This window comes from Oryctolagus cuniculus, chromosome 6 (assembly GCF_051225735.1).
Source record: "Oryctolagus cuniculus isolate XC-2025 breed Fujian yellow rabbit chromosome 6, ASM5122573v1, whole genome shotgun sequence".
Taxonomy (NCBI): Eukaryota; Metazoa; Chordata; class Mammalia; order Lagomorpha; family Leporidae; genus Oryctolagus; species Oryctolagus cuniculus.
In genome coordinates this window covers 37,500,950-37,572,621 of record NC_142872.1, presented here as the reverse complement: position 1 = coordinate 37,572,621, position 71,672 = coordinate 37,500,950, and the positions used below count along the sequence as shown (strand labels likewise).

Genomic DNA, 71,672 nt, shown 5'->3' with positions numbered 1-71,672 from the left:
TCGTCATGTTTCTCTCCTCGCTGAGAAACCTTCCTTGGGCTCTTTCCGCACCGAGGGTTCTTGCTGCCTCTTGGCAGGATGCGTACTCCCCTGACAGCCTTTCACAGCGTCCGCTCCCTTTGTTCTTAAGCAGGCCTCGGTCTGGCTCAGAAAAGGCATCTTGGATCATCTTCTCTAATACTGTCTCTTTTCCACGTTCCCCTCCTCTGGCTACCACAACGTCCTGGTTTATTTTTTTCATAGCATTGTTCTTATCTGAAATTATCTCCTTCGTTTACTCCAGGAACTCAGCATATCAAAGTTCACATGGGGTTCTCCACCTGCTTCTGTGTCTTCTCAGTAGGATGATCTAGAAAAGCCAAAGTCTGACTTGCCAGCTGCTCACTGTTGCTTCCTTAGCTTGATGGCTCATGTTAGAGGCTCAGTAGCACATTGCTTAAATGAAAAATAACCGAATACCTGTTTGTTACTCTCTGAACCTACTCTAAGGGCTGCTGGCAACCCCAGTTTTCTCCATAAAGTGTGTTTTGATCTTTGTTCTCAATTTCAGCATGCCTGGCTGCTTTTCATCTTTCAAGCAAAAACTTAAATGGCGCTTCACTTCTTGACCCCAGAGCAGGCAGGTGTCTTTATCATGGTATCAGAGAGTCCTTCTTATTCCCTTCAGGGCATTCTTCATGACTATAATTCTGATTTAGACTCGTTTTCCCCCTTCTCTGTCTCCACTAAAAGTTATGTCACAGAGGTGGAGAGGTTGGTCTGCTTGTCTCACCTCCATCTCCCAGGGCCCAGCATTGGATGTGCCAGAAACTTATGTATAAACCAAGGAATGACCAACATGTGCTGTGTGTGCTATTCACCTGGAGAATAAAGATCCTTTCTTGTAACCTTCAACTGTTCTTTAAATCTTACAAAATTTTGCATCTAGATAAGTCATCACTTTTATATCACCCTTTTATAAAGTGGTATAAAGGAATCAGTTCTCCCTTAGACCTCTTTTCTCCAGCATACTAGATGCCTTTAGACCATCTTTTTCTGACTATGTATTCTAGGAATGTTAATAAGTATTGCAAAGAAAACTGGAATCTATGATCAAAAAGTGTGGCTAGGGCTAGGTTAAGATTAAATAATCTTTAAAACCTATTTAAGGATTTTAGTATGCTATTTCAGACTATAAATCTCCAAGAAGGGGGGTAATGTAGTCAGCTTTGTCCAAACATCTTTGTTTCTCTTATACATCCTTACTTCTTCCCTATGTTTCTTCAAGTTATCTTCCTCTTCTTTTAAAACTCCCTTGAAAGTGATCGTGACACTGGACTCTTACTTGCAGGGTGCAGGGCACAGGTGTAATGGCTCAGCCTGATTTGTCAGAAGCCTGCTTCCAAGGTCCATAAATCTCAGAATCTGAGTGGCTCAAAAAAATATCTACAGATAGGAAGTGAGGCATTACAGGATGACTTTCCTGGTAAGTACCTGGGGGGCTCCATCTGGATCTCAGTTTAGATGAGTCTGTTTATCTGCAGGTTCCGCCGTGTTTTGGAAGGTGGAACTGGCCGTTGATCAGGAGAGGCGAGCAGAATGTTGACCCAGCGCTCCAACCTCAGGGTATAGTCACAGGGGCTCAGACGCTCCACGAGCCTTCCTCACTGACTTCCAAGTGAGCATTTGACCCATCTAATGAGATGTGACAAGACGTGTTTCTGGGCTTACTGTCTGTATGTAGTGTTGGCTAAACCAATCATAGCAAGCTATGCAAACAACAAAACAAAACAAAAATAAACAAGCAAAATCCTCACCCAAATCTACCAGGAAAGGCTCACACAGCTTTGGGGAGACTTACTCTATGTAAGAGAATTCCAGAATAGCAGCACCAAGAACTTAGGGATACCACCGTACACATGGCAAGACTGAAGTCAGATTGAGGAGTTGCATAACCAAGGCCACAGGACTGAGGCTGGCACTGAACAGGGACTGGCATCTGGCCTCCCCATCCTTAAGCTGATGATCTTTAGATTTTATCAGTTTGCTTCACTAAAGGGTATTTTTAGTATGTTATACTTATTAAGTATAGTTTTATCTTCTGACCTATAGCTAATAGTCTGTGAGTCAAATATTTTATATAAGTCTGAGAAATAGCAATTAACCAGTTTGTTCTCCATGTCCCTAACTGGTCCTGCAGATTTGTTTGGAGGCTCAACCCAGACAGTGGTGAAAAAGCACTGACGGCCGGCGTTGTGGCTCACTTGGCTAATCCTCTGCCTGCGGTGTGGGCACTCCGGGTTCTAGTCCTGGTTGGGGTGCTGGATTCTGTCCTGGTTGCTCCTCTTCCAGTCTAGCTCTCTGCTGTGGCCCGGGAAGGCAGTGGAGGATGGTGCTTGGGCCCTGCACCCGCATGGGAGTCCAGGAGGAAGCGCCTGGCTCCTGGCTTCAGATTGGCACAGTGTGCCAGCCACAGCACACTGGCCATGGCTAGCCATAGCAGCCATTTGTGGAGTGAACCAATGGAAGGAAGGCCTTTCTCTCTGTCTCTCTCTCTCTCTCAGTCTAACTCTGCCTGTCCAGAAAAAAAAAAAAAGGCACTGTATAGTAACCATAAACTAAAGTGAAATGGAAGTATTATCACTGTCATTATTCTTTAGGATGATCAGGGACCACTTTTGAAGTCAGAGAACCTGAGAGTTGAGAGTGATGGAGCTAAAAGGCTACTGGAGAACATACCCAATTCATGGGAAACTGAGACCCAGAGAGTGGCCGGGAATCCTCAGGGCTCATTAGGAGCTAGTTATTTACAGAGGCAGGTGTCACCCGTGGACTGTCTGTCTGCCTGCCAGAGTGATACCCCTCCATCCAACCTGTTTAAAGTCTCATGCCTCAAAGCAGGCAGCTTATTTTAAAATTGTTTAGGCCACTATGGGGCCAAGCACAGATGAAATGAAATCCCACAGGGGTTAGGAAATGCTGTGCTTGGAGCCAGTGGCCATGCACTGAAGACACTGGGCCTCTCCTTGGGAAGAGAGAACTGAAGCCTTCTTTATCTCAGACTTGGCTTCAGGACATGTCCCCGGGCAGCTCCCCAAGCCTCGTTTCCCACAGCCTCCCTGTTGCTGCTGAGTGAAAGCTGCATTTCCTCGGAATGTTCCTGTGAGTTACCAGCAAGTCTCCCAGCAGGGCAGACCGTGGACTCACTCTCAGAGGCTGGCAGCCCCACCTGGATCTGCCGGTACTGCCTACACAGCAGCACGGCACAGGACTGTTAGCTCTGCCACAGCAACTTAGCTGATGTGGGTGTTCCCTAGTGCAGAAGAACAGAAAGAGAAGTTGGAAGGGCCTTCTGGGAGCTAGCCCGATGCCTTCTGTTTACACAGAGAGAAAATGGTTCAAGAAAACAAAGATTCTCAACAAAACACTAACTTTATAAAATCCATTACATGTCAAAAAGATCATCCACGGGCCGGTGCCGCGGCTCACTAGGCTAATCCTCCACCTAGCGGCGCCGGCACACCGGGTTCTAGTCCCGGTCGGGGCGCTGGATTCTGTCCCGGTTGCCCCTCTTCCAGGCCAGCCCTCTGCTGTGGCCAGGGAGTGCAGTGGAGGATGGCCCAGGTGGTTGGGCCCTGCACCCCATGGGAGACCAGGAAAAGTACCTGGCTCCTGCCTTCGGATCAGTGCGGTGTGCCGGCTGCGGCGGCCATTGGAGGGTGAACCAACGGCAAAAGGAAGACCTTTCTCTCTGTCTCTCTCTCTCACTGTCCACTCTGCCTGTCAAAAAAAAAAAAAAAAATCATCCACAATGACTGAGTGGAATTTATCCAAAGGCTACAGGATGGTTCAACACACACACATCAATACACCTAATACTTCATTTCAACAGAAGGAGGATAAAAACCACATGGGAGCTGGTGCTGTGGCGCAGTGGGTTGATACCCTGGCCTGAAACACCGGCATCCCATATGGGTGCTTATTCGAGACCTGGCTGTTCCACTTCCGATCCAGCTCTCTGCTATGGCCTGGGAAAGCAGTAGAAGATAGCCTAAGTTCTTGGGCCCCTGCATACATGTGGGAGACCCAGAGGAAGCTCCTGGCTCCTGGCTTCAGGTCGGTGCAGCTCCGGCCGTTGCGGCCTTTTGGGGAATGAACCATTGGATGGAAGACCTCTCTCTCTCTCTCTGTCTCTTCTCTCTCTGTAACTCTGACTTTCAAATAAAATAAATCTTGAAAAAAAAAAAAAACACATGATCAGCTCATTGGATTCAGAAAAGGCATTCAATAATATTCAACATCCATTCAGGATAAAAACTCTAAAGAAATTATAAAAGGTGGGGCCAGTGCTGTGGCGCAGCAGGTCAACGTCCTGGCCTGAATGCTGGCATCCCATATGGGTGGCGGTTCGAGTCCCAGGTGCTCCACTTGCAATCCAGCTCTCTGCTATGGCCTGGGAAAGCAGTAGAAGATGGCCCAAGTCCTTGGGCCCCTGCACACACGTGGGAGACCCAGAAGAAGCTCCTGGTTCCTGGTTTCGGATCAGCGCAGCTCCGGCTGTTGCAGCCAATTAAGGAGTGAACCATCGGATGGAAGACCTCTCGCTCTCTCTGCCTCTCCTCTCTCTCTGTAACTCTTTCAAGTAAAATAAATAAATATTTTTTAAAAATTATAGAAGGTTTGCACCTCAACACAATAAAGGCTATGTGTGACAAATCCACAGTAAACATCATTTTGAAAGGGGAAAGGCTAAAAGCATTTACTGTAAGACCTGAGACTAGACCAAGATGTCTACTCTTACCACTTATGAAATACTGTATTGCAGTTCTTAGCCAGAGCAATTAAGAGAAAAGGTTTATAAATTGGAAATGAGGAAATGAAATTATCCACGTTTGTAGATGACATGAGTCTATATAGAGAGAACCCAACAGATTCTGCCTGAGGGGAGGTGATTTTTTTTTTACCAGTATTCCCAGAGTTAATGATAGTCATGGAAGTTGTCCCAGGCCACTAGACTTCTACTTCTATGATTCAATCAAACAATGACTGAACACCTTCTTTGTGAGAGGTTCTAAGCTAAATGTTTCACCATTCATGCAGTCATTCTTCTTAAGTCCCTAGAATATGCCAGATACTCCATAGGCTTTGTTCCTGAAGTGAACAACATAAACAAGGGTTCCTGCCTACATACAGCTATAGACAGAGAAGTGATTAGCAGTTACAATCCAGCATGGTGGTATAGGGAGGTATAAGGTGGTATAGGAAGGTGTGATGCAAAATGTAGAAGAGATATTTCATTTCATCTAGATTGAGGGTAGGGAGAGGGGAATCACTTACAGATTCCCCTAAAATGTTGCACTGAAGCCAGGACCAAAGGTTAACTAGGATTTGTGGTACCAAGGCGGGTGGGTCAGAGCATTCTGGATGGAAAAACCACATATCCAGATCTTGGATACAAGACCCTGGTACAGCAAGAATCTGGGGGACACCTGTTGTGATTGTAATGCCAGGTGCAAGGGGTAGAAAGAGAAGGGGCTGGAGAGGAGGCAGAGGCAGAGGCAGAGCCAGGTACCAGAGCCGTGTGAGCAGTGTCAGCAGTTTGGGTGTTTCAGGACAACAGCCCTGAGTAGGTGTCAGTAGGTGGTGTCTAGAAGAAAGAAAAATGGGCTCCTCACAAACTGGTGGAATGCTCAGCCCCAGCAGAACTCCAGGCAAGGCTAGATGAGCACTCGATGAGAAGGTCATCAAGGGCATTTGGATGTCGGATTTCAAAGCCCTGGGAGAACTTTGTATAAGGCAGCTGATGTCAGCCAGGTAGGAGGAAGCAAGCCCTTAAGCCTCTTGTCTCCAACTCTAGATCCTGTTTCATGTCCATGAAATCCTGAGATTTAGTTTTTCCCCTAGACATTCATTTCAGAACCACTGTTTAAGCTGACTGGGAGACCTCATGACCAGGACTCCACTCCAACATTTGGAGGGCAAAGGATAAAGTCAGGATTAAGAGCCCCTTGAAAATCTGGGCCAGTTTTTTTCTTTCTTTCCTCTTCATCCTGCAGCCTGGATTTGACAACTCTGCCCAGAACAGACATTGAAGGAATGTGGGCACAGCTATTGAATCTTCTATTCTAGAATATGCTTTTGATTTCATTTTGTAGGTTTTAATTCTGCAGGGAAATCCTCCAGCGTGCCATCTAGTTTCTTGAGTGCATTACTCTCGGTGAAAATCCGTGTCTGATAACTCCAACACCTAGAATAAAAGTCTCTGAATGGGTTCTGGTGCCTGTTTTCCCTCTTGGTCCTAAAGGCACAAGGGTTTTCCTCACCTGTGTCTCATCTCCCTGCGGAGGACATGGCTTTCCAAGGGTTCTGCAGGAGAGCTTGAGGCACTAATGAGGTCTCGTTCTGCCTCAGTTCCTGGTTTCAGTTGTTGTTCCCCAGCCCAGTGAGGCATAAGCTATCTGAGCTCTTCAAACACGTTCTCTTTGGCTTTTAGCCTCTTGCTCTGATAACATAAACTCAGAAAATGCCCCACTGGACTTTGCTGGCTGCAGCTCTGGCATCGAAGTTCCTGAAACTTTGCTGCCATCACCCTTCCCCAGATTCCTTGGCTCTTCTGCTGTTTAAAACTCCTTTCACTTTGTCCTGAGACTTGGGTCCTGTTGAGGGCAATCCAGAAAGAAGTTCCTGTTGGGGGCAGGCAGGAAAGAGGGAGCAGGTAGGAGATTGTTAGTAGTTCTACCCCAAAATTATTGTGCCCCCATGGAGTGTTTGTGAGTGTGTTGGCTACCTTCCCTTTTGTTGGCAAAATGAACAGAATGAAGAGGGTGGGAGGAGAACTACCAGGGGCAGGCATGCTTGCAATGGTCCTGCACAATGTGGAATTTTTGTACACAAATTATTATTTTTCCAATAAGAAAAATGGAACACCTTCCGCATGTACTCAGGATTCCATCCATTCTTGTCTTGAGGAAAGTTCACCCTCACTCCAAATTTTTTCCTGCCCCTCTTATATCTCCGTTTTTCCTTACAAACTGGATAAATCCCATAAGCATGAAACAAGCAGAGTATCTCCAGTTACAAGGCATACACAGTAGAAGCAAGATCTTGAGTTTAAATCCTCCTCTAGCTTACCATCTAATTTATCTGCTCCCATCCACAGAAAGCCCTCTGAGAAGCCTCACCTCCAATCTTAATTTCTCACCTCCTGTTTGCACTTCCATTTGGTGCAGTCAGGCTTCTGTCTCTGCTCTTCCAATGGCTTGTTCTTGTGATACTGCCTAATCCCATTCACCCCTGCCTTCTCATCATACCTATTTGACATGGACCATCATCATTCCCATGTTCTCAGAACACTGTCTTCTCCTGGCTGCTATGAAATCATGCTCTTCTGGTTTCTTTTGACTTCCCCAGACTCTCCTTCCCGGAGTCCTTTGCTGGCTCCCTCTTCATTCTCTCTCTTGATGTTCGAATGACCCAGGCTCCATTCTGCTTTTCTGTCTCCTCTCTTTGTCCTGATGATCTCATCTGGCTCCATGGTTTTAATTATCACACACATGTGAGGATTCCTACAGTTGATCTCAATCCTAACCTCTCCCATGAACACCACTCATACTCAAATGGATAATAAATTCCTTCTCATACGTATCTATTTAACATCATACAGTCTACCTACCAAAATGAGTTCTTTGCTCCTACCTTCTGATTCCCAACTTGCTCTTGCCTAGTGTTCTACATATCCTCAGTTGTTCAAATCAGGTCACAGGGGTTTTGTGGAGTTCTTTCCCTCTTATTCCTCTATATCTGATCAATAAGCAAACACCCCAAATTATATACTGAATACACCCCAGTTTGCCCTAGTTCATGCCACTATTACATCTTGCCTGGATTTTTTTTTTTAAGATTTATTTTATTTGAAAGACAGAGTTACAGAGAGAGAGATAGAGAGACACAGAAAGTTACCTTCTGTCTGCTGGTTCACTCCCCAAATGGCCACCAATGGCCAGGGCTGAGCCAGGCCAAAGCCAGGAGCCAGGCACTTCCTCCAAATCTCCCATGTGGGTGCATGGGCTCAAGGACTTGGAACATCTTCCGTTGCTTTCCCAGGCTCATTTATCAGGGAGTCAGATAGGAAGTGGAGCAGCTAGGACTCAAACCTTTGCCCATATGGTATGCCAGCATTGCAGGTGGCGACTTAACTTGTTATTCCACAGCGCTGGCCTCCTTGCCTGGATTTAAGTAATAATTCCTAACAGGTCTCCTATGTTTGCTCTTCCCAATAGCTTAAAAATCCTCTAATGACTTTTCTAATCAACTTAGAAAGTAATTCTAACTTCTTCCCATTTCTGGTTCCTGTCTACTCCTCTGACTTCAACTTGCACCACCCCCTGTCTGACCCACTCAACTCTACCATGTTTACCAACTGTTCCTCAAGCAGAAAAAGTTCCTCTTCACCTAAGAGCCTTAGCACTTTGTTCCCTCTGCCTGGACTACCCCTTCCTTGTCCTAGGGCTGACCACTTCTTGTCCCTCGGCCTTACTGGAAGGTCACCTTTTCAGAGAGACTTTTCTTGACCACTGAATTTGAAGTAGGCGCTCAGTCACTCATAACCCATCATCCCACTTTTTATTTTCTCCATGTCACTTATAACTATGGTTATTGTTTTCAGTGATTCATTTGTTTTCCTTTGGTCAATATCCCCCAACTAGAATAAATACAACATGAGAGCATGGGCTCATTCATCTTGCTTATTGGCGTATGTTCAGATCTAAAAATGTGCTTGGCACACAGTTTGGTTTCAATAAATATTTGCAATGAATTAGATATTTGTAAAAATGCTCTAGGAGGCAGGGACTTCAAATTCTGCTCGACTGTACATCAGATAGCAAGTAATTTCTTTTTCAGGACTTTGTTTTTTTAACTTCTTAAAATGAGAAATGTTCCCAAAGCTAGTCAGTTACATTTGTGTCCTTTGTCACCACAGATTGGGTTTGTCAGTTTCTGAAATTCCTATAAACAAAAACAAATATTAGGGGCCAGCGCTGTGGCATAGTAGGTAAAGCTGGGGCCTGCAGTGCTGGCATCCCATACGGGCGCCGGTTTGAGTCTCGACTGCTCCACTTTGGATCCAGCTCTCTGCTATGGCCTTGGAAAGCATTGGAAAATCACCCAAGTCCTTGGGACCCTGCACCCATGTGAGAGACCAGAAGAAGCTCCTGCCTCCTGGCTCCAGACTGGTGCAGCTCCAGCCGTTGCAGCCAATTGGAGAGTGAACCAATGGATGGAAGACCCCTCTCTCTCTCTTTCTGCCTCTCCTCTCTCTGTGTAACTCTTTCAAATAAATAAATCTTTAAAAAATTAGATACTCTTTGATATCTTTTTAAAAATATTTATTTATTTATTTGAAAGTCAGAGTTACACAGAGAGAGGAGAGGCAGAGAGAGAGAGAGAGAGAGAGAGAGAGAGAGGCCCCCATCTGATGGTTCACTCCTCAATTGGCCGTAATGGCCGGAGCTGCGCTGATCCAAAGCCAGCAGCCAGGAGCTTCTTTCAGGTCTCCCATGTACATACAGGAGCCCAAGCACTTGAGCCATCTTCCACTGATTTCCCAGGCCATAGCAGAGAGCTGGATCAGAAGTGGAGCAGCCGGGTCTCGAACTGGCGCCTATATGGGATGCCGGCGCTTCGGGCCGGGGTGTTAACCCACTGCACTATAGCGCCGGCCCCAGATACTCTTTGATATCAAGCTTTCTGACTCAATGTTATATCTGTGGAATTTACCCATATCATTTCATGCAGCAATAGTGCATCTTTTTCATAGCTATGTACCACTGGTGTTTGAATATGTCGAAATATATGCATCCATTCTAAGAGGGAGAGTGGTGGTGAAACTCTTTACAAATTGTGTTTCATAGAACACAGTTGCCTGTTAAGAGTGGCATGGGTGAGGGGCCAAGAATGCAGGGCTTCAGCACCCTCTCTTCTCCCCTCCAACACAGTCATTTCTGGTCTTGTCAATTTCATAGACTGGCATCTAGGAATGAAGTCTGATTGCATGAAGAAAAATGACTACTGTTTAAAGGGATATCCTCAGTCTCATTTATTGATGTCAGGCATTAGATTTGGGGCTCTTCTACCTTCAAGCTGTATTTGTTAAGGCAAGTGAATTAGTCACCCTGTGTTTCTATTTCCATAAATGTACACACGTGATAACAACAATATTAGGTTAGGTTAAATGAGCTAATGCATGTAAAATGCTTTTAACAACACTTGACATTTATTCAAGTTCTAACAAAAATTGGCCGTGATCGCTATTATCATTTTCTTTGCTGCCATCATCATAATCATCATCTACTTCATCACCCATACTGGGAGTTCTTGCTGCTCTCATGGTCTATGTTCATGCTAGGCTTCTTTGCAGTCACTCAGCTGGATTCCAGCTCAGTGAAAAACCAGGCGCTTTTGCAATTCTACTCCTACCAGCAGCATGGGATCTCCTAGTTGGGTCTTCTGACCTGCCTCACCCTGCGCACCAACAATAAACCAACCCAAACTTGAGTGCCTGGGAAACAGCTGCTCCACCCCTAGCCAGACCACATTCCTCAAAGAGAAGAGAGCAGGATAAGCTCAGCTAAGCTCCTCCGTACATTATGAACTCAGCTCTCCCAAGGTATCCAAGGCAGCTTCTGAATCCAGCGGGCTTCTCCACTGGTGCCTATAGACAGATATCAAGCCTGAGTTTCAGTTTTAATTCCATCACAGAGTGGCCATTGCCAGGTTGTTGTTTCATCAAAACAGGGACTCTAGAGTCACTGACTATCTTTCTCTCTGCAAGAGTTTACTGGGAGAAGTAGAGGGATGAGCATTTGCCAACAGGTGGTTGGGGAATGGGAAAGCTGGCTAACAATGTGGAAGACACAGATGTTAGGTGGTAGATGGGCCTTGTATGGTGTGCCCTCGAGAGGTCAGGATCCTAAGGGAAGTCTCAGGGCATACAGAAAGCATGCTAGGTCGTGGGAAACAATGCCCCAAATCTTGCTCCCAGGCCAGTAGGGAAGCAGTAGTTGGAGCCTGCCTTGGAAAAATCTTTCCCCCTTCCCTGCCTTCTTTCAGTTGCTGGCTTCAGGTAAACAACTGGGTGAGGCCGTGCCATCAGAAGGCAGGGCACTCTGGTTTGCTGCACTTTTCACTTGCGACTCACTTTAAACATTGATGTACTCACTGCTTAATGACTTTGGGCATGTCGCCCTGATGGTGTTGGCAGTAGGGTAGTGATGGTGAGGAATTAATGCTGTTTATAAGAGCAGTTTCCCAATGATACTGCTAGGCATACAGCATTCTTCAGAAATGCAGCCTCCTGTGGGTATCATGTTTCACTTGCGTCTGGTTGGGAGCACCATTAGAAGGTTTGGACTAGACACTAAAGCAATGTGCCAGTGATGTCCAAGTAGAAACAGTAGTGTTGCACAGCCCTTCTATTATGTGACAAAGTCTATATCTGACTTCAGAACTACCCTTCAACTCCATCTACTTTAGAAGCTCATACATGGGGTAGCACTGGGCCCCAGCTCTGCTGTTTGTAGCTTTGGGATCTTGAGCAACCTTTCTCACTGCAGTTTCCTTATTTCTAAATCAAATGCTTCACAGAGCTGTTGTGAGTGTTAAATGAGATAATGCATAGAAAGGTTTAGCCCAGCACTTGGCGCTGATTGGGAAACAGGAATAAGAAAAGTACGGAGAGGAAAATTGAGTGTAGCACTGCATCCACCCTCAGAAATATCACCAAATTATGAAATGTACTACCTGCAGCTTGGCTGGCAAGCCATATTGCCTTTCTTGCTCAACCACTGGAACATGGTACCCCTTGTGTTCTCTTAACACAGTGTCTCTGAGCTTTTTTGATCATGAACTCTATCAGTGAAACAATTTTAAGCACTTGCCCACAATTTAGGTTTGTTTACTTAACTGCAAATTGCATACATATACTAATATATTATTAGGAATATTGTAAAACAGAGCATACAAATTTTAAAAAGCTGAGATAAAAGTAAAAAATCAAGAGCAGCTCTAATATTTCTTCCTCTGTTTTGGAGACTTCGAGCTAGTCTGTGGGTCGGATTAGGGTCCTGAGAGGCTATGCTACCCGGCTCCCTGATGCAACAATCAAATGAAATACCATCCTTCTTAAAGCACTCAGAGAATTTCAGTTATGTTTCGCATTAGGGCTGATTAAATCACCTATGCACATAGACAATGAGAATGATAAGAAAGTCACAGTTCAGTGATATTACCTAGAGTTACACTTTGAAGGGTGTGTTTCCCAAAACCTTCTTGAGAACCTATCACATGCCAAATGCCATTATAAGAATTGGGGACATAAATGAATAAGACACAATCCTAGCTACTGAGCATCTGGAATTCGAATGGGAAGAAAGAGTCTTAGTGAATAAACATAGTATCACTTCACATGTATGGTGAAAGAAAGTAAAAAGTCAGAACAAAAGAAAGGCTTTGTAGAAGAAGCAAGGCCTTGATATGGTTTTAAACCAATAAATGAGTATTCAGTGGATAGACCAAGCAGCAAGGGTGTGCTACAGTCTCTACATTCAGCACCTCGTGTGCTCTCTGGGATGTTTGACCTGGCTGACGTGTCTGGATTATGAGGGGGACAAGGAGGCCAGAGATAATACTGAAAAAGGAGGTAAAGTACCAGTCTTGGGGCCCTGGGGCTTGTGATCCAGTTTAGACTGAAACCCAAGACAAATAATCTATTAAAACGTATAGGCTGAGGAGTGATACGGCCAGGCTTGTGTGTTCGAAGGGTCCTTCTGACTACGCTGTGCAAGGAGAGTTGTAAGGCAAGGAGCCAGGAGGCCAGGGACTCCAGGAGAGAGGGGAGAGAGCCTGGCCTGCCCCTATGGGAGGGCCAGAGGTGCTGAAGAAGTTGCAAAGAAATCAGCATTGAGGAGTCCCTTGTGGCATAGCCGTGGTCCTCTCTGCCTCTTCCAGTCTGTCAGCTCTACACCAGATTAAGGGACACTTCTTCCTCCTGAAAGGCGGCAAGACCTCACTGGAGCACTTTCAAGCCCAGGCTTCTATCTTCTTTCCAGCAAGACTTTCCTAAGTTCATGGAAGTGCTTCTCAAGAGGCAATCTTGTCCTAGCAGGAATCCTACGCTGTCAGATCACCAAGGCTAAAGGGACATAGTTCTGGTCAAGGCTGCAGCTTCTATAGCTCCTTCATGTAGGACAAGGGTGTGACTCAAAGGGCAGCAAAGAGCTTCAGAGGATTGGTCTTGCTTTGCTCTATCAGGGAAGGATCAACACTGACCTCTCCAATACGGAGAACTGTCATCTCTCAGTAACAGAAGACCACTCATGTCCAGGTTAATGTAGTTGCTCCCATTTCTGGAATTCTGATTTGGAGATATTAGACACGAAACCCATTTTCATGGCTTACCACTTTCAGGGCTCCAGCTTCTTTTCCAAATTTACTCCACTGCTTTATGGCTCCTCATATCCACACTCTTATGTTTTGGGCTTTCAGTGAAGTATAACAAATGCACAGAAAAGCGCACAACTTTTAAGGGAATCTGTGCCATGGTCACACTTGTATAACCAGAGTGCAGATTAAGAAATAGAAAATTGCCAGAATCCCAGAAAAAAACCCTCCTTGTTTCTTCTAGTAACTGTTCTCCTCCAGGTTAATCAGCACGCTGACTTAAAACACTATAACCTTGGGGCCAGTGCTGTGGCGCAGCGGGTTAAAGCTCTAGCCTGCAGTGCCGGCGTCCCATATGGGCACTGGTTTGAATCCTGGCTGCTCCACTTCTGATCCAGCCCCCTGCTAATGTGCCTGGAAGAGCAGTAGGGGATGACTCAAGTGCTTGGGCCCCTGCACCCATGTGGGAGACCAGGAAGAACCTCCTGGCTCCTGGCTTCAGATCAGTTCAGCTCCAGCCATTGCAGCCATTTGGGGAGTGAACCAGTGGATGGTCTCTCTCTCTCTCTCTCCCCCTTTCTCTTTGTAACTCTTTCAAATAAGTAAAATAAATCTTCAAATAAAAAACACTATAAATTTGTCCCCCCTAGTTTTGAGCTTTGTGGGTCATTCATTTTCATGATCATATGGTATTTCTTTCTTTCTTCTTCTTCTTCTTTTTTTTTTTTTTTTTTTTTTTTTTTTTGACAGGCAGAGCGGACAGTGAGAGAGAGAGAGACAGAGAGAAAGGTCTTCCTTTTGCCGTTGGTTCACCCTCCAATGGCCGCCGTGGCTGGCGCGCTGTGGCCGGCGCACCGCACTGATCCAAAGGCAGGAGCCAGGTGCTTCTCCTGGTCTCCCATTGGGTGCAGGGCCCAAGCACTTGGGCCATCCTCCACTGCCTTCCCGGGCCACAGCAGAGAGCTGGCCTGGAAGAGGAGCAACCGGGACAGAATCCAGCACCCCGACCGGGACTAGAACCCGGTGTGCCGGCGCCGCTAGGTGGAGGATTAGCCTATTGAGCCGTGGCGCCGGCCGATCATATACTATTTCATGTAGAGAACACACCTTTAAGAGAGGATCTGGATGACTTGCAGCTATTACAAACACTCTAGTAGATGCATGGTGGTGTTCAGTTGTATGAATTTCTGTTAGTTGTGTGTCTGGGATTGGAAGCTTTGCACACCTTCAGCTAAAGTAGTAAACTGATACTGCCGATCAGTCTCTCAAGGTGTTTGTGTAGCAGTATCTTCCTGCCCGTGGTGCATAAGAGTTCCAATTACCCTCATCCTTGCCAATACTTGGAATTGCCTTTATTTTTTAAAATGATTTGTTTTATTTGAAAGGAAGAGTTACAGAGAGAGGAAGAGACAGTGAAAGAGAGAGAGAGAAAGAATGTTCCATCTGCTGGTTCACTCCTCAGATGGCTGCCAACAGCCATGGCTGGGCCAGGCCAAAGTCAAGAGCCAGGAGCTTCCTCCAGGTCTCTCACATGGGTACAGGGACCCAAGCGTTGGGGCCATCCTTTGCTGCTTTCCCATGTGCATTAGCAGGGAGCTGGGATGGAAATGGAGCAGCTGGGACTCCAGCTGGCACCCCTATGGGATGCTGGCACTATAGGCAGCAGATTAGTCTGCTACACCACAGCACTGGGCCCTGCTTTTTTTTTACCTTAGTCATTCTGATGGATGTGTATGATATTACATTGTGATATTTGCATGTCCTTGATGACTAAAAATTTGAGGGATGGTCATACTTTGTAACTAATGTAGACTTTTCATCTCCATCTCTTCTCCAATTGCCTCTAAATTGGCTGCAATTTATGCTCAACCTGAACTTCTCCAGTGATATTGCTCTCTATAAAATCACCAATATCACAGTCAGTTTTGATGTAATATCTGTCCTCTTCCAGTTTTCTTTAACATTATTAATATATCAGCTTGGACTTCTTCAAGCACAATTGTACATAAGCCCAAACAAAAGTAATATATGTCCAGAAATCTAAAAACAACAAATGCTGGCGAGGATGTGGGAGAAAAGATACCCCTTAATTCACTGTTTGTGGGAATGCAAACTGGCAAAGCCACTATGGAAGACAGTTTGGAGATACCTCAGAAATCTGAATATAGTCCTGCCATATGACTCAACTATCCCAATTCTTGGAATTTACCCAAGGGAAATGAAATCAGCAAATAAAAGAGCTATCTACCACTCTGGTCTCAGAATCAGCCCTTAAGGCATTTGGATCTGGCTGAAAAGCCCATGAGAGCATTTCAGGCATGGAAAGCCAAGACACTGTGGCAAAAAATGATCTACATGAAGGATATCTGTGAATGAGATCCCAGTAGAAAGAAGGACCATCAAAGAAGGAGGTACTTTTCTCTGAAGGGAGGAGAGAACTTCCACTTTGCTTATGGCCCTGTTAAAATACTGACAGAGTTTCTGGACTCAAAAGGCTTCCATAGCCTTGGCAGCTCATGACAAGAGCCTCGAGTGATCGCTAACATCATAAAAAAGAGTGCTAGTTGCTAAATGAACAGCAAGAGTCACTGTACAGTTACTCTCCATGTAGGACCTCTGTCCTTAATGAGTTGTACTATGAGAATTAACGGTAAAACTAGTCTTCAAACAGTACTTTATACTTCGTGTGTCTGTGTGGGTGCAAACTGTTGAAATCTTTACTTAGTACAGAGTTGATCTTCTGTATATAAAGATAATTAAAAATGAATCTTAATGAAGAATGGGATGAGAGAGGGAGTAGGAGGTGGGATGGGAGTGGGGGTGGGAAAGCAGGTATGGGGGGAAGAATCACAATATTCCTAAAGCTGTACCTAGGAAATTTGTATTCATTAAATAAAAGCTAAAAACGAAAACAAAGAAAAAGTAATGTATGTGAAAAAATAAAAGAAGAAATTCTTTACTTCTTCTACATGAAAGGCCTTGTGGTTCATCTCAGGCGTAGCCCGATTCAGAGCTCCAGGGACTGGTCCAGCTTGAAGCTCGGCACTATCATAGGAACATCCGGCTCAGCAACACCCGGCGCTGAGGTCCACTCGTTTCTAGTTTGACTTAATCTCTCGCGTTTTTGGGATTCCAAGATTCTTAGTTTTTCACTTCCCATGCATTGTGTTGGCTCTAGGTGCAGATATCAAATGACTTTACTAGTTCCAGTTTATATAGTTACAGGTTCAAGTTCCAATGCAGAGATTCTTTCTCCAAAGTCAAACAAGTAACAAGCCCTAAAACTGAGTTTTGTTGGCTCTGCTCAGCCTGTTTTGGTCCTGTGTTGATCTTGGAATCAGTTGCCTACGAGATTGGCTTCGGCCTGGGTAATAGGTTTAACCTGAGTGAAGAGGCTCAGCCCTGCTCAAATGGGTTAAAATAGAGATAGGTTGATGTTTTCAGGTGTAAATTGGAGTAAAATACCTAGAGGGGGAAAACCTGATTGTAGGCAAATTCTGCAGTTGTCTTTCCGCTTGCTGATCCATTCAAGGTAAGGCCTTTTTTTTTTTTTAAGATTTATTTATTTATTTGAAAGGCAGAATTACAGAGAGACAGAGACAGAGAGAGAGACAGAGAATCTTCCACCCACTGGTTCACTATGCAAATGGGTGCAAAGCAGAGCTGGGCCAATCCGAAGCCAGGAGCCAGAAGCTTTATCCGGGTCTCCCACATGAGTGCAGGGTCCCAAGCACTTGGGCCATCTTCTGATACTTTTCCAGACCCACTAGCAGGGAGCTGGATTGCAAGTAGAGCGGCCCGGACTTAAATCGGCGCTGATATGGGATGCTGGCTTGCAGGCGGCGGTTTGACCCATGACGCCACAGCATCAGCCCCCAGGTAAGACATTTTGTAGTTTGTCTTCAGTTTTCCTCTTCCTCAGCCTTCACATCCACCAGTTATGTCTGCTTATCAATCCTACATCCTGAATGGCTCCCTAAAACCCACTTTATCACCACTGTCATCATTCTAGATCAAGTGACTGTTAAGTCATACTTTAACTCTTGAAATAGTTTTGTTCCGTCCTTTCTTCCAAACTCTAAAGGTAAGAACAATAAGTACCACTTCTTGAGCTTATTAAATATCAAACACCAGGCAAAGTTCTTCCCTTTAACTATTTTTCGTTTCTCAGAGTTATTCTATGAAGTAAATAATAGTCACGATCTTTATATGAAAGAGAAGACTATAATTAAATACAAACTTCTTAATACTCAAAGTTCTTCAATAGTTTCTTACCTCCCTATATTCTTATGATCTATGCCTACCTAACAATGTATTGTCTCAAAAAATTTTATTGTCTTGAAAATAATAGCAATGGTTTATTTACATTAAAAATCTACAGTTTAGGCAGGGCTCTGTAGGGAAGACTTCAGGTATCACCTGAAGTGCCTTGACGTGAGTCTGAATGGAACATCTGTTTCCGATGTAGCTCGTTTTTAAGGTTAACAAGTTAGTGGTGCCTGTTGTCTGCGGGCTCAGCTTGGTTTTACAGTTAGGGACCTCAGTTCCCATTCATAGGACTCTGCATAAGGACTTCTACATAGGCTATGTGGGCCTCCTCAAAACTCAGTGACTGCATTCCCACAGTGTCCTGTAAGGCAAGAAGTAGACGGTGCCATTTCTGGAGACCTGAGCCCACAGCCTGGCGCCACAGCAGAGTCCAGGTTCAAGGGGGAGGAATAGGGAGCTCTGGTCAATAGGATGAGACTCAAAGAATTTTTGGATCAAGTTTTTAAACTACCACATTCTAACTACAAAAATCCCTAATAAAAGTTAAAGGCTTTTCATGATTTGATGCTTGTTAACCAATTCACTGTTTCATTTCATGATAATGTTTCCTTATATGCACAAGGATGTTTTTCCTTTCCTTCAGTGAACCATATTCTCCTTTCCCTCAGATTTATTGTACTTGCTATTTACACCTCCCTGGAATACATTCCATTTCTTTATCCTCTCTCCTAGCTTCAGATCTGAGCAGAAAAGGCAGCTGCCAATGCTAGTCGTAAATGCTTCTGCTCTGAGTTACACAAGCCTAGCTCATAGCAGATGCATTATGCTTCTATTTTGACAAAAGAAATGATTGAATGAAAAATTTCCCAACTCCTTCAGTCTGAATCCTCCCATCTCCGCATTTCTCTAGCTCCACTCAGCTTCCAGTCTGCAGTTGAATAGAGCCTAGCTCTTGCACAATATCAGCTGTTTTTGAAAAAAAAAAAAATGCAATTCTATTTCCTTCAAGAAGGTGACACTTTTCCCTAGGGTCTACTCAGTATAAACATTAAGCTTTTGAGACTCAGTGATTCCAACACTGTGTGAATGGAAAATATCTAGAGCTTGTTTTCATGGAATCTTTGTTTAATGGTTGCACTGTTCCTATCAGTAATGTCACTATTTGTTTTGAAGCTTCTGGAAGGTAGGCGTGATGATTGCCTGACTCACTATTCTTTATATTCTTAGAAAACAGGAAACAGATGTCCTCAGGGACAGCAGAGTTAATTTGAATGTTAACAGGCAGAGGGCATAGTAAGAGCAGTGACTGAATGGGATGAATGTGTCTACGGGGGAGGGCATGGCCCTCATCATGCCACAGATTGTGGTGCATTTCTGGTCAAGAAAGGAGAGAGATTTTACAACTGAAACATGATGGAAAGCAAACCGGAGCCCTGGTTTACAATCCATCAGGGGCTTCACTTAGCATCTCTGGAAAATGTTCTTTTCACCCTTATGTGAGAGCTCTGAGGAAGGATGGAAGTTCCATCTTGTCCTAGCTCCAGCCAGTTCTGTCAAGGAGTGGGACAGCAGAGTGGTCCTTGCTCTGCTCGAGGGTGAACAGCCCAGGGTTCAGCCCCCAGTTTTGCACTTGCTGAGCTGTGTGGCTTAGAGGAAGTTACTTCACTGCTTTCAGTCTGGCCCTTGTTATCTGTAAACTGGGAATGACAATAGTTCTTCTTTCCTTAGGTCTTCATGCTTATGCTTTGAGAATTCAAATGAGATAAGCCATAAAAGGATATAGGTTATAGTAGCAATCAATTAATTAAATATTTCAACAAACCATTAGTGAGAACTTCTTACGGCAAGATGTGGTACAGTGGGGTGGTGACTTTGCAATCAGATAATAAATGAACTTAAATGCCAGTTTTATTATCTACTGACTTTGTGACATTGGCAAACAACTTTCTGAACTTCAGTTTTCTCCTTTCTAAAATGTGTGTTTTATATGAGTACTTTGTTGGGTTATTTTGATTATTCAATAAAACAAAACAAAAAGTATCAGATTATGCCTGGCATATACCGTAAGTAAATGAAAATTGGGTGATTTTTTAAAGTATTATCACAAAAGTTACTCTTCTTGGGGAATAACCTGATCAGTTTGTCAGACTGTAGAGGATTCATGGGGAGAAGTACCTGGGGATGTTTGAAGAAGATACACTGGGACCGTATGTGATGATTCTTGAATGCACAGATGAGAGGATGGGATTTTTTTCCTACATGCAATGACAAGATACTGTGGAAAGTCAGGTTTTCAAAGGGAAAAATAGCCTTCAATGTAGCGTATAGAAGACATTGGAGAGAAGACACATTGGGAAAGGAAAGACTTATCTACTCATCCGTTCATCCATCTGCCGAGCATCTAGCAATTATTAAACTCCTATGTGTTAGACACTAATTTGTGAGAACAGCAAGGAAGACAGATGATTCAATAAGATCTAAAGTGTAACAAGTACTAAAATACAGACACACACATCAGTGGGGCTCCTAAATCAGATTGTTGGAGGAATTAAGAAATCCCCTGGAATGAAATAAGGTTAAAACTAAAACCCACAGTGTGAAGAGGGGAGAGCATCCAAGGCAGAAGTAATGTCACATGCAAAGTGTGCATAGGACATAGAGAGCAGGGTGAATGGAGGATCTGAAAGACATCAATCTTCAAGGCGAGAGCTAAAGAAAATCTTAATTTGGGTGATGGCCATGGGGTGAGAATCAATAAACCTGTCATTGTATAAACAAAAGCTGTGGAGCCTCAGGTGATTAGTGATGTCATAAATAAGAGTGTCAATTGTTAAACCAACAACAGGAGTCACTGTGCACTTACTCCCCATGTAGGATCTCTGTCCTTCATGTGTTGTACTATGTGAATTAATGGTAAAACTACTACTCAAACAGTACTTTATACTTTGTGTATCTGTGTGGGTGCAAACTGTTGAAGTCTTTACTTAGTACATACTAAGTTGATCTTTTGTATATAAAGATAATTGAAAATGAATCTTGATGAAGAATGGGATGGGAGAGGGAGTGGGAGATGGGATGGTTGGGGGTGGGAGGGAGGTTACGGGGTGGGGGGGGAAGCTGCTGTAATCCAAACGTTGTACTTTGGAAATTTATATTTATTAAATAAAAGTTTAAAAAAAAAAGCTGTGGAATATGATGAAAAACTGGGCCTGCTGGAGGCAACAGTTACTCTGACTTGACATCTCTTCACCCTTCCTTCAGTTTGCCTTTCACTACTCATGGGTAGGTGCTGGATTTTGCTGTGTCAATTTGGTTTAGTTGGGAACTTTGTATCGTTTCCTGTATGGTCCCAGGCCCGAGGTGGGCAAAAGGAGGCTCTTGGGTAAGATTTGGAAGGCAGAGTGAAACAGTAGCCATTGCTGCTCTCTGACAGATAGGGTGACAGGCACACAGACACCTGGTTGGTTCCAGTTCTGCAGCACTTCCTCTCAACAGCCAGAACCTCCAGGCCTCCCACCTCACCTGTAGACACGCAGCGCAGTAGCCTCTGAGAGAGAAGTGTTTCTTCCTCATGCATTTCCCCTGTGTGAGCCCATAGGGGTGGCTGGATGTTCTTGACTATTCAGATTTACTGTGACTCTTTCTGATACTATAAATACTCCTTTCAGAATTTCATGTCACCAATAGTTTCTCCCGTTGTGTAATGTGGGAATGTCAAATTGAATAATGTCTAATTCTTGTCATAGCTCTCTTGTTCCATAACAATCATAGTGAATCTATCCCTGAGCAAATCTGACTGATACAAGGCTCATAAACTTCTAAGTAGCTTGTATTTCACTTATCCTTGAGTATTTCTGGTATGTCCAGGCAGCCAACGAAGGGTTGATATGGAGATTTCTTCCTGCTAAGGAGAGACATAGATTATCATCTCATTTACTCCTGAACCAAATAAAGATATTTGTTTGAGACTCTACTTTCTTTGCCTTTATCCCAGTAGATCAAAACATAGGAAATGATAAGCCGGATGACTAAGCAATACCATAGAAAGAAGAGAGGAGAAAGAATGTTCCAAGAAGAGGGAACAGGATGTGCAAAGATCCCGGGGTCACAACTCCTCTTTTGTCTACCTTAGGCTTATTATGGAGACTAAGCGGGATCCTGAGCATGAAGGCACTCAGTAAACGACACAAAGCCGGACAGATACAGAATCAGATTGGGAAGAGCATTCATAAGAAGGACACTTTGCTTTCTGCTCTTTAATGACCCTCTAAGATAGTCAGTTCTCTTCCATGCTCCAGCCTTCAGACAACCAGAATTTCAAAGAACATATTGATGTGATTGGTGCCAGAAGGTCCTAGAACATTTGGCTCAGGGAATACTATTGTCTACTCCTAAGCCACTTGGTGAAAAAGAACTGAGAGTACATACAGACCATTTTGTTCGCCTTTCATGCCAGGACTTTTCTGGAATAGAATGGTGCTAAAAACATCAGAATTATTTCACCTTTGCTACACTTAAAAAAAAAAAAAAACTGACCCTGGGACAAATCAGGAGGAAACACCCTAAATAACCCTGGCTCCAGTACTAACTTTCATGGACAACTTATTTTAACTCCCCACATCTCAACTTCTGCATCTGCAGAATGGGGATAATGATTGATGTCATGGGATCGTTCTGAGAATTGAATTAGGTATATGGAGTTTTTAGAATAATGTAAACAGTGAATCATCACCAAATGTCCACCGATATTGTTAAGATTAAAATTATAATTTGTATCATTATAGGCTCAGAAGGGTAATTGTAGCCTCCTTGGCATTCAGGTAGAGTGTTGTGAGGTTCTCCATAACCTTTATTTTGGAATCCTCATCTTGGACTCTGCTACTCTCCTATTTAAACCACGTTGTTGATTCCCAGTATTTTGCAGGCTGAAGTTGAACGTTGCAGGCTGACAGAACCATCAAGGCCATCAGACCCTTGCTGACTCTTGACCTCGGTTCTACCTCTTTCTGACCCTAGCGGTATTTCACAGGCCAGACCTAGTGATCATTCAGCTCCAAGAGTGAATCCCCAGGCCCTTGACCAGAACCCTCTTCTCTTTTTTTTTATTTTTTATTTTTTTATTTTTTGACAAGCAGAGTGGATGGACAGTGAGAGAGAGAGAGACAGAAAGGTCTTCCTATGCCATTGTTTCACCCTCCAATGGCCACCGCAGCCGGCGTGCTGCGGCCGGCACACTGCGCCGATCCAATGGCAGGAGCCAGGTGCTTCTCCTGGTCTCCCATGGGGTGCAGGGCCCAAGTGCTTGGGCCATCCTCCACTGCACTCCTGGGCCACAGCAGAGAGCTGGCCTGGAAGAGGGGCAACCGGGACAGAATCCGGCGCCCTGACCGGGACTAGAACCTGGTGTGCTGGCGCTGCAAGGTGGAGGATTAGCCTAGTGAGCCGCGGCGCTGGCCCAGAACCCTCTTCTTAAATTCTTTGTATCTTAGGTAGAGTTTGTTTCTTCTAGGAAGGCTTCCCATATCCAATCTGGGCTACATCCTTTGCCTGGTGGGGCTTTGGACAGCTCCATCCCCTTCCTGGTGATTTATTTAGAGCTTGGGCTTTGAAGTCAGGTCTTGGGGGCCTGAATTCCAGCTCTGCTATTTTCTAACTTCAGTAAGCCTCAGTTTCCTTATCTATCAAATGTGTTTGATACAGAATCTACTTAAGAGTTACAGTCAAGAACAGATGAGATAACGCACATGGAGTCCATGCTTAGCTGTTGCAGTGTTTGTCTGTTCCCATCACCAAGCTTTAGTTCTGTAAGAACAGAGCTGTTCAGTCTTGGGCCCTGCAGTATACCTGATATCTCATGTTGTGTCTGTCCAGTGCTTTTTGGAGAAAGACTGAAGGCCCGTGTTTGTTTTGCTTTTGCAAGAGGACATTGAAGCAAAAGGCATCATTGTTTAATAAAGGAAAAGAGAGAGAAAGAGAGGTTAAGGGTCAAAAAATTCAACTTTTTCCTCAGTTATTTATTTAAAAATTTGAAATTATTTTAAAAGTAATACACTCTTGTTCTAGGAAATTTGGAAAATACAAATTATGAAGTATACGGAAAATACCTATAATTTTACCATCAAAAAGGCACTGCCATTAATATTTTATATTTCCTCATAACTTTTCAAAAATGATGTTTCTTTATTGTTATAGGAGCTGAATAGCATGTAACTAATTAGTTATATAATTGGTTCTTTAAAAGCTGTATTTCTGATTTGAATTTAAGCTGCATAAGGGCAGGAACCACGCCCACCAGTACATGTCCAGTATTTACTGTAGTGCAGCTAACAGACCAATAAAAATATTGAATAAATTGTGAAACATTTTGTATTTTGATCATTTTAAAAATTATAACATAGCTTGTAAATATTTCCTCAAGCCATGATTTCTCTATAAATTGCTTTCATTGGTTGCTTAATAGTGCATTACATAAATGTCCAAAAATTAACTCTTCATTTACTGTTAGCCATTTAGGCTATGCCAACTCCTCACTATTTTAATTAATTTGTGTGTAAAATCATGCCTATCTCTGAGATTATTTCCTTGAAGTCCTTTCCTAGAAAAGAAATCTTTTTGGTCTAAGTTGTCTTTGGAAGATGTTCTGGAAGTCCCAGTCTTGATTCCCTTCTGTTGCTCATTAAACATTCACACTCTTGGGGCTGGTGTTGTGGTGTAGCAGGTAAAGCCACCAGCTTCGAAGCTAGCATCCCCTGTGGGCACTGGTTCGAGTCCCAGCTGCTCCATTTCCAATCCAGCTTCTTGCTAATGCACCTGGGAAAGCAGCAGATGTTGGTCCAAGTGCTTGGGCCCCTTCCACTCACATGAGAGATCTGAATGAAGCTCCTGGCTCCTGGCTTTGGCCTGGTTCCATGATGGTTGTTGTACCCATTGGGTAGTGAACCAGTGGATGGAAGACTTCTCTGTATCTCTGTCTCTTCCTGTCCCCCCTTCCCCGTCTCTATCTAATTCTGCCTTTCAAATAAAATAAATTTTCAGAAAAAATTCACACTCACTGTTTTATAACTCCCTATCTCTCCCTCTGAGGACATTGGGGTAAATGATACCTGAACCCAGGGCTCAGCCTGGCTCACCCTCCTGGTCTCCATACTGGAGGTACTTGTAGGAGCCAGCACCACCAACACTTTTGTCTTATTAAATACACCAGGTTATAGGGGCAGAATAAAAGCAGATTATCATTACTTCTTCTTTCTGTTATTCCTACTCCTTCTTCTTCACCCACCTTTTAAACATAAAATTCTTTTTAAAAATTTTAAAAATGATTGTTATATATTGCTGGTAATAAAAGGAGAAAATTAATTAAAATAAGGGGAGGAGAGAAAGAGGGAGGCAAAGAAGGAAAGGTTGAAGAAGAAAGAGAAAAGGGGAAGGGAATGAGAAAAGATCAGAAATAATATTTTAAGGTAGGAAGAATAATTAGAGAACAAGGGAGGAGAAAATAGAAGAAAAAATTCTTGGTGTAACAAAGATAGGTATTGGAGCCCTTCTGATATGTTCCTTTAGTTTAAATTTTATCTGGAAAAGTTTTAAAGATTTGAAGAAGTTGTTGGGATTCTGTACATTATATCTTATTGTTGTTTATCCCCTGGGTAAATGACTGAATTACTTCTGTTGTTCTTGGGGAACGTAGTTTTCGCAGTCCTCAGTCACCAGTTCCTCTCGTGGGGGCAGTGTTCAGTTTGTCAGCATCCCTGTTAAAGGTGGTGCTTCCTGGGTCGAGTATTGCTGGTGTGAGCAGCTGAACAGAATGCATACCCGAGCGTCCTTTCCGATGCCTGGCAGCGCTCTCTTTTGTCTCTTTGTTTCTCAGACGCTTTTTACATCAGTGGCTCTGAAGAACCTTTCTCTTGTGCCTCTTTACTCTCTTAAAAATGATTAAGGGAAACAAATAGATGTCCTTTAGGTAGATGAGTCATCTCATGAGAAGTTACAACAAAATTTAAAGGGTCAATTTACTAATGTGTTTAAGAACAGTAAAGACAAGCCCACCATGTATTAACATCATTAGCATGTGCTTATGAAAATTTCCCAAAATGGAAAGTAACTTTGAGAAAATGACAGTTTTATATTATTTGTGTATATCTCCAACAGCTGGCTTAATAGAAGACAGGTTGACTTTTATACCCAATTCTACATTTAATCTGTTGCAATGTACTGTTTAGTTAAAGTATACAGATAAAATTTCACCTCACTCAGAAGTGTAGTTGGCAAAAGGGCAAATATTTTAATGACTTTTTCAAGTACTTATGGATATTCTTCTGTGACATGACACAAAAGCTTGACCAATCGTAATTTCTGGTAGACTAGCTGCATTGTATATCTGGAACCTTATCATCAAACTTTTCCTACCTCTTTAAACATGATCCATTGATTTAACATACACTTTGAATGGAAATTTTTTTTACTCTGAATGATTTTGTAACATCATGCATTAGTCATTGAGAAAATATTAGTTAACTAATATTTATGCATATCTTCCAAATGTTGACACATTTCATTCTACAACAAAAGAAATCACGTTTATTAATATCACCATCAATTTCATTTGAAAGAAATCTGTGTTTGGGGAAGGCTGACAAGTTCAGGGGGTAGATAGTTTTCCAAAATTCACTTGAAAACTTGAATTTTATCATTGGCAACGAATCTTGGTAGTAAACTGTGCTGAAGTGACAAGTCCACTTCTTTGTTTCTGAAAAAATGTCAGCTGAATTCCCACATCTGATTAACTACAGCTTGTCAGTTAGTCATTATGTCAAATAAAATGGAGCTCAAGATAAAATCAAAAGTCCAATATTTACTGCTTAATAAAAGACTTTGTTAACTGAAACTACCTTTTTGTCTCCCGGGGCTGTAAGGCCATGAAGAGTACAACTTCCGTATAGGTGGACACCACTGTCTTGGTTCACACTGAGGCGCGTGCAGTTTTACTGCCCTTGCTCTTGCACCATCAGTGTAAACATCATCACGGTTGAAAAGGCAGAGTGCTATCACTCCAGAGTAGTGCTGGCGCTGTGCACCGCTTTCAAGGATCCAGAGGCCTGCCAAGGTCTGTGGGCCATACCTGGACAACCTCTGGTTTCAGGATGCCCAAGGGCCACGTTAGCTACGTGCTGGCTCCTGTCGAGCCTGTCCGTGACGACACTGGGTCCTCTAACAGCAGCAAGAATGGACGCGTCTTAGGTGCTGTGCTAGGTGTCTCCCCTACACATTCTCACGGCAACCCTTGAGGTAGGTTTGGTTTTGTCCCCACTTCCAGATGAGGAATCGGAGGATAAGAGAAGTGGGTTTTTGGGCCTAAGGGTCACACAGCTGGTCAGTAGGAGAGCCAGCAAGGAACTCCTGGCCGTCTGGCTCCGGTGCCCGTCCTCTGAACTGCACTTGTATTGCTGGAGAGGCTAACGGGATGGGTGAGGTGAAGAAAGAGCATGGCAGAGGGTCAGGAGGTCAAAGCACTGACCTGAAGCCTCGGACCCACGGATCCCAGCAGCAAATCAAAGGCTTCCGCAAATCTTCCATCTGATTGTCACAGAAGTGCTCTGCAGTGGGCACCCAGAGTTCCTAAGTTCACCTGGAGGTGAGGAAGCTGACCCTACTCAGACAAGCATCCCTCATAGTCCCGGAGTCACACACTGGGCGGACCCACCTTCTCACCCATCGCCAAGACTCAGGGTCCTTCTGGGTAGCTTCTCCTGCTCGTGTGTCACAACGTCAAATGTGGGGGAGGAGCACTTGGCAAAACAGGCAGGGGTGCCCAAAGAGGAAGAGAGGAAGGTTGGGCCCATGGCCTGGGGTGCCACTGAGGAATGACAACCCCAGACCCAGGCACTGTCTGGCCAGCAGTCTTGGCCCAGATGTCTGTACCAGACCCTCAGTTCTGTTCTCTGTGCTGGGGGTGTAATTCCACATTAAGCAGGAAAGAGTTCATCCAACGCCAGAAAAGGAGGTGGGGGAGGAGAGGGGAAAGGTGGGAAGAACAAGCCAGGAAAGTGCACTGAAGCCCTGGGGCTGTTGACAGCAAGGCTTTAAGGCAAGGGCAAAATGTGGTCAGATGCAGCCTGGCTCTCTTAACAGAAGGAGAAGGGAGTCTCCTAGGAGGGAAGGGATCTGCCAAGTCACGCAGCCGTGTAGCCTGTAAAGTAAAAGCGTCCCAGGTCCACAGTGCTGGCAGAAGAGACCATATTTAGGTAGATACAAGCAGCTTGCCTGGAGTCTCCCTGCTGATCTTCCAGGGCAGCCGGGTGCACCTGCTGGCCAGGATTGCTGCACGAGCAGGTGGAGCTCGGGGGATACGAGCACCTTCTAAGAAATTCTCCTGAACAGGGACTGAGAAGTAGGGTGGACTTTTTTGTGCTCCTTCTGCATCCCCACTCTGGGTGTTAAAATTCCAGGTCAGTTTTGTGTTCCAGTGGGTCTGAGACTCCTTCCCTTCCCGTGCCTTTGTTCTTTTGTTTATGTCCAGACAACTGACAGTTCCTGAAAGCCACAGGCCTCCTGGGTGCGGAAGAGGGGGACTTCCAGGACAGTTCCCAAATGTCCAAGGCCTTCAGAGCCCCGCGCAAGGCCGGGATGCAGGCTGTGGATAGAGCGAGAGGTTCTGCACGAGCGAGGGTCTGCTGCAACCCAGCATCCCCACGTGGCCTCCCTTGCTAGGGCACTGCTCCCCGGGTCTTCCACATGGGGCGCCGCTCGGGGAACATGTGCAGGAGTAAGGGAAGACTGCTGGTTCCTCCAGTTCCTTTCCTCCTTGGCAGCCAGGTTCTGGATTCCAGCAACTGTGAATTAATTCTCTACCTTCAGGTTTTGTTCACCAGAACAAAGGAGAACATTATGTTGTAGAACTTTTATTTATTTTTTTGTCCCTGAATACTTACCAAGAATCTGCTGTGTTCAAGGCTCTGTTTTAAGAGCTGGGGATTTAGAGGTGAATGAAGCAAACGGGTTTTCTACGCTGGTGGAGCTAATGTTCCTTTGAGAGAGTCGGACCATGTATCCTGGGATGTCCAGCCACAGGTGAAGCAGGTTAAGAGCTTCGAGAGGGATGGAAGTGCACTTTGCATTGCGTTGTTGGAGACAGGGTTACAAACAGAAAGCCAGAGGTAGGTGTTGCGTGCACCAGCGAGATGGCATTTGGGATGCACACATTCCATATCAGAGTTCCTGGGTTCAAATCCCAGCTCCATTTCTGATAGAGCTTCCTGCTAATGCACACCCTGTGAAGCAGCAGTGCTGCTTCAAAAACTCCAATTCCTGCCACCCAGTGTGAGACCCAGTGGAGGCCTGGGCTCCCGGCTCAGCCTGGCTGTCACAGACAGTTGAGGAGTAGACCAGTGCATGGAGGATCTCTTGCATGCTCTGCTTCTCTCTCTCTCTCTCTTCCTTTAAAATAAAACGAACATAACTAAATATGTAAATTTTAGAAGGAGGCATAAAAGGGTTATGTTCAAATGCAGCCCTGCCTGTGACCAGAAGACAGCAGAGGGAAGGCGTACTGTCATCAGGACGGTCACCCCCAAGGGCGGTGAGGCCTGCCTTGCAGCCATGGGTGGCACGGGGCCAGCTGAACCCTGTGTCCAGGTGACAGCCTCCTCCACCTGCTGAGGGACCACTCTTAGGTCCCAACTTATTATCCTGGCCAGTGTGATCGTTAAAGTTACCTTTTGTAAAAGTCAAGGTAAATTTACCTTACAGGCAAAGCAAAACAAAACAGAATGGAAACAGTCCTTGCAGAGCCTGGGATCAGTTGGCTGAGTCTTTATGTCTGCCGTTCTTTATCTGCACAAGAGTCCTGAGCTCCAGAGTGGGCAGTGCCCTCTGAGGACAGTAGTCCTACCCCACACAGTGCCTGCAGCTGCTTACAGGGTTAGCCATAAACATGGCAGAGTGGGGGCCCGTGCCCGGGTATCCCATTGATCTGGTGCTCATTCTCTTCCATCCCTACCACACAGGCACCACCTTTAGCCTGTATCTGTTTTACATATTGGAAGAATAACAATAATAGGTCATGTTTCCCCAGAACTTGGGTTTCCTCTTGCAATGTTGTTCTGTTCTTCTCTGAGAACATTTTCTGAGAAGGGAAACTCTCTGCAGTTTCTGTCTTTTCTTTTAAACTAAATATTATCTTTTGTTCTATGCCAGGCTCTGTGCTAAAGGTTTTATACTCAGTATTTGATTTAACCCTCACAATCCCTTTGTGAGGCATTGTTGTAATCAATCTTGTTGAAAGATTGGAAAGGTCAGAGAGGTTGAGTTACTTACCCAAGGTCGCACAGCCAGAGAATGGTTAAACAGTGACAAGAACCCAGAGCCTGTAGACTGATGTTCTGGGCTAATCTGTTCACCATGTCTAGTGTCTCTCACCAGACATAGAGTTCCTGTTGGAACAGCTGTCCCTTTGGGTTTGTGGAGGCTCTGTCTCTGGCCATTTCCGTTACCTTTGCTTATTTCATTATCATCGTAGACGGGCTATGCAAGGAGCCTACCACCCTGTGGCTTTTCTCTAGGAGTTTCCTGACACATACCTTGGCTTCCTCACCACAGTTGATGCCGTATGGAATTAGGACTTGACCCACAGTCTGTCAGCTGTGGGCTAGTCAGCAGCTTGTGGGGGATGAACATTCTGCATGCTAGAAGCCCTGAGCTCTGGCTTGTGGCTGACTGATACAACCAGGCCTGTTCTCCCAGAGACCAGGACGATGGAGTTGAGGTATAGACGAGCACTGAGAATCAGGGAGGCTTGCAGACAGGTGAGATAATCCAGCCACTGAGAAGAAACGCATCCCTGCGGCTGAACGAGGTGCTCCATAGATTGGCTCTCCAGCCGCGGTGGTTTCCTGTCCTCTCTGTGAAGTCTTAAAACACACTACTGTAGGCCGGCGCCGTGGCTCACTAGGCTAATCCTCCGCCTTGCGGCGCCGGCACACCGGGTTCTAGTCCCGGTCGGGGCGCCGGTTCTGTCCCGGTTGCCCCTCTTCCAGGCCAGTTCTCTGCTGTCGCCAGGGAGTGCAGTGGAGGATGGCCCAAGTGCTTGGGCCCTGCACCCCATGGGAGACCAGGAGAAGCACCTGGCTCCTGGCTCCTGCCATCAGATCAGCGCGGTGCGCTGGCCGCAGCGCGCCGGCCGCAGCGGCCACTGGAGGGTGAACCAACGGCAAAGGAAGACCTTTCTTTCTGTCTCTCTCTCTCTCACTGTCCACTCTGCCTGTCAAAAAAAAAAAAAAAACAAAAAAAAAAAACAAAAAAAAACAAACAAACAAACAAAAAAACCACTACTGTAGATGAGTAACTTGAGTCAGTCTCTGTGCTCCCTGGAGGAGGCAGATCAACTTGCTTGAGTCTGTGTCCCTTCAGATACAGCAAATGGCCCAGCTGATCACCGTCCAGCAGAGTATCCACGTCGGGCAGGACTTGCTCCGCCGTCCGTGTCACTGGCTGCTGGCGAGACCTCAGATCGCTTTCCCAAAGGGAAGCCGAGGGACCAGGGGCACAGATATCTGAGGACCACCCCAGACCTGCTGGTTCAGACCCTCTGTGGGTGGCACCCACTGTGTCGTGTCACCCAAACCGACTCTGTTCCCAGGTGGTGTGTGTGAATCTTTAAGTTCGAAAAGCACTCTGGATCATACCAAAGTGGTGAGCCTGCGGGATGGGGAGCCTGTGTTTTGTGTACTCCAAGGCCTTGTTGGGTTTTAGCGGGTGTATGGGTGGAGATGAGGAGCATTTGACCACAGCAGCCAACACCTGTTGAGATGTATTTGCACATGGAGTTGCAAAATCTGTCCACACGCTGAATCTGTTGATTGCAGAAATTAAAAAAAAAAGATTTATTTATTTGAAAGAGTTACACAGGGAAAGAGAGGCAGAGAAAGAGAGGCAGAGAGAGAAAGAGAGAGAGAGAGGTCTTCCATCCTCTGGTTCACTCCCCAATTGGCGGCAATGGCCAGAGCTGCGAGGATCCAAAGCCAGGAGCTTCTTCTGGCTCTCCCACGTGGGTGCAGGGGCCCAAGCATTTGGGCCATCTTCTACTGCTTTCCCAGGCCATAGCCGAGAGCTGGATCAGAAGTGGAGCAGCTGGGACTCAAACCGGCACCCACATGAGATGGTGGCACTACAGGCAGTGGCTTTACCTGCTACACCACAGTGCCAGCCCCACAGAAGTATTTTTTTTTTTAATATTTATTTTTTATTTGAAAGGCAGAGTTACAGAGGGCTGGGGCAGGGGGAGCAGGGAAGAGAACCTCTCCAAAGGGCCAAAACAGCTGGGGCTGGGCCAGGCTGAAGCCAAGAGCCTGGAACTCCACCCAGGTCTCCCACATATGTCACAGGGACCCTAGCACTTGGGCCATCTTCTGCTGCTTTCTCAAGCACATTAGCACAGAGCTGGATAGCAAATGGAGCAGTGGGATTTGAACTGTCACCAGTATGGGATGCTGACATTGCAAGTGGTGGTGTAAACCCACTGTACCACAATGCTGGCCCCAGAATTTTTTTTTTTTTAAGATCTTGAATTATTTACCAACTCTTAATGATTCTAAGATTTCACACCACAAAAATAAATCTGATTTTCCACTTTCCTTGAGAGTCAGGTTCTGGACAGCACTGGGCTCTTTGTTTGGCAGCAGTGTCCTGGTGCTCAATAGCCAGGTTTTAATGAGGCTTGAGTGTCTGTTCACGTTAGCGACCCTCTCTCCTGCTAGTCTCTCCAAACGTGAGGCTGCCACTGATCCAAGAAATCTGGAGTTCACACATTTGTTGGTGCATATGAAGACTATTACTTCACACTTAATAGGGCAGCTCTTTGTCTTGAGAAAACCACTGCTCAACACGGCTCGCCTACTCACACCTGCCGTGCACCTGATGCTAAAGGCATTGGGGCTGGGATGCTGGTCACCGGCTCCCAGATTGCTCCGCGGGGTTGTGACTGGAAACTGAGAGCAGCTGTAATACCAGAGACTACGGGAGTCCATTTGTGCCTTGTAACACGGAGGAACCTGATCACCCTGGGAAGGCTACAGTGGGGTCTCCATTTTCTAGATGGGGAAAGCCAAAGAGAAGGTAGCTTGCTTAGGTTCACAATCCAGTAATGGATCAAGTCAGGACTAAAATTTAGGGCTGGCTCCAGGGCTACTCCTTACAAAGGAGACCGCATTATTCTGCAACGCATGTAACCACCAACAGTTCATTTCCATTGCTTTGGGCGGAATGACCCTGAAGAACTTAGTATCAATATGTAAATGTGGGTGTGTAGAGGGGCTGGGCCTATTTTGTGGCACACTGGGTGTACGCGTCCGCTTTTGTGATAGTGCAGCCTTCTGTGCCAACCCGGTGAGAGCAGCCAGAATCTAGGTCCTCAGCTTCAGCTGGACAATCCAGGTCCTCATGCAAGGAGGTCCCTAGGGATGCCACGTCTCCCAAGACCAGAGCCCACATTCTCTAGAACCCAAACTAGAGCTCTGGACATTTTTTTTTTTCTGTACTGCTCTTCTAACTTACAAGGCTAGCTCAAACGTAATCAACCAGTTTGCTGCGATGTCCTTCTGTTGTCTTTGTCTTGTTCTGTGGAAGGTGAGGCGGTGACTTCTCATCACCCAGGAATCCAGCAGAAAGGGAGGGCCGCATCAGTGGTTCTCACAACAGGCTCCAGAGAGTCCTAAAATGCCCTGTTGGGTGCTTCTGAGATTTCGAAAATAATAAAAAGTCTGCCATCAAGAATACAGTTTCAAACCAACTAAAAATGTATTAATCACTCATTTACCACACAAATATTCTATATTTCTAAAACTTCTATATTTGGAGTTTAGTGCAAGATGTCATTTTAAAGAAAGAAATGTGCTTTTACAAAAGGTTGAAAATCTCTTTTTCTAAGATGAGTCACAGGGCCGACGTGGTGCAGCTGCGACACCAGCATCCCATATGGGTGCCTGTTCAAGTTCCAAGTGTCCTGCTTCCTATCTTTCTCCCTGCTAATGGCCTGGAAAAAGCAGCAGAAGATGGCCTAAGTACTTGGGCCCCTGCACCTACGTGGGTGACCCAGATAAAGTTCCTGTCTCCTGGCTATTGTGGCCATTTGGGGAATGAACCAGCAGCTGGAAGGAAGATTTTCTCTCTGTATCTCTCCTTCTCTCTCTGTAACTCTGACCTTCAAATAAGAAAATAAATCTTTTAAAAGGTAAAATAAAAAGGGTCACAGAGCCACAGGGTATATCCACTCAGAGAGAGAAAGTAACCGTGGATTCACAGCCCCATATCCCCGAGAACTGGAAGAAACCACTTTTTCACGTTACGTTAACTGAGTGCCTTGCTGAAGGAGGACCCTGCCCTTCCCACATGCATCCCCACCTCCATTGGCTGGGACGAGGGCCGTGCTCATCTCTCCTTGCTGGGCATGCCCTGACTGGCCCAGTTTTGCAAAACAGACCCTGAATACCTCGTTATCCCTTAGCATGCTGCTCTGAGCCTGCTGGTGGCTCTGATTAACACTGAGGCTTGTCTGTAGGATTCTCCACGTGTCCGCTCTGGGTTCCAGAATGCAGAGGTCTGGCTCCAGATTCTGGCTCTGGGGACATGGGGGTAAGAGTTCAGGGTGGAGTGGGGTGGTGCTGTGAAGGTTTCTAGAAATAGAGCTACGCCGATATTTCCTTTCCTCTGAGTACAAGGGATTAAAAAGGTCCACTCACACAGGAACAAACTTAAGAAAAGCAAACAGATGAAAGAGATACACTGAAGCCTGCTCTCCCACTGTGCCTCCCTAGCTTGGATGGGTGGGCGGGCGTGCACAGTCTTGGTGTGGTTTAGCTGAAGTTCTTGGTGAAGTGGTTTAACGAGTCAGGTCGGCTAGGCTGCTCCCCTGCGTCTCTAGCTGGCCTTGCCGCCCGTCTTGTCTTTCTGCATGGCAGGTGGATAACCACGGGCTTGCCCTTGCTGCAGACAGAAGCTAGGCCTGGTTCCCCTGCCCAGCTGGATGCCTCTGTGAACCATTTCCCTCGTGCGGTCAGTGCCGGACTCCGCATTCTGAAACACACGGGATCTCAGAATCGCAGGCTGGAGGCCAGCAGGTCATCCTCTGCAAGCCCATCTTCTCACACATGGGGGAGGCGGAGACTGATGTCTCGGGAGGAGCAAGTGGCAGCTCCACCTTCTGAAAGGGTGCCTCGGACCCCTGCCTTAAGCTGCACGACTGTCTTACATCGCATTCCCAGATGGGAGCCCCTGGGCCACACCAGCCTCACTGAGACATTTTGTTTAGCCCAGGTGTTTGTTGGAGGCCATACTACTGCTTTGTAATTTACATTGGGCCAAGATTTTAGAAGGGTAATTTCATTCTCCCAAAGTATAGATTCCCAGTTTCTCTTGAAGAATTGCAGTGTACGGCAACCCTGGTTGGCCACTCCCCACTCCCGTGGGCCAGTCACTTACTGAAGGTGAAGATCCATTGTTTCTATTAGGTGGAGGAATAGCTTAACTCACTTCTCTTCCCAGCTGGTTCTGGGGGTATTTATATTTGCAATTTCTGTCTTAAATAAAAATAATAAATTACTGTTAGTAGCTGTTGTATATTGAGTGTTCTGCCATTGGCAAAACAGAGGTTTACATCAGTCAAGAGAGTTTCTCAAAGTCATATATGTAAGAAGAGGCAGAGCCAGGATTAGAAGCAAGATTTACCCACTCAGAAAGACCTAGTGGATTCCAAGGCCGAGTGGACTCCTTCCGTGGAAGTGACTCTCGGCATTTCTTGGCATCTCCTGATCCACTTGTGGAGTTTCAGTCCTTGTTTACAAAGTCTGTGGGGCTTTGTGGCTCTCGTATACCCACAAGCACATCTGGGGCCCGACAAGCATAGCCTTTCGTTACTACTCCTGTCATGCCCCAGCCCCTCTGCTCTTCCTCCTAGCCTCTCTGTTCCTGCTGCAACAGCATCATTTCTCTTTGAATCAACCCTGCAGGCACTTCAGTTTCACCTCTGATTTACCCCCTCCTGGCTTAGTATTCTAAATAAATATCCCATGATGCACTAAGCTCTTTACACTTTTTCCATGTTTCTGCTTTTGGGTCTTTGTCTTCTGGATCCCTCCCATGTCAGATCCACTCTGCCGGGCATTGCTGAGTTGGTTTTCCAAAGCTTTGGTCAGGTCACATCACCTACCTCTGTAAAAGTCCATTTCTGACTCTCCTCCGGGGAGGCAGGGCCTGTGCCTTGGCATGGCCTTCAAGACCCTCTGTGATGTTGGGAAGCTTTCCCAAGCTTGACCTCCTGTGATTTCTCTTTGAATTTCCAGTCCTCCAGGTTAAGTCTTCCTTTGGGAAATTTCCTTGGGAAATTTCACTGTATCTTTTCAGGTCTAGTTCAAATGCCATCTTCTGGAAGGTATCCCTAGACAAAATCCTCCCTTCTCATACCACCCTCATTTCTCTTCCCCCCCTCATTTCTCTTCCCCACCCAGAGAGGCAAACTCTCCTGATCTGGCATCCATATGTTCCAGGCACTGTGGCCATGGAACAGTCATGCACTTTTCCAACTTTTAACAGATAAAGGGGGCTTCCAAAAGTTTATGGAAAAGGGAATTAAAAGATAAGCTGATTTTGGTGTAAAAATTGAAATTCCTGAATCATTTTTCCATAAAACATACTTTCCATGAACATTTTGAAGTTGCCTTGTACTGTGTGGCAAGCATGGTCTTTTTCTTGTAAATATTTACTTATTTTATTTGAAAGCACATGCAGAGAGAGAGAGAATGAGAAAGATATCCCATTCACTAATTTACTCCCCAAATGAGCATGACATCTGGGGCCAGGTCAGGCTGAAGCCAGGAACCCAGACTCATTTAGGTCTCCCATGTGGGTGGTAGGGACTCAAGTACTGAAGCCATTACCTTCTGCCTCCCAGGGTGCACATCAGCTGGAAGCCAGCATCAGGAGCAGAGCTGGGATCTGAACCCAGGTGCTCCAAGCAGCAGACATTCCAAGCAGCATTGAACCACTGCACTGAATGTCTGCTCAGGACAGACACTGTCTTATACAAGATATACAACATACTTGGGCCAGTTCTATGGCACAGTAGATTAAAGCCCTGGCCTGAAGTGCTGGCATCCCTTATGGGCGCTGGTTTTAGTCCCAGCTGTTCCTCTTCCAATCCAGCTCTCTACTATGGCCTGGGAAAGCAGTGGAGGATGGCCCAAGTCCTTGGGCCCCTGCACCCGCATGGGAGACCTAGAAGAAGCTCCTGGCTCCTGGCTTCGGATCGTGCAGCTGCGGCCATTGTGGCCATCTGGGGAGTAAACCCGAGGATGGAAGACCACTCTCTGTCTTTCTCTCTCTCTGCCTCTCTACCTCTCTGTAACTCTGTCATTCAAATAAATAAAATAAATCTTAAAAAAGATATAAAACACTCATGAACTATGAAGTAGTGGTAAATACAGTTAAAGACATATAAAACAGCTAAGTTTGATTGCCAGAGGGTGACAACAAACCTGTAGGAATGAACAGGGCCCCTCAGGACCCCTGACGTTAAAGAAGGCGCTCCAGAATGTGCGGGCCTAGCTGGCCCAATCCAGGAGCCAAAGGTGAGCAACAGCCTCTGGCAATTCCGCTGCTCCTCCCGCATCCTGACCCCTCCTTTCAAGCTGACACTACCCTGCTGTCCTCCTTATTTACCTCGCCCCAAGGGAAATGCAGCCAGGAGAAGGCTCTCTTCCAGGTCCTGCAGATCCAGGGACTTCCTAGGATGCATCCTAGTGGCTGTGTCCCAGAGCCAAGGACTGTCGTCGTCAGAAAAGGAAGGACAGATGCAACAGAACCCATCAAGATAGAACCTGCTGAGGAGGGAAAGGGAGTGGGGCTCCTCTACAGTGCTCCCCACCCCCAGGCCTGTTAGCAGGATTGCAGACTTCAGCTGAAAGGCCCACAGGTGAATTGATATTGTAGAAATCATGGGCCAACTACCTACCTCCTGGTGCGCCCCCCCCCCAGTCCCTCCCCGCAGAATGGCCTGGGCACTTCCCTCAATGATGATGGTGATGAAGAAGAGGACAAGGAACGTAGAGGCTCTGTGCCAAGCACTTTGTGAGGTTTTTCGTGCAATACCCACAGTCCCTGAAGTGGACACTATCATTCTTCCTAGTTTGGAGGACTCTCAGACTTAGGAGAGTTGAGGAATTTGCACAGGGCACACCTAGCACATGGGGGGGGGGGGGGGCTGTGAAAACTGAAACCCAGCCAGATGCTAGACTTCAGAGCCCCTGTGTTTAATCCCAGAGTAGTACAGTCTCCCACACTGGTAACATCATACCCATCTCTAAGGTTTCAAATGTTACCCCTGAAGCTTTCCTTGCTAATCTTTTTCATCCCAGCGTGTGGCACACGTAGCTCACCGCAGCAGTGGTTATCATTCCTTCATTCAGCGTGTGCTGCACATCCCCTAGCTGGTCTTTGAGAACCTCCCGAGACTTGGCTCTGGATGAACAATTCTACCCTTCCTCTAGGGAAATCCCTTGACCATTTACTGCTGGACAAGATGAAGGCTTCTTCTACCTGATATGCCTGGTGTGTTCATACAAGAGTACGTCAAAATGTTCATAAAAAGCGGAATTAAAAATAAGTTTATTTTGTGCAAACACTTTAAAAATCGATGCACTTCCAGAAGTTTTTGAGTATCTCTTATATTTGTGTCTGCTTGCAGCAGTAGCCTCCAATTGCTTCCAGGGTCAGGGAAAGTCCTAAGTCTTTTCCTAGAGCCAGACCAGCAAAGCCACCAACAATTCAGGTCAGCCATATGGAAATTCAGCAAGCTGCAAAACAAGCAGTTGGAGAAACAGCAGGGAGTTCTGCTAGGCAAGGCAGAGCTGCAGGGAGATGCGGAATTCAAGTCGGACTCCTCTCCCTGCATCAGCCTCGCAGAGCCGGACCTCTGAGTCCTCCGAAAGGACCAGAATGCGTCTGCTTAAGCTGTGCTGGCTCTGGTGCGGGGGGCTTTTGCCAAAGATTTGTGAGGTCACTTTGAGTAAAACCCTGCCTGGGACATAGAAAGAGCAAAAGTGAGTCCAATTCCTAGGCTCAGTCTTGGGGAAACCTTATCTGTCCCCGATCTAGAAGTACTGAACAGTGTATTCTTAGCCATTTAGGAGACCCACAAAGAAGTTTACTGGGAAGAGCCACAGGAAGGCTGTTTAGAAACTGAAGTCCTCTGGCTGGTTCCTTCTCAAGAAAGCTTTTACAGGTTCTTAGAGTTCCCAGCATGGTTCTCAGCTTTTTAATGGAAGAGACAGACCTTGGAGGATCTTTCTTTCTTTCTTTTGACAGGCAGAGATAGAGAGAGGGAGGGAGACGGAAAGAAGGGTCTTCCTTCCATTGGTTCATCCCCCAAATGGCCGCTATGGCCGGCGCGCTGTGTCGATCTGAAGCCAGGAGCCAGGTGCTTCCTCCTGGTCTCCCATGGGGTGCAGGGCCCAAGCACTTGGGCCATGCTCCACTGCCTTCCTGGGACATAGCAGAGAGCTGGACTGGAAGTGGAGCAACCGGGACAGAATCCGGCACCCCAGCTGGGACTAGAACCCGGGGTGCCGGCGCCGCAAGGCGGAGGATTAGCCTAGTGAGCCACAGCAGTGGCTGGAGACTCTTTCTTAAGATTTGTTTATTTATTTGAAAGGCAGAGCCACACACACACACACACACACAGGGTGGGGGAAGAAATGAGGAGGAGGAGAGAGAGAAAGAGAGATCTTTCTATTGGGTCACTCTCTTTTTAAGATTTATTTCATTTATTTAAAAGAGTTACAGAGAGAGGTAGAGAAAGAGAGAGAGAGAGAGGTCTTCCATCTGCTGATTTATTTCCCAAATGGCTGCAAGGGCCAGAACTGAGCCAATCTGAAGCCAGGAGCCAGGAGCTTCCTCTGGGTCTCCCACATAGGTGCAGACTTGGGTCATCCTTCACTGACTTCGCAGATGCATTAGCAGGGAGCTGGATCAAAAGTGGAGCAGCCGGGACTTGAACCAGAGCCCATATGGGATGCTGGGGCCTTAACCCACTGCACCATAGCACCAGCCCTACTGGTTCACTTTGAACAAATTTTCACAACATCTAGAGCTGGACCAGGCTGAAGCCAGGAGCCAGGGACTTCATTCAAGTCTCCCCACATGGGTGGTAGGGACTCTAGTATTTGGACCATCTTCTAGTGACTTACCAGGTGCATTGACAAGAAGTTGGATTAGAAGCAGAGCAGCCAGGACTGCAGCTGGCACTCTGAAATGTGACGCTGACATCACAAGGAGCAGCTTAACCTGCTGCACCACAAAGTGGCCCCAAAAATCAGAGGAATTCATGCAGTCTCTCAAAAAGGTACACATACGTACAAGATAGTATACAACTTTAGAGAATTCAAGGGCCTCTTGAAGTGCCTCCATGAACTACAAGTTTGGAATTCCCAATGTGACGTATGCAAGCAAGATGATGTTAGATAGTACATGAACAACTACTGCGTGTAGTTTTACTTCCTGATTATTTATTTTGGTAGGTACTGGTGTGGGGAGCAGCCCGGAATGGACTGAGTTACTGGAATTAAGACTTATTCTATGCATCTGCTCTCCCACAATATGGCGCTGGGAGAGAAGTAAACAGCTTCTGCACAGCTGCCTCCAGTTCAACCAATAAACTGTAGGACTTGCTCCTGATTGGAGGAGAGCAGCGTACTCGGCGTGTGGGCAGCCGAGTTGGGATTGGCAGAGGAGGACTATAAAGGAGGAGAGAGACGGCATGCACCAGGAACATCTATGGGGAACATCTAAGGGGAACATCTAGCTGAAGGAACACCTGTGCAGCCCCCGAGAAAGCCGGCCGGCGGTGTGCCGCTCCCCTGCGGAAGTGGGGAATGTGGCAGGGGGAACTGCCCTTCCACGGAGGTGGAAGGGATAGTAGCCAACCCGGGAAGAACCAGCAGCAAACCCGGGGAGGGCCGAGCAGACAAAAGAACAGCGCAGGGTCCTGTGTCGTTCCTCCACGAAGAGGGGGAGCGACATAATGGTGCCGTGACTCGGATAGGAAGCCTAGGCAGGGTTTAGTGTCATTCCTCCACGAAGAGGGGGAGCGACAACTGGCATCATCAATAACACATCAGACCTGTGATTTTGTAAATGTTTCTGCTTGGGATAAGGCTAACCTACAAAGTTATAATCAGGATTGAAGTCATTTTTAAGAGGAGCCCTGAGTCGAGGATTAGTGGGGTCAGGGGACCTGCAGGACAGGCTGCACACGCAGGGCTGGGGTTTTAGATACATCGCTGTACTTTGTGAAGTCTTTGAGCTGATTCAACAGTCACATTGCACAGTGAGGAAACCGAGGGCCAGAGTTTTAAATGTCCCACTAGGACTTCCCGATAGTCAGAGTCAGAGTGGAAGAAAGTCCCCAGGGTACCAGATTCCTAGGCCAGGGCATTCCTCTCCAACCTGTGCTGTTTTAACCTCAGAGTTCGTTTGGGTTCATTCTGGTGGCGGAGGGAAGCAGCAGCAGCTCTCACAGCAGTGGGATTGCGTTGTTTCACAAGGGCTTTTAGGAGACTTCTCCTCAGGCTCTGGTCGCTGCTTAGGCTTCTAAACAGAAAAAAAGTTTTGCAGATGCTTGTCATTCCTCCCACATTGTTAGAGATTTGCCTGTGTATAGTCTCAGGAAATGATCCGCTGTTCTCCCCCGGGAGTTTATTCTGTTTAGCTGGAATCATAAGAGAGAGAATCAAGTCGCTGTGTTATGAGGCTTCCCTTCATTTCATTTGGGTTGACTTTGTGCAGGCTGGGCTGGTTGCCAAGTTGAAAACCAGTGGTGCATAAATATAAAGATTTTCTATAAATCCCCTGGATGGGTCAGTCCACCTGGGCAGAGCTGGGTTTGATTCTGAATACATTCTTTGCAGAGGGACAGATGTACGGGACTACGTCCAGAGGAGGGTGACTAGAGGCGGAGGGCGGCGTGGGGGGACTGCAGCCTGTTTCTGGAGCAACAGTGAAAGAAACTCCTGTTGGCTGGCCTGTGAACAGAAGACTCAAGGGACCATTCCATGGTCATTGTTGCTGTTCTTTGAAGGGCTTTTGTGGGGCAAGACCACCAGGACAGCACAGGGGAGACCCACTGTGTTACACATCCAAGAGCCCCGGGTAATGGATGCCACCTACCACCTCAAGGGTCAAGAAGAGAGTGGGTGGGGGTGGGGGGCACCAGGAAAAGTGAGCTGGGGAAGGCAGAAGCTCCAGGGAATTGTGATTCAGGGATGTAGCCTAGAAATCCAATTTGTGTGTGTATGTGTGAAACCTGGATTTTTTAAATAATGGCAATGAGTTTCAAAAACATTGGAAGACATTATGTGGCCAAACAAAACACATCTGTGGGTTAGTTCTGGCCTGAGGATTTCTTTTGCATCTGTGGGCCGTGATTTATTTTGGTGTTCCCAGCAGATGATCCAGTGGCTGAGCCCAAGCCTGGATTCCCCTCTCCCCGTGTGGCAGCTCCTGTCGTACGGCCCTGTGCTTGGGACTCGGGGTACTCACAGACTTAGGAGGCATTTTCACCACCCTTTAGGGACAAGAAGTATGAGACGGAGCAGGAACTCTGGGGTTCCAAGCACTGGGGGACTTCTTCTGGAGGTAGAAGTAAGGTCGGGCGATTCCAGCAAACGCGGAGATGTGGATGGTACCTGGAAATACTGCCCAGACAGAGGCAGGAAATCTGAGTTCTCACATTGTCTTTGACATTCGCTACTTGTGTGCCCTGGAACAAGTAACTTCTCTGGGTCTTTTTCTTCTGCATGGAAGAAGGGATGGGCCTGGACAGAGTTCTGTGAATTCATGGCTGTCACTCCTCCTACAGGACTTCCAAGTCCCCATTCCCAGTGCACCTTTCTGCAGCACATTTGCACCAACACTGAGCACTCACTCGCAGACACATCTGGGTCCGTGGCCCCCTCGTTTCCACCCTGAGGCTCTCTCTGCCTTGAAGTCCTTTCTGTACTCTCTATCCATACAACCTCTACTCATCCACTCCCTGGCCAGCCTCTCCTGACCCCAGGCCAGGTCTGTGCTAAGCCTATCCAACCTTCCAACAGAGCAGTCACTATATTTGCACTACTGACTTGCTGTGTGATCAACAGATTCATGTTCCATGGGGTTCAATTATACTGATGGTCTCTTCCAACCTGAGTATTTAATGATTCTGGTGTAACTAACCAGAAGCAGATAGATCACTGATTCTCAAGCTTTATTTCTGCCCCGTGCACCTGAGAGAGTACAGTACACTCCCAGAGAGTACAGTTCACTCTATTGGGCTGAGACACACATAGAGGGTGTGTGTGTTGGGGTGGCTATTTCTGGACAAGATTTGGGTTGAGCACAGCAGCTCGCCCTGCCTAATGTGAGTGACCCTCATCCAATTTATAAGGTCTGCATCGAGAAAAAGAAGACTGACCCTTCTTTGAATACAGGGGCTCCTCTGCTAGTCCACCTTTGAACTGGAACATCATTTTTTTCCTACCTTCAGACTTGAATTGAAACATTAAGTCTTCCTGGGTATGGAGCTTGCCAGTCTTTGGGTTGGAGCTATAGTGTGGGCTCACCTAGGTCTCCAGCTTGCTGACTGCTGACCTTGGGACTTGCCAGCCTCCGTAGTCACAGACACCAGTTCCTTATAATAAGTGTTTGTCACCTCCCTGCCCAGAAGCCTTACTAAATGATACTGGAATGCTGGCAGCTGCCCTGCAGGGTTCTGGAAAGGAAAGGTGAGCTACGTCCCTTAGTTACTATTGAGTACCAAGCAAGCCTACAATACCTGGGAATCATAAAATAGTTTACAATCTCAGATCAGTACATCCTTAGGATACCTGAGTGGATTCCAGCTGGAATTTGGGATATTTTCTCCAGAACCATCGCCCACCAACCCCCACCCCAGCGAAGGACTCAGGGAGACATGAGACTAAAGGCTAAACCAACTCAGAGTCATTTTGCCCCCAGAGGACTTGTTGCAGTGTCTGGCAGCGATTTTGGTTGTCACTTTGGGGGATGGGAGATGCTACTGGCTTCTCCTAGGTAGAAGCCAGAGAGGTTGCTCAACGTCTTAGAGTGCACAAAGCAGGATACACAGCAAAGAATTGTCTGCTATCAAATACCAGTAGTAGGTTGAGCAGTAGCCAATAACATACATGCCATCTTGTCTATGGAATATATTCCGTGCAAGCAACTGACCAGCAGCACAAAGACAAAGCCATGGCACAGGCTCTCAGTCATGAGCCCAAACTGACTCACCCACAGGAGGCTGTGGAAATGGGAAAGCAAACGTTTGATCTATGTACAGCTTTTTAGGAAAGTAATGCATCAGGAAACCTGGGTGTCCCTGGTGTCCTATGTAGCGTGATCGTGAATCAAGACATACGTTGGTGCCCACACCTTCTTCCTGCCTAAACTTTCCAGTACTGAGCAATTACAGTGTTCTGGAAACTCTTCAGGAAAACAAGAGACCGGGAAGTTGCAGACAGCAGGGGAAGTGGCACTAGGCTGGGCATTAGGCCACTCTCCAGGCAACCCAAACAGACTCACCTTCCCTTTGTTGGCTTTGATGCCGTCATCAGTGAAATGAGAAGGTTGGGTGGGATGACCTTGTACGTGTTCTTTCTGTTCAGAGAGTACTGAATCTTAGGAGGGCAAGGTGGGAATTCCCTCCCAGAGGTCTACTACTCTCCCAGCCTCTGTGCAAGGCAGGATATCACAGAACTTAGGAAGAGCAGCCTGGGAGTTAGAGGATCTGCTAAACATCAGTTGGAAGTCCCAGCTCCTGCTTTCACTCTCTGTCTTTCTTGGAAAGTTGCTTAAGTACGAACAGTAATGCTACTTACCTCAATAGACCTTTGCGAGGTTAAATAAGGCATTGTATAAATAGTCTCTGACACAGACTAAACCCTTAATACCTGGAAACTTCTATCATCATCATCATAATTGGTGGTAGTAGTGGGAACCACAGTGATGAATTTAAAAAAAAAGATTCGGAAATGGTCTTCACAATAGAAGTTTCGCAATCCACCAGGAATGTCAGGCAAGAGACACTGCAAAGGCTGAAGTGGTGAGCAGAAGCAAGTCCACTGCAAGGCAAAGCAGGGTTTGCATATACAAAGGAGAAGTTAATTCAGCTGGAGGGACAGAGAAGGCTTTGCTTGATAGAAAAGGCGGGATATGTGTGTATTTTGAGGGGCATTTCCTGATGTGTCAGGAAAATCCCTCACTTGTAATGTTTTCTGGATTCTAAGTGCCCCCTTTTACTTTCATAAGCCCCAGTGGAATGGCACATGCAAGTTTGCTGTGTGGTGGTCCACGTCCAGCCTCAGTGTCTGTGGAACTGATGGATTCCACAAATAGTTAATGTTCTGCAAGATCCTCCTACAAAAAGAAGCCAGCACACAAAATCCTCCAAGTGCATCCTGAATCCAAGAAGAGGTCTTTGGGAGCAGGACAGATCGCACAAAAGGAGGGGCACAAACAGAATGAGAAAGAGCAGGAAAATGTGTGATGCCTCTTCTGAACAGGAGCTCCAGCAAGGATCTTAAGGAGTGGCGCAGTCGGTTAATCCTCCACCTGCAGTGCCGGCATCTCATATGGGTGCAGGTTCTAGTCCCGGCTGCTCCTCTTCTGATCCAGCTCTCTGCTGTGGCCTGGGAAAGCAGTAGAAGATGGCCCAAGTCCTTGGGCCCCTGCACCTGCATGGGAGACCTGGAAGAAGCTCCTGGCTCCTGGCTTCAGATTGGTGCAGTACTGGCCATTGCAGCCATTTGGAAACGGAAACAATGGATGGAAGACCTTTTTCTCTGTCTCTCCCTCTCACTGTCTGTAACTCTACCTGTCAAATAAATAAATAAAAAATCTTAAAAAAAAGAGTAAATGCCCTCTGATTTACCTTCTGTGTGTTCTACATGCCCCACCATCTCTGGGGCTGGCAGAGTAAAGCTACCTGTGCAGGTGGAGAGAAGAATGAGGACAAAAAGGCCCAGAAAATGAAACAAATCTTCTACAGCAGGAATTGAACCACAGATTCGATGTTGAAGCCTGGCCCTCTAATTGAATGCAAGAGACTGCTAAGGGGTAGGACAAACAGTCCTGCCCGCTGTTGACATGAGCAGACCTGGCTTATGGTTCTGGCTTTGCAGTGTGCCTTTTGTGGTATCCCCTACTAGACAGGTTGTAATGGGATTAAACAGGAAGCCACAGGTCAAGGGGCTATTGTAAATGACTAAGTGTTCCTATAAAACAGAGCTGCTATTACTGTTATTCCCATAGATGAGGAAATAGAGGTGCAGAGGGGAAGGTCTTCGGCCATGTGCCAGGGCAGTGAGCTGATGGCAGGCTGGGTGGCAGGTTGCTTCCCAGGATGGGGTGCGAGCAGGCCAGGGCACCTGAGCAGCCCAAGCCCTCCCCTTCAGCCAACTTCAGCCAGGGAAGCCTGGGTTGGGGCTGACAAGCTCAGCCAAAGGCATATCCGGTGTGAATTTCAGCAGCCCCTCCTGTTGGGACGCCAAAGCACACAGGTTTGCTGTGGGCAGCCCTGGGGGGCCAAGAGGAAGAGCTCAGGAGAACGTGCGGGAAGCTGAGCCAGCCAGGAGACATGGAACACATTAGCTAGTGTGAAGGGAAGAGGATGCAGAGACACAGTCCACAGCTTGAAATGTTTCCGCCATCTGCAGCAGGAAGGTGAAAGCAACCCGCTGTAGAGCAAACCCAGTTCCAAAGTCCAGGCTGCTTAGGCAAAACACCTCTGAACTTCCTCCCTGTCGAAACCTTTGCACGGATGTTGGTTGTGACGAAGTCATTCCAGTGCAAACAGGCAGAATCTCCACAGCTGCGTTTCCAGTTTGGTTTGCAGAGAGGAGATCATAGCCTAGTGACAAGGCTTTTGATGCAGAGCGGCTTCCATGCCAACTGCCTGCGGTTTGTTGAGCAAAGCCATTGACTTCTTGAGCCAGTGATTCCCTAGTGAGGCATCTAGATGGGCAGAGTTATGAGGTCCCTTCGAGATTGAAAAATGCAAGGGATGTGGGAGAAGAAGCACAAACATTTCTCAAGTACTACTTGCCAAGTATTGTCTTACATATTTCACATATATCTTATCCTGATCCTCAATGGCTTCCATTTAAGGGATTTCCAAGGGGACTTCAAAAAATTCATCAAAAACAGAATTAAAAAATAACTTTATTGTGGTGCAAAAGTTTTTGAAGTCCATACACATGCAAGGTCTTCAAAAAGTTCATGGAAAATGCATATATTTTAAGAAATTATGCATGAATTTCAAAGGGTTTTTTGAACCAAAATAAACCTCTCTCTTAATTCTGTTTTCCCACAAACATTTTGAAGTATCCTTATATTATGATTTTTAGTTTAAAGAATCTGAGATCCAGAGAGCTTTGAGACTTGTCCAAGGTCACACAGCCAATCATCACAAGGTTGGCATTCAAAGTCATGTGTGTGGCTTGTCAAAGACCATGGCAGAATGGAGTGGTTGATGTGCTTGTCCCGTGAAAATGTTTTTGTTGTAGAACATGCACTCCTTGTTTCCCTCATGGGCCTCCCCATGCCCAGCTCTGGACATTTCAGGGGAAAAAGATTCCCAGTGTTAAAGATGGGACACAAAGCGTGTATACTGCAGCTGTCTCAGAACAGCGAATTCTATACACCTCTTCCAAATTTCACATTTAGTGATATGACATTAGTTCCTTGGGTTTGGCCAAGGCTCAAGTGTTTACATCATGGAATAGGCAAACATTCATCCATCTCTGTGAGCCAGCTCAATGGCACACCCTGAATGTTATCTTGTCTCCCTCATGAGCTGAGTGAATAAGCATTTAGAAACTTCTAGCAATATGACACTGCTGGGATACCACCACCACCACCACCACCCCCGCCCCCGGCCAGGTATTTTGTCTCATTAGGTCGTCAGCTGGAGTTCTGACAGACAGACACTCAGGCTCCCTCCAATTTCACAGGCTCAAGTTCCTCAGGTGCCCACTGCAGCTGGGGAACTTCTGGTCTAAACAACAAGGTGGAGGTAGGAATTTCTCCCTGACCTTCCTCCTAAGGATTATAAACAGAACCATAAACAAAGGGAATTGGATCTTGAAAAGGTGGGTGTGTGTAAATACACTTCTGAAGCTCTGTTCCTCTTCTGATGAAATGGGGATCCCTCTCCCCAGGTCTGGGGGTTGCAGAGCAGGTGATTCTGTAGCAACAGTTTTATAAGCAGTGAAACTGTACAATGTGTGGCATTGTGATGACAAAAATAGGAGGATGAGTTTTCCTTTGGCTCTGATTCTCTTGGAGCACTGGGGAACACCTTCCTCTCACCTTCTGCTCCCACAACCTATTTTTGAACTTGGCATATTTTGGCGTAGGGATTAAATGACCAGTGGAGCCAACAAACCTATGCAACTGCCCTGACTGCAGCATTTCCCGGCACCTCTGTTGCTTGCAGCAGCTGATCTGCCTGCCCAGTGCCAACCGCTGGCCCCGGGCCCAGTCTGAAAAGGTACTGCGGTCCCTATCTGCTTTCTTAAAATCTGGCACTTGGCTTCTGGTGTGCTGGCTGCTCCACCTCAAGAGTATGCTTGCCTTCGGTTTGAAAATTCCCTTTGCCCTGTGTGTTTGCTTATGGCTGACCCAGTTTAGCCAGTGATTTTTCTTATGGGTATAGGGGAAAGTCCTCAGGTCTATGGGGCAGAGGCCAAAGGGCTTAGGGGTACTTGAGATGATCTTGTTGGCCGCCGCCTCCTCCCTAGGTCTGCGTTTCCTCATTGGAGTTTCCCATTGGGGAGCTACTGGCATTTTGTGTGGGATAATTGCCCTGGACATTGCAGGAAGTTTAGTATCCCTCGGCCACAGCTCCTGTATGCCAACAGGGCCATGTTGTCACTGTGGCAATTCCAGCCATACCTGTGCATTTCCAAATGGCCTTGTAGGAGTAAGTTCTGCTCCAAGACTGTGTTCTAAAGACCTCAGTTTCCCAGCCTAGTAAGTGGGCCAGCGTGGTTTTGCAGAATGAGATGGGCTGTAAGAGCAGCCCCGAGAGTGCCCTTGGGCTGCAAGGAGGGACTATGTCTTTGTCCTGCTAATCACCAAAGTCCTGCTTAGATTTATTTAACTAAAATAACTTATTTGGCAAGAACCTCCTGTGGCTAAAAAAAGGTGTGAAAACCACTGGACTGGAGCAGAGGTTGCTAAATGACAGCCCAAGGGCCCAGTGCATTCTGCAGACATGTTTTGCTTGGCTGCAATTTTAAGTTACTTGGAGATAGCATTGAAAAACCGAGACTTTAGGCTTCTCAGAAAAAAATAAAAAGAAAAAACGAGAGTGGGGAGATCTGGCAACACTGAGCCCAGATTTCCACAAGACGGGGGCACCACCAGTAGAGGCTGCCTGCTTAGGTGGAACCCGCCCTGTCCCTCTTTTTTTTTTTTACACCCTTGGCCCTGTGCAAGGACTGCACGAGTCACAGTTCTTGACACAGAATACCTGGGGGAATTTTTAGAATTCCAGTGCTGGGCCCTACCTGGACTAATTTATTTCCTGTCTCTGGGGTGGACCTGGGTATTAGCACTTTAGAACCCTCTCCAGGTGAGTTGACAGTGCAGATGGGCATGAGATCCAGTAGGAAATCTCTAGTTTGGAAACTTGTCCCCAAAGACTAGGTTCCTGGAGAAATTCTGACTCCCTCCCTTCATGCCCCTCAGGCTTCACCCTCCTTCCACACTCACCCTCATCCATCCTCTTTCCTAGTTAGTGAGTTCTTGCCCAGTAGTGCATCCACCAGGCACCCACTGGGTTCAGCAATTCCTCCCTCCCTCCCTCCCTCCCTCCCTCCTTCCCTCCCTCCCTCCCTCCCTCCCTTCCTTCCTTCCTTCCTTCCTTCCTTCCTTCCTTCCTTCCTTCCTTCCTTCCTTTCTGAGATTTATTTATTTATTTGAAGGGCAGAGTTACAGAGAGAGCAAGCAAGAAGAGAGAGAGCGAAAACTTTGATATTCTGGTTCACTCCCCAGATGGCCACAATGGCTAGAGCTGGGTCAATCTGAAGCCAGGAGCCAGGAGCTTCTTCCAGGTCTCTCATATAGGTGGCAGGGGCCAAGCACTTGGTCCATCTTCCAGGGAGCTGGATCAGAAGTGGAGCAGATGGGACTTGAACTGGCACTCATATGGGATGCTGGCTTTGCAGATTATGGCTTTACCCACTACACCACAGCGCTGGCACCTGGGTACAGCAATTTCTAATTGGACTAATTAGATCTGATCAGTGTCCTATTTTTACCAAGGTCCCAGAGGGTTCAGATCTTCTTCTTCTTTTTTTTTTTTTTTTTAAGATTTATTTATTTATTTGAAAGTCAGAGTTACACAGAGAGAGCAGAGGCAGAGAGAGAGAGAGAGAGAGGTCTTCCATCTGCTGGTTCACTCCCCAGATGGCCGCAATGGCCAGAACTGGGCCGATCCAAAGCCAGGAGCCAGGAGCTTCTTCCCGGTCTCCCACGTGGGTGCAGGGGCCCAAGGACTTGGGCCATCTTCTACTGCTTTCCCGGGCCATAGCAGAGAGCTGGACAGGAAGTGGAGCAGCTGGGTCTCAAACCAGCACCCATATGGGATGCTGGCACTTCAGGCCAGGGCATTAACCCACTATGCCACAGCGCTGACCCCGAGATCTTCTTCTGTGCCCCAGCCTCACTCACCTAAAAACTCTGCAAACCCCGTAATAAGCCTCTGCATTGAAGCCAAGTGCAGATGCTGGCCTAACCCACCACCTGGAATGACATTTCCAGGACCCTGGTTAATTGGGTTGGTTAATTCTTTGTTGTGGGGCTGTCACACACATGGAAGGATGTTTAGCATCATCCCTGTCCACAAAGTCCCTGAGAGACAGAATCATACCCATTGAATGCCACTGCTATAAAGGAATGCAAGCCTTCGCATGGCTTTAAGGCACAGATCAGGTGCGCTAGTGTTCCAGCTCTTAGGTCACCAACATGCCTTGTATCCTTCCCACCTCTCCATTTCCCTTTACAGCCATCCCTCGCTCTCTGAGAGGAATTGGTTCTAGGATCCCCTGCAGATACCAAACTCCACGCATGCTCAAGCTCCTTATATAGAATGGGCTACCACTCGCATGTGATCTACCTAATCCTCTTGTTTACTTTAAATTGTCTTTAGATTACTTACAGCACATAGTACAAGGTAAATGTTATATATGTAGTTGTTGTGTTGCTTAGTGAACAACAATGAGAAGAAAAAGTGTAAGTGTACGTGTTCTGTATAGATGCAATTTTTTCTCCAAGATTTTTGATCCAAGGCTAGTTGAACTTGTGGATACAGAGGGTGACTCTACAGTAGGTGGGTGTCTAATTCCAGCCACCTCTAGCGTTCATTACCACACCAGTAATGGCACATGCATTCTCCCAGGTGCACAAACATCTAGAAGTCTTCTTTGATTCTCCTGGTTCTCTCAGTTTATATATCCAAGTGGTCAGTGCATCTTACAGGCTTAACCTCCTAAACTCTCAAACCTTCCACAGCTGTCCATCTCTGTGGTTACCAATTACACACACACTTTGGGGGGGGGGGCGGTCTGGACTATTGAAATAGCCTCATTCTCTTTCTTACAGTCCAATCTCCTTGATACAGTCTAAGGGATCTTTAAAAAAAATGAGTTCACATCACTCACCTGTGAAAGAGTCTTTGAAGGCATTCCATTCTTGGGATAAAACCCAAACTCCTTATGAGGAACCACGGGACTGATCTGGTCCCAGCCGCCTCCTCCGACCACTTTTCATACTACTTTCCCTTTCTTTCATTCTAGTCAGGGTGACTGCCTTTCCGCTTCGTAACTATACCAAACACTTTCCTGCCTTAGGGCCCTGGCATAGCCCGTTCCCTATGCCTGTCCCTTCTTTCACACTTTGGTTTCTTCTCAAAATTCAGATCTTGTGGTAAGTGTCACTTCTGCAGATGTCACATTAATTAGTCAATATTAATTTAGTCCATTTTAATTGACTAAAACCAGTGACTCCATCATATTATCTATGACCTTCCAAGCAATTATTTCAAATGTTATTATGTTATTTATTAGTTTTATTGCTGTCATGCATTTTACCCCAGTAGAATATGGGAAGCTAGGTACCTCACCTGCCGTATTCCTTTCTGTACCCCAGAACCTCATCCAGTGCTTGGCACATGGCAGGAGCACAGTGAATCTCTCTTGAAGGAATCGGTGCATTGATAGCAGTGAGCTTCAGGTCCAAGAGTCTCCATGCACTTGTGCCAGATGATGGCGGCGGCGGCTCTCCCAGCCCTGACATTTCTGGATGCCCTGGCAAAATGTTAGCCCCAATGAAATGTCAATTCTCAGGGGACCACTGGGAGTTCCATGAGTCACTCAGGGGACTATTACTATCTTAGTGCCTCTGTGACCATAATAGGCCTTCTATGATGGACTGATAGAGATTTCTTAAATGTCAGGGCTTGGAGGGAACTTCCATGTAAGCAAAGCCCAGTCTCTACCCTTGACAAGTGGGGAATATGCCAGTTAATGTTGTTGATCACTTATTAACTGCCAACAAAATACATTAAAAGTAAAAAAGATGGGACCACTTTTGACCAGAGGGGCAAATGGTCTCATGCCATTGGTGGAAACACTGCCGTTCCCTGGCCTGGGGAAATCCTCCTGGCGCTGAGTGAGACCGTGATTTTCACTGTAAGCCCCGAGGTTGGCAGAAAAACTGATCTCAAAGAGTTTGTGAAACTTTCTTACATCTGCTATCAAAAGGGAATTGAGTTCTTCAAGGAAGGATTATACTCTCTCAACTTAAAATAGATAGGGCTTGATGCTAAGCTTTCATTGTCCATCAGCGCAGAATAGAGGAAAAAATTCATGAACTTGTCAAAGATTAAAAGACAGAAAGGAAAGAAAGGTGTTGTAAAGGAAGAAGGAAAAGGGAAAACAAGGTGCTGTGTGAGACTGGTTGGAGATGCTGAGGTCCAGCAGAGAGACTGAGGTCAAGGAAGGAGTGAGGTTCTCTAGCACTCTCCGTCTCTCTCTGCCAAGACTCTGGCCCATGACGCTGTGCAGATCCCTTAGGAAGTCGAAATGAGTGGAACAACTGATCGTGAAGTAATACCTAGAATTCTGTCTATTTGTCACTTTTCATTCAAAGCCATGGACACATCCCCCAGTAGAACCGAGGACATGCTCCGACATCTTGCTAGCCCACTTATTCAGAATCAGAAAAAGCTGCTGGACCAGAATGACAGAATGAGATAACAAGCAGTAAAATGAACAGACGCTTCCTTATACTGGAGTAATTAACTAGCACGATGAAGTTTCTGATGACACCCCTCCCCCCGTAGAGTTTTTCCCCAGAGCCTGCAATTCAAAACACATTGGATTAAAACCAAGCATAAAAGCCCCGGCTTTTGTATGTGTGCTTTTTAAAGCTTACAGAATGCTTTCTCCCACATACTTTATTTCATGTAAATGTCACAACAAACCTGGGAGGTATCACTCTTCTCAAGTTACCAACAAGGAAATGAAAACTCCTGGAGACTGAGGGATTTGCCCAAGGTCACTTATGGCACCTGTCAGCTGCCATTTGTTCTCCACTCCCTTCCTCTGGCTTCCCCCGGCTCTGCTCAGCATCCAGAGGCCTCCACACTCCAGATTCCTTCACCCCAGGGATTCAAGGAAGGTTGGCTACTGGGAGTCAATGACAGGAAACTGAAGGAGGAGAAGGAGAAGCCTGAGTTTCTCCTCCTGTCTGTCTCCGGTGGGTTCTCCCACGGTACTTCTCCCACAGTAACTTCATGTGCTTGGTATCTCTGGCTCCTGCCAAATGCCCTGGCTCCCGGATCTGGTAACACCACCTTCTCCTGTGTCCCCCCAGGCTCAGGAGCAGTCGCATCTTCCTGCTATTGCTCATCTCTGTGATGCTTCACCATCCCCTGTTTGGCTTCTCAGCTTTTCCATCACCTGTGCATCCAGTTTCTCATACAGTAGTTCCTACTGATCTGCAGGGCACACATTCCAAGATCCCCAGTGGAAGTCTGAAGCTACAGATAGTACCAAACCCTATATACAGGAAGTATGGCTACTAAGCTACTACTTAGGGAAAGAGGGGGTAGTGTGTACAGTGTGGATATGCTGGACAAAGGGGAGCATTATGTTGCATGCGGACAGACCAGGACTACTTGAGGTTTCATCATGCTGCCCAGAATGGCATGCCTTTTAAACATATGAATTATTTCTCTCTGGAATTCTCCATGTAACATTTTTGGACTGCAGTGAACTGAAAGTAAATGAAACTGTGAACAGCAAAACTCTGGATAAGAGGCAGGGTGGAGGTGCTGGTGGCGACTACAGCATGTAGTCTCGTGTGCTGTTAGACCTGGAGTGGTTTCCAGTTTCCTGGTTGGACTCCTATGGAACCAGCTGGCTGGGGAGTCACCGCTATGAGGAGCCACAGGTAGGGCAGAGGCAGACCAGGGGTGCAGAGCAGAGGTGGTGTGCGCACACATGTCTGTCAGTGCCTTTCACTGTGTAGAAGTAAGAACATTTTCATCTGGAACTGGGCTTACATATCTTTGGCTCTAGAGGCCCTAACACAGTATCTGGCAAGTAGGAGGCACCAGTACATGTTTCCTGACCTAATCTATTTGTTTGGTAAAACAAATTCAGCCACAGCAGCTCTTTAGTTTATCTCTAGTCTATAAAAGGCACCAGCAAGCCATTCTGCCATACGTTACAGAGCCACACAGGGAAACGGCATCATGAGTGATTTCTATAGGACCATTCTGGCTTTGAACTGCAGTAGTATTTTAGATGGGATGATATTACCTAGGTGAAAGTTGGGTAAAAGTACAACTGCCTAAAAAAAAAAGAGAGTGGGTAAAAACTCCATGAAAGAGATAAGAAAGCACGGACAAAAGCATTCTTTTGAATGATCTCAGTTGTTATCCGCTTTTGCAGGAAGAGTTTAACTGAGCTGGCCAGTGGGCTGGGCTTGGGAGACCTGGTTGCTGGCCTCCGCTCTGCCGGTAAGTCGCTGTGTGGCCGTGGGGAGTCACTTCTCTTTGGCCCTCAGTTTCCTTTCTGGCAAAATAAGAAGGTAGCATGAAAAGATTGCTTGCTAAAAGACCCAGTCAGTTGTTAGCATCTAAAGAATCAAGCCCAATTTTATTATCAAATCCAGTAAAACTGCACCTGCTCTGGCCCCAGCCTACCTTTCCAGCCTCACCTCCCTTGCCAGCCTTCTGCTGAGCCAGCCGCTCACACACCCCGACCTGTGCAGTCCTGGTTGCTCTGCTTCTGTCCTCTGCTCTCTTTATCCTATTTTGTGGCTCCACTTATTCTTCTTCTCTCTGCAGTGGTCTCAGATTCCACCTTCTATTGGAGTAAAAATAATAAGACTCCTTGTCATTGAAGGGCAGTATGAGGTACAGGATAAAAAAGTGGACTTTGGATCCAGCATAATGGGCTCAAGGCCTGGGCCTGCCATCCAATAGTTGCATGATATGGGCTGAGTTACTACTGGCTACTGCCTGCTTTCTTCCTCTGCAAAGGAGAATAATAACAGTACCTGTATTAAATTTCTTATGTAGAAAGACCTAGAATGATTCCCACTTTTCTGGCTGCATAGAATTAACTTGCTTGGAAATAACTATTATGGGAGACTTAAATCAGGCAGAAATGGACAGAGACAGCAAACCACTGGTATGTGTGTGCACACGTGTGTCTGTGTGTGCATATGTGTTTGTGTGTACAATTTCCTGTTAAGCAGTGAAAATCTTTCTTCTAGGACCTAAACTTGTGTATTCTTGGCTCTTTGGAGTTGAGTACAGTGATTGACACAGCAGACACCTGTAAATGCTGACACTGAAGATGGGCAAGGATTAATTGAGATAATATATTCACAGGATGTGGCACGTAGAATTGTTCAACAGTGCAGCTATTATGATTCTTAACCATTCTCTGTTCTATAAGGCTTTGTGTTGTCCTGTGGACATGATTATTGCACTGTCATGTTGTATTTTTGTCAGGCTGTCCCTTTCATTTTTTAAATTTTTTTAAAGAATTATTTATTTATTTGAAAGGCAGAGTTACAGAGACCAGAGGCAGAGAGAGAGAAAGAGATAGTTTGCCATCTGCTGGTTCACCCCCAAGATGGTTGCAATGGCCAGAGCTGCCCCCATCTGAAGCCAGGAGCCAGGAGCTAGATCATAAGTGGAGCAGCCGGGACTTGAACCAGAGCCCATATGAGCTGCCAGCATTGTAGGCGGTAGCTTTATCGGCTATGCCACAGCGCTGGTTCCCATCCCTTTCATTAAAATGTGGGCTATATTCCTAAAGTTGTATTTATGAAATGCATGAAGCTTGTATTCCTTATATAAAAGGTTTCTGAGAAAAAATAAAATGTGGGCTAGTGAAGGAGAGGGGACTCTAGGGCCGTGTTGTCTTTCCCCAGATTCATGGGTTGGAGCTGTATTGCCCAGGACCTCAGTGTGTGACTGTTTTTGGAGATAGGGCCTTTTAAATGGTGACTAAGTGAAAACAAAGCTGTTGGGGGTGCACCCTAGCCCTATCTGCCTGGTGTCCATTTAAGAAGAGGAGATTAGGAGACAGAGAGAGATACAGGGGTGTGCACACACAGAGGAGAGACTGTGCTAAGAGGCCGTAAGAGAGACCTCATCTGCGGACCAAGGAGCAAGGCCTTGGTGGAAACCAGCAATGCTGGCCCTCGGGCTTCTGACCTCCAGAACTGTGGGAAAACAAATTTCAGCGTGTAAGCCACAAGCCTGTGGTATTTTGTTATGGCAGCCTAAGACGCTAATAGACTATCTTTTTATTCACTCATTCAATAAAGTTTCCAGCGCATCCAACACATGCCAGGCTCTGATTTGTGCAGTAAGGCACAGAGTGCTGAGAAAAACAAAGAAAAAGAACCTCCGCTCCGAGGAAGCTTGCAGTCTCTCAGGAGAGATGGACAGCAAGGAGATGACGCCCAAGAAGTCGGCGTGGGGACAGCCGAGAAGGAGGGGTTCGCGCAGTCTGAGGGCTCGGACAGCAGAATGGGGTGGAAAAGCAAGGCGGTGCAGGTCTGTACGGCTGGATCCCATCGAAGCCACAGTGCTGTGCTCACAGCCAACGCTCTGTGAATGCCAGTTGGCTTTTAAGGATGGCCGCAGCCCTCTCAGCTCTCTATGGGGACTGACGGGGCTTCTTAGCCTTCGCTGCAAGGGCAGTGGAACAACTGAAGGGTGAGGAGGAAGAGGAAGTGGCTTCTCGCCTCAGCTCCGCCACAAGCTGGTGGTGACCGGGACAACGCCCTTCCCCTGTCTGGACCTCTGTTTCCTCATCTTCAAAAACGAAGAGGTTGGGGCACTTCATCTGTAGGTTCCCTTTTAGCTCAGTGAAATCTTTTTTTGAGACCTCCTTATATGAAAGAAACATATATGAAATGGAGAAGGGAGGGAGGAGATGGAAAGACGTGGAAAGGAGAAAGCTGGCGGGCAGGAAAAGAGAAAGAGGAAGGAAGAGTGAGCCGATGAACTCGATTTGCAGGCAAGAGCCTTCCTGTGGCCTTGGACTTCCCTCGGAGCCCCCTTTGCAGAACTTGTGGCAAGTCTCGTGGTTTAGCAGCAACCTGGGAGTTCAGCTGCCTAGATCCTGGCTGCTGCAGGCAACACAGGTCAGTCAACATCTTTATGCCCCAGTTTATCATCTGCACACTGAGGATAACAGTACTGGTATCACGATGCTGTGCGGATTGAATGGAATGAGGGTTGTAAAAATTTTTGCATAGAAGCTGGGACATGGAGTTTTGCTAGTGTTATTGTCAGCATCGGTGAAGCAGAGGAAGGCTCTTCCAGGTATTCTCTGTGAATCTTGATGGACTGTGTTCTCATGATAGCCTAGTGCTGGATCTGGAATCTCAGCACCGAAATGGGGCACATGCATACAGGAATGCCTGGGAGAGGAACTGGGGAGCAAGTGCATGCAATTCTAGGCCTTTTTGCTCTTGGTTCCTATCAGATTAGGGTCACTAGACTGTAAGTTATAGAAAACACTATTTTTTTTTTTCAGTGCCCAGAGTTAATTTAAAGGATGGAAAGATGGAGTTCATGGAGAGGCCACATTCCAGAGAGAAGCTGACAGGAGGCATTGTATTTGAAAATGTGGAGAAGGAGTAAGATGTGAGCACGTTGTTCCAAAAGTGAGATGGCAGAATTCTGATCAAATTGTGGGAAGAGCGGTCAGTTCGGATAACGGCTTTGAGGGTGACCTGGAGAGAACTGGATTGCGAATGTGGATTAGGATCCATTTTGGAGGGTCTCAAGGCTGAGGAGTCAGAATTCCACCCTGCAGGCCGTGGGGAGCTACTGAGAGTTTCCGAATAGAAGAGTGGCTGGATTATTGTTTCACTTCAGATCACTGAAAGACAGTCATGTTGGTGACAAGCGTCGATTTCAAGATGCGTGGGGAGGTCAGAGATTATGGGAAGCATATGGAAGCAGCTCTGCTAACCACCCGACTGCTGATTTGGATGGGTCCACACATTGCAGATCATCCAGTGTACCACCTGTCCCTCCGCAAAGTGCACACACCCTCCTTTCACACAGTGAAACAATGCACTACTCAACAATACTTACCCTTGCCACCTGTAATCCACTCATTCTTCTGTTGTATTATAGTTCACTTAATTTTAAAAAAAAATTTATTATTTGAAAATCATAGTTACAGAGAGAGGGAGATAGATAGAGAGATGGAGAGATAATCTTCCAATTGCTGGCTCACTCCCCAGATGGTAGCAATGGCTTCATCTGGGTCTCCCACTGGGCGGCAGGGGCCCAAACACTGGGGCCATCCATCTTCTACTGCTTTTCCAAGGCCATTAACAGGGAGATGGATAGGAAGTGGAGCAGCCGAGACACAAACTAGCACCCATATAGGATGCCTGCTTTGCCGGTGGTGGCTTTACCGCTCCGCCACAGCATCAGCCCTTTGTAGTTCACTTAAAATAATATGATAGCTGGGGACCGGCGCTGTGGTATAGTAGGTTAAAGCAGCCACCTGCCGTGCTGGCATTCCATATGGACGCCAGTTTGAGTCCTGGCTGCTCTACTTCTGATCCATCTCTTAGCTATGGCTTGGGAAAGCAGTGGAAAATGGCCCAAGTCCTTGGACCCCTGCACCCATGTGGGAACCTGGAAGAAGCTCCTGGCTCCTGGCTATGGATCAGCGCAGCTCCAGCTGTTGTGGCCAGTTGGGGAGTGACCCAGTGGATGGAAGACCTCTTTCTCTCTGCCTCTCCTCCTCTCTCTGCATAACTCTGACTTTCAAATAAATAAATAAATCTTTAAAAATGTATAATATGATAGCTACAACTTGCTGAATCTGTTCTCTGGTACAGTAATGAATGTGTTATGACCATTCTAGAGAAAAAGACAATTTCCTGTGATAAAGGGAAAAATAATAAAATGACTAATCATGTTGTTTTTCTTTCATTTGGAGTAAATATTTGTTTTGTGTGTGTTTTAAAACATGGTCAATTATGAGAGTGTATGTGTGTATTCTAGGCACAATACATATTCACATATTAATGGTTTGCTAACAAACTTTTACCAAAGTGGATGCATCTGCAAAGGAGTTTGGAGAGAAGGATCAAGGGTATTCCAATTAAATGAGCCTGATCATTGGACAGTCAGCTATAATGTTTTCTTACTGGGTTTCTCAAAGACATTATTATCCAAAACTCTATCTTTTAACTTAGCCACTAGCCTGAAACTGATGGCATAGCTGGGTCTCAGTTCCTCTGTATGGGGTTTACTCCCGCCTGACTTGTACCAGCTCTGCCAAGACCAAAGGAGCAGGTCTTTATTTCAGCGGTTAAGCTGCCACTAGGGGTGTCTACATCTCATCCTGGAATGGGGTTTTGAGTCCTGACTGCTTCTAGTTCTAGCTGCTGCACAGCCTGTGAGGCAGCAAGTGATAGCTCAAGTTCTTGCATCTCTCCCGTACACATGGGAGATCTGGATGGAATGACCGGCTCCTGGCTTTGGCCTGGTCAGGTTCTGGCTATCTGGGGAGTGAACCAGTGGAGAGATCTTTATCTTTCTTTCTATCTTTCTGCCTTTCAAATTAATAATAATAATAAAAAGACTCTGGGCAAGACAGTTCCCTCTCTGTATCTGTTTCCTTCTTAAAATGAGGAATGTTGTCATTTTTAATATTCTTTTCAGTCTGCTAAGATTGAATGCCTATGGGTATTTGGAAACTCCAGTCTTCCATGCCTAAGTGTTAATTAATTTCAGCAGGAGATCATCCCTGGGGTAAGAGGCTCCATTAGATGTGACCAGGACCTGCCTCTATTTCTCTATTCACTCCATTCACTCATGAACACATTTGCTGGTTTATCTTTCAGTCAGGAAGTTTAAGAAGCAGCACCTTTTAAACGCAGACATTTGACTTAACAACTAGATCATCAACTAAGTCAATTGCCACTGAACAAGGCTACAGAAAACACAAAATCATGGCTGTGTCTGTTGACAGCCCCTGGAAAGAAAACAATATCTTTGACCCAACTGTTCACAGCCAGGAATAGTTATCACAGTATCTGAAAGTCAAGTTCTATTAGAATGATTTGGACAGAGGACAGATTAATTAGAAAAAAAAGTTAGGTTATCAGTGTTGCATAATAGGGAAATATTTAATTTTGATCCTTTTATATTAAATAGTCTGTAACACTTAAGTAACAGTTTAAAATACTGCTTTATAGAGGGGAGGGAGGGATAGGAAGAGATTGTTTTGCAGGTACTAAGTGATAATTATATAGGCAAAAGAAGTTGTGGAACTGTATTGCTCAGTCAGGTGATTGTAGACAGAAATAATGTGTGAGTGTGTACATGCTAGCAGAGAGGATTTTGAATGTTTTCACCAAAAATAACAAATGTTTCAGGAGATGGCTATGTATGCTTACTCTTAATTGACCATTGTATAACGTGTGTACCTGTTGAGAAATCACATGGTACTCTACAGATATGTTCAATTTTTATGAATCAGTTAAATATCAAAGTTAAAAATGGACGACTTTATAACATGTGTGGACACAATATAATGACAAATAAAAAAGCAAAATATAAACTATAATTAGCATATCTGTTTTATTAAAGCCATGTTATCAAATATATTAAAGCTATATTATCAAATGTATATACATAGGAAAAAAAACTAGGAAAAAAGAGATACCCCAAAAGTGTCAACAGAAGTAGTATCCAGAAGCAGGAAGATGGATGACTCTTATTGGCTCCTTTTTATTTTCCTGTGTTTCAAATTTTCTTCAAAAGGCATTTGTCTGTGTATCATTCAGCAGTATTTCTTGTGTGTCAACTATGAGCCAATTGTGTTCAGACACTGGAGATAGAGGCACATCCTGGCCCGCCCTCCATTGAGCAGGCACAGACCATAAACAAGGAAAACAAGTAAAGAAGCACGATGCTGCAGGTGGCTGGTGTGCTGTGGAGGCCTCCGGTCAGAGCAGTGGGAAAGAGTGAAGAGGACCATTCTTGTGCCTCTGCTGTGTGGTCAGAAGAGCAGCCCTGAGGAGGTGCCCTCTAAGCTGAGGCTGAACAACACAAAGAAGCCAGAAGATCTGGGGAAGAGTTTTCCCATAAGGGGGACGAGCAAAGCTAAGGGGCAGGCGGAAGGTCAGGGTCACCAAAGCACAGTGCACAAGGAATACAAGCTGGGGTTTGTACACGGCGATTTGGCCATGCCAGGCTTCTAAGGCCTGGGACGAAGTCTATCCATGTGCAGTGGGGGACAGAGAAAGGTTTCACTTGGGGAATGACAAGGCTGTGTGCCCCATAGATGATGCTGGTGCCAGTGCGAAAGGGTTCCTGGGAAGTGGAGGCTCCTGGAAGCAGGGAAGCCTCTTAGGAAGTGTACTTTGCTTTACAATTTGGCAATGCTGTGTTTCCGGTTTCCCCAACTGTAAAATATGATACTTGGGCAAGGCTGTTGATTTCTAAGGCTCTCGTGTTGCTCAATACATAAACAGGGTATTATTTTCTGTGCGCGTTTACCTTCTCTAAAAGCATGTAAGTTTCTCGAACCCAGAACCTAGTCTTGTTGCTCTGTGTTTCCAGGGCACTGCCTGCCCTACTTAGGTTCAAGTCAGTCTACAACCTGGCATTGCTAAGTCTGGGTGCGTTCCGGGTCCTTGGTGTGAGTTTTCTGCGTTGCTTTGGGATCTTCCCTGCCGAGGGTCATAGGGAGCCACTGAGGACTTTTGAGCAAGGCTGACTTCTGCATGCGGGGGCAGTCCTGGAGGGGGCCTGGGAGGGTCCAGCAGTGGAAGCAGGGAGACAGAGACACTTGCTGTCTTAACAAAGGCAGCCCTGGGCCATGATATTCAGGGAGCCCCCCAGTGACAGCGAGAGATGGCAGGTGCAGCAGCAGACATGGATCCGCACAAGAACACCTCCCTCGGTGGCAGGCCCTCACACACTGAGCGATGAGAAAGTGTGCGGCCCCGCCTGTTTATAGATGGCGGAAATGAGGCACGAAGAGACCAAGTGACTCATGTGCTGAGGATTTCTGACTGCAGGGCCTTCTCAGCTGATGTGAAAAGCAGACTCCACTTAGGGAGTCGTCTAAGGGGGGGTGGGGCTTTGCCTGTGCCAAAATGGAAAGGAGGGGAAGAGCTGGGGGTGGGGGTGGGGGGCAAGAATCCTGGGCAGAGAGAGTGACACAGGCTCTAGTACCCTAATTTTAACACTCCCATAACGCAGCAAGGGCTGAAATCGGCCACAGAACTTGTGTTATGAAACCAGAACAGATCAAACAAAAGAAACAAGCAAAACTGGAGTCAGCCAGCTGATAATCAGTGTGCAGAGCCTGCAGATCCAACAAAAATAGATCAGAGACTCTTTCCCCAGAGACACACAGCCTGGAGATCCTGGGACCAAACCTCTCATATGAAAGGTGGGGAGAGAAGTGAGTGTCACGCCCCAGAGGGAGACATCAGCGAGGCCAGCAGAATTGGGGTGGGCTGGAACCAGCTCTCCTCATTCTGAGTTCATGGTTGTCTCACCCCCTCATAGCTAATTCTGGGCCCAACTCTTTCTTTGCTAAACCTGCAGACAGACAAAGACCCGGTTCCAGCAGGGCGGGGTCACCAAAGTGATCTCTTAGCATCTTGTTTGTACTGTGTGTTGTCATGTGCACATGCACACACACACACAGCTTTGGTTTGTTAACTTTTCCTCCAAGTGAGCCCCATGAACCAATAGCATTCCTTAAATATCTGGACTTACTGCCCCATTTCAGAGGCACAGCTCAAAGAACCCACAGCAACCCTGGTTCCACTCCAGTCCCTTTATTTTACAGACAAGGACCGGATTCCCAAAGTCCAGTTTGCAAAGTCCCTTAAGCCAAATGCTGAGGCAACCTGCCCTCAGATGCCCTGGCTCTTTCTAGACTGCAAAAAGGAAAACAGTTGTTTAACACACATGTGCCTGTTTATATTCTCAAGCACGTATTTGCTAAAGGAAAATGTTAGCAAGACCATTTCCACCTTACTACTTTTTATTATTATCATTCTGGCAAGGGGCCTGATTAGCGAGTTTCTAAAGAATTCTTCCATTTCTTCGGAAGTTTGTGCTGCAATGACAGTCATGACTGCAGCATTCGCTACGTGCATACTGACCAGAGGTCCACCGGGTACTGGACACTCTACTGCACCTTTTATGGGCTTTTAGTCTCTTAATTTTCAAAATGCTAGGGTGCACCTGACATGTCCGTTTTTGTTTGTTTGATTTTTCCACATAGAGGAAATAAAGCTCTGGTGGCTTAGAAAACTTCCCCAGGACACAGAAACTGGGAGCGACGGCGGAGCAGGCACTTGAGCCTCTGTGGGGGTTCTGTTTCACCGGAGGATTCCATTTGTGTGAGGCAGTCTGGCCATCCTAGCAGAGTGTAGGGCTGGGTTTCTCTGGATCCTCTCCTCCTCTGGTCCCACAAGTGGGGCTAGGGACTCAAGGTGATGTCTGAGGCTAATAAGCCCCTCGCAGAGGCTTGGGGCGGGTGACTCAAGTTTGCTGAGCTATTAAAGGGCCTGTTCACTTTGGAGGACTAATCTCCTTGAGGGGTTTAAAAGGCACGTGCTCGGCCCTAGGTGTGCAGAGAATATATTGAGGTTCAGTGTAGGAGGCACGGACTTCGGCTGCAGAAAGCAAACAGAACACAGAGCACAGTCCTAGAGGAAAGTTGGCTTGGCAGGCCCTTCCACGCGTCATGCGAGCCCCTTTTCTCAGCTGATTTCCCCCAGTGTCCCTGGTGGTGTCCCCAGGAACAGGGAGCTCATTACCCTTCAGACTATTCTTTTTTTTTTTTTTTTTTTTTGATAGGCAGAGTGGACAGTGAGAGAGAGAGACAGAGAGAGAAAGGTCTTCCTTTTGCCGTTGGTTCACCCTCCAATGGCCGCCGCTGCAGCCGGCGCACCGCGCTGATCCGATGGCAGGAGCCAGGATCCAGGTGCTTTTCCTGGTCTCCCATGGGGTGCAGGGCCCAAGCACCTGGGCCATCCTCCACTGCACTCCCTGGCCATAGCAGAGAGCTGGCCTGGAAGAGGGGCAACCGGGACAGAATCCGGCGCCCCGACCCGGACTAGAACCCGGTGTGCCGGTGCCGCAAGGTGGAGGATTAGCCTATTGAGCCACGGCGCCGGCTCCAGACTATTCTAATTGTTAGAAAGTTCTTGCCTCTGGAAAGCCAAGACACTCTGGCAAAAGATCTCTGTGAGTGAGATCTCAGTGGAAAGAACAGGTCTTCAAAGAAGGAGGTACCTTTCTCTGAAGGGAGGAGAGAACCTCCACTTTGACTATGACCTTGTCTAAACAAGATAAGAGTCGGAGAACTCAAGGGGCTTCCATAGCCTTGGAAACTCATGACTGGAGCATAGGGAGATTACTGATGCCATAGACAGGAGTGTCAATTGGTAAAGTCAACAACAGGAGTCACTGTGCACTTACTCCTCATGTAGGATCTCTGTCCTTAATGTGCTGTGCATTGAGATTTAATGCTATAATGAGTACTCAAATAATATATTTCACTTTGTGTTTCTATGGGGGTGCAAACTGTTGAAATCTTTACTTAATGCATACTAAACTGATCCTCTGTTAAAAAAAAAAAAAAAAAAAAAAAAAAAAAAAGAAAAGAAAAGAAAAGAAAAGAAACTATCAACTCCCAACTTGACTCTCACTGGGATTAAACATGACAATAGGTCTGATCTGATTTCATCATCATTAAAAAAAATCATCTATTATTTTTCACTTTATGTTTCTGTGTGGGAGCAAACTGTTGAAAGCCTTACTTAATGTATACTAAGCTGATCTTCTGTATATTAAGATAATCGAAAATGAATCTTGATGTGAATGGAAGGGGAGAGGGAGTGGGAAAGGGGAGGGTTGTGGGTGGGAGGGACGGTATGGGGGGGAAGCCATTGTAATCCATAAATCGTACTTTGGAAATTTATATTCATTATATAAAAGTTAAAAAAAAATAAAAAAAAATAAAAAATTAAAAAAAAAAAATAAACAACTGATGGAAGATAAAAAAAAAAAAAAAAAAAAAAAAAAAAAAAAAAAAAAAAAGAAAGTTCTTGCCTCTTGCTCAACCAGGAATCTGCCTCCCAGATGTGTCCACACCTTGGGTCTGGATCTGCCCTTTGGTTTACAGAGACTGAGCCCACTTCCTCCCTACCCAGCAGCACTCTGGCTATTTGAGGAAAATGTTCATTTTATATATTAGCGTTCCCCTGAGTGTGCTGAGCAGGGTAGTAAGTTTGCACGATGTTACGAGGTGTCCTTATAAAACAAACAGACAGAAACCCAGAAATAGCCTTCTCTGGGCAAACCAGGTTAAACCAGGTGAGGCAGGTGTGCTTCCTGCAAGACTTTTCATGATGCTGCTGCAGACTGTGGACTCCCAAAAGCAAATACTGGTCCACAGCGTTTCCCAAATACTTGCCCTCAAAACCCCTTTCCCTCCGGTGTACCTCTGACTTTTCCGTACATCCGTGGTTTGGAAAGTGCTTCTCTACCCCAATCTAGATTCTTACTGTCATTCATTTCCGCATAAACAGCCAATCTCCCCCACTGTTCATTTTGAGACCCAGTGTTGAGATTTTTTCCCCTGATTTTGTCTTGTTCTCTACGAGGGCTGTCAGATTGAGTTACAGGGTGCCCGGTTAAATCGGAGCTGCAGATAAAGGATAATTTCGTTTTTGTAAAACCATGTCCCTCGTAACATTTGGAACAGACTTAAATGGAAAGGAGTATCCATTGCTTATCTGAAATTCAAATTTAACTTGGTGTCGTGTATTTTTATTTAGCAAATCTGGCAAGTCTCAAGCGGGTGTTTGGCCTAGCAGTTCGTATGTGTCTCAGGATGTCTGCATCCATAGCCGAAGGCCTAGGTTCAAGTCCCAGCTCTGCTCCTGGTTCTTGCTCCCTCCTAATGCACGGCCTGAGAGGCAGCAGGTTTTGGCTCAAGTCGCTGGGTCCCTGCCACCCACATGGGAGGCCTGGATTGAGTTTTAGCTCCTGGTTTTCCCCTGGCTCAGCTCTGACTGTTGTGGGCATTTGGGAATGAATCAGCAGATAAGAGCTCGCTCTCCCTCTCTCTCTGTCTCTGTCTCTCTCTCTCTCTCTCTCTCTGTTTCTCCCCCTTTCTTTCTCTCATTCTGCCTTATAAACAAACAAGTAAAATTATTTTAAATGTGGCAAATCTAAATGGTCCCAAGTGCCCCATTATCTTGAAATAATCAGTCCCTGAACATTAGGGAGGAGGAATATCTGAGAGGTAAACCAAGACCCTGATTTGAGAACCCTGGGACTCACTTTCAACTCTGTTCTTCCCTGAGATATTTTAAAAGGGAAATAATCATAACTTATGGATCATTCGAGAGCAGTGTGAAGTTCACTTCACACCAGATAACTTTCTGAACACACTGACAAAATCCAGAAACCAATTTCCCATCCCACACCCCTGTTTATAAGTATGAAGTACTTCAAAAAGTTCTTGTAAAATGGAATTAAAAGATAAGTTTGTTTTGGTGCAAAAGTCTTTGAAATCCATGCATATTTTTGAATACTCCTTGTATATTTACATTTCCCTGAATGTTAGTATAAGGGGACTAGATCCAAATACAATTTATAATTCCCCTTTCTTGTCTCTCTTCCCCATCAGACTGTAAGAAATTTAATGGCAGGCACCAGCCATGTCCATCTTGGTCACTGCTATGTCCCTGGTAGTTAGTACAAGTTCTGGCACATACAAATGTTCAAAAATAAGTTATGTCAGATAGGTGCTGTGGCACAGAGGGTTTAGTCACCATTTGGGATGTCCACAGTTCATATCAGAGTGGCCAGGATTGAGTCCTGTCTCTGCTTCCCATCTAGCCCGCTTCCTGCTAATGTGCACCCTGAGAGTCGGCAGGCGACGGCTCAAGTAACTGGGTCCCTGCCACCCTTGTGGGAGACCTGGACAGAGTTCCTGCTTCTGATTTTGGCCTGGTCTAGCCTCAGCTGTTGGAGGCATTGGGGTAGTGAACTAGAGGATAGAAGCACTCTCTCTCTCTCTCTTTCTCTCTCTCTCTCTCCCCATCTCTCTTAAACTGCCTCTCAAATTAAAAAAATATATATATGAACGAACGCATGAGTCTCAATACTTGGAAGCTGAGGGACCCAGGTAAACCCACATTCCGAGTAGGAGCTGGCCACAGCTTGGCTCATTGTTGGGATTTGTCATCCAGCCTAACCTTCGCCAACCTCATTACTGAATATTCTGTTCACCTGTGCTGAAGGCAGTTGTGTTGGAAGACATGTGTGCAAAACAAGAACATCTAATTACTGTGACTAAAATAAAACATTTCAGCCAAACACAAGCCGTTTTCAAGAAGTTGAATTACTTCCCAGATCCTGCAGTTTTTACCGAGGTGTGGAACTTGGCCCTTAAAACAGGCTGGCGCGGTCTCCAGTGAGTGTGGGGTTGGGACTAATCACACCAGGCCTCCCCACGGAAACATCCTGATCCAAGAGAAAACAGGCAAGGTGACCCAGGACAGCCTTGGAAGACCCGGAGCTGCTGACAGGACCCAAGACCCCAGAGTCCTCCCTCCTAGTGCACCTGCTGACTGGCTTAGCTGAGAGAGCTGAGTGCAGCCCACCCTCCTCAGCATCAAAGGGTCCTGGGGGCTCCCCCTGGGAATTGCTTATCTGCTACTTAGCAGCTGTGGCTCCAGTGCAAGGAGGTTTGCCCTGGCTTCAGAAGATAAAATGCACCAGAAAGCAGAGAAAGGCAGTGAGAACAGTCCCGGATGTCAGGAGGGTAGCAGAGTTTCCTGAGTTTGAGTGTGAAGACCTGAGTTACAGGTCCAATCCTGACAAGTATCAGCGTCCTTAGGCAAATCTTTAACCCCCGATATTTGTGTCTGGAAGGGGGAACAGCCACGCCTCAGACACCCTGGAGTCACTGTGAGGATTAGACGTAATCCTGGCAGATCTAAAAGCCCTTGGTAAACTGCCAAACACCGGATCAATACGTGGGATTGTCGTTACACAGTGTCCCCTTGAGCTCTGTGGTCTTCCGTAGCCCGGCGGATCAGGTAGCTGTGCCAGGGTAGTAGGAGAGAGCATCGAGATGGGGAGAAGGAAGGACACGGCCTACACAGCCTGCAGCAAAATGGAAGCAGCGTCAGCTGGGAGTATTGTCGAGGGGTCCTTCTAGTCACAGAGGAAAGCATCCCCGAGTTCACACTGCAAAACGTACATCTCAGTGGGTAATGGTCTCTGGAATACCAACCATGCCCCTGGGGACATCTTCTTGGCCTGCACCTGCGAGGCTCTAGGTGAGCCTTTAATTCTGCATGAATGTTTCTTTTGCTGTCCTGGGGAGCCTGTCGTTGGCTCTGGTCAAGGCCTTTGCTGGCTTTGTAGGGAAAAGGAACCAAATGTACACAAGCATGAGTCTATTTCATTGGGAAAATTACACAGGGGTGTTGTAGCTGATAGACTTGCTACTTCCTCTGCTACATGCACTGAAGGCAAATTCATGAATGGATAAATACATTATTTATATTTAATAGTAACATTATAAAATGTTAAATAGATGTTTACTGCACCAAGGCAATAGAGAAACAGATGGACATCCTTCCTATAAGCTTTGCCTGCCTGTTCCTCTATGTTCACATTTCACACAGTGGTTGCTTCCTGGGATATATTACTTCTAATCCCACCACAGTCCCCACCAGGACCCAATCGCCTCTGATTTTCCCCATTGTTATTTGTGTTCACTTCTTGATATTATTGGCTCTCTGCAAAAAGGACTGCAAGCCTGGGGCTGGCCAGAGGCTCTGCTTACAACTCTGGGAGGGCACAAGGCAATCTTTATGCAACCCGATCTGCCCATCCTCCCCTCCTTGCCAGGCCAGGAATAGTTCGTGATCATGTTCTGGAAGAAACCGCACCTTGTCACTGGATGCTCTGAGCCAAGAAGAGGGGGAGCGGCGCTGGAGGCCTAAGTGTGAGGCCAAGCAGCAAAGCCCAGAGGAAACTCCAAAGGCAGAGGGTTCAGGTCGGAAGCACCACTTCACTAGCACGTGCTCCCAGGGCTGGCATAGGTCTGTTGGTCCCCAGTGAGGAGGTGCTTTGCCGCCTCCCAACACCCACTGGGTTTCTCTACACATAAATATGAACCTGTACCCTTATATTGTATATACATCTGTACATAGAAATACTGAGGAGTTTGTTCCAGGAGGCTGAATCTGTGGGTGAATGCTTACTTGTGAATGTGTGTTTCTAAGAAAACACACAGGTGCCTGTCTGAACCCATATGTGTGCCCTGATGTATGGAAGAATGTTGTTGAATGAGTAAGTGCATCTTCAGAGACATTCTGTCAAAACACTAATCTGATCTCTGCAGCAAGCATCATGGCTTCTAAATGCTCTTGGAGTAAAGACCCAAATCCTTACTGCAACCTGATAGGCCCTTTGGGATGTGGCTCCTGCCTGCCTCTTCCAGGCTCATCCCGCACCATGATGAGCCCTGCACGTCTCTGCATACCAGCTACACTGCCCTACACCGAGTGCCTCTTGTTCATGAGGCTTCCTTTCACCATTGGGCATTTGGACGGGCTTTTCTCTCAAGTGGTATGCTCTTAAGATCTTTGCGTCCATCCATCAGCTGTCAGCTGAAACTTCACTTCACTGCGGGGACCTTTGTTGACCTCTCAGAATGAGTCAGATTTCTTCAAACATCCTGTGTTTCCTTCACAGCACCTACCGCACTGGCAATTCTGTATGCATTTTAGAAAATAGGTCTCTTCCACACAAACTTAGTAAGGGCAAGATTGACTTCTTTTTCTTCTTTACTCGATGGTTTGTACTTTCTAACAGTTTACAGTATATAATCGGAGTTTAATATTTCTGTATTGAAGCAAGGTTGTCTGTACTCTCCTAGGGAGGGGCCAGCATTTGAACCTGTGTGTCCTCAGGTACCACTGTGACTGTGGTTCCATAGCATGGTATATTTGCTTATTTGGAGCACACAGAGTGTACCCAGAATTCCCTATGTGTAAGGGGAGGATGTTTAGGTCTGAGTATGTTTGTGCCTTTACGTGTGTCCCTTTTTATATAGGGCTAGACACAAAAGATCCTAGGTGTATACACACAGCTATGTGAAAATGCATGGGTGTACATTTGTGTTGAAATGGGTGTTGGGTGCTTTCTGTTGCAATCAGAACACCCGAGACTAGGTCATTTACAAAGAAAAGAGATTTATTTTGGCTCACAGTTGTAGAGGCTGCAAAGTCCAAGACTTGGCAGATGCATCTGGTGAGGGCTTTGTACCGCTTCAATTCACGGTGAAAAGCAGAAAGATAAGCAGGCGTATGTGCAGGAGACAAAGCACAGGGGTGGGGGACACGGGGAGTGGAGGGAGCCAGCCTCACTTCATCACACTCTGTTTTCGTTAGAATGCCCCACCGAAAGGCCCTCTCACCACCCAGAGGCTCCACTTCCCGCCACCGCACAAGGGCAATCAAATTTCAATGTGAATTTCAAAGGAGACGAATGCATTCAAACCACGGCAGCATCCATGAAACAGCCTCTGTGTGTGCTTCTTTGGGTGTGTGCAAATGTGGAGGTGTATGTGTGAGTAATAGTCTCTTCTGCAGCTGGGCGGGTCTCCTTCCGATTTCTAAGTAGGAGCGTTTATGTACATTAAGCAAGTTGATTTATACAGACCTTAGTACGGTTTGACTTAACCCAAGGCAGGGCTTCTGGGTGAGGAAAGGAACCTGTCACTGGAGTAAAATTCTTTTTTCTTCCTGGTGCTAGCTCCTGACCTCTAAACCTCTGTGGAGGGCAGGGGACCAGGTGACAGTGATGCTGTTTCAATGCCAGACTTGTACTCGAGTGTTCAATTGCTTGAAGCACTTTATTAGTATCTTCCTCTTTTACAGTAATGATTGTTCATTTATAAGTTGTTTGTTCAGATTACATAGAAAAATTGTGACTCTGCATTTTGGAAAGGATGATAACCTGTGTGAACACATGCAGCTATGAAGGATCAGCTTTTAGGTGCCTGTGTTTCCTACTCCAGAGCAGAAAGGGGCAGAGAGGAAGTAAGCGATGTCGCCAGGGCACCTACCCATGATCCTTGACACAGCTGCTCCACCATCCTTGAGGGAACCTGGGGCAGAATACACAGTGCTGGCCCCCAGCTATGTTCCTGCTAAGTCAACCATCAGGGATGGTGGTCAGGAAGGGGCATTTTCTCAGAAGTTCCCTCAAATCATTTTTGCGCTTTATAAACTTTGGGAACCAATTGCAGCAAAGTACA

The 71,672-nt window shown here is 46.3% G+C and overlaps 1 long non-coding RNA gene across 6 annotated transcripts; it reads left to right on the top strand.

Annotated features, from left to right (window-relative positions):
* Positions 1-16,458: 16,458 nt before the first annotated feature.
* Positions 16,459-65,426, top strand: LOC149126107 (uncharacterized). 6 transcript variants are annotated; one of them, XR_016235364.1, is made up of 4 exons: positions 16,459-16,948; positions 17,178-17,295; positions 34,235-34,308; positions 34,635-41,431. It is a non-coding gene; the product is annotated as an uncharacterized LOC149126107 (long non-coding RNA). The 6 variants fall into 6 exon arrangements; XR_016235367.1 differs by lacking the exons at positions 34,235-34,308; positions 34,635-41,431 and adding an exon at positions 45,028-49,569 and having other exon boundaries at positions 16,462-16,948; XR_016235368.1 differs by lacking the exons at positions 34,235-34,308; positions 34,635-41,431 and adding an exon at positions 19,414-20,665 and having other exon boundaries at positions 16,462-16,948.
* Positions 65,427-71,672: the final 6,246 nt, after the last annotated feature.